The sequence below is a fragment of the Vulpes vulpes genome, unplaced genomic scaffold (assembly GCF_048418805.1).
Source record: "Vulpes vulpes isolate BD-2025 unplaced genomic scaffold, VulVul3 u000000781, whole genome shotgun sequence".
NCBI lineage: Eukaryota > Metazoa > Chordata > Mammalia > Carnivora > Canidae > Vulpes > Vulpes vulpes.
The window spans coordinates 1-68,590 of record NW_027325830.1 but is presented as its reverse complement, the minus strand read 5'-3'; the positions used below and the strand labels follow the sequence as shown (position 1 = coordinate 68,590).

At 56.5% G+C, this 68,590-nt stretch overlaps 3 protein-coding genes and 1 long non-coding RNA gene across 9 annotated transcripts in view; 2 read left to right on the top strand and 2 right to left on the bottom strand.

Moving 5' to 3' along the window:
• Positions 1-4,817, top strand: part of BAIAP2L2 (BAR/IMD domain containing adaptor protein 2 like 2) — a 28,274-nt gene extending 23,457 nt beyond the window's left edge. The window contains exons 9-14 of the mRNA XM_072746416.1: positions 247-367; positions 533-755; positions 2,882-3,004; positions 3,309-3,516; positions 4,106-4,149; positions 4,335-4,817. Coding sequence (XP_072602517.1) covers positions 247-367; positions 533-755; positions 2,882-3,004; positions 3,309-3,516; positions 4,106-4,149; positions 4,335-4,410 — 795 coding nt within the window. The 3' untranslated portion in view covers positions 4,411-4,817. The remainder of the gene's footprint in view (positions 1-246; positions 368-532; positions 756-2,881; positions 3,005-3,308; positions 3,517-4,105; positions 4,150-4,334) is intronic.
• Positions 4,818-6,825: 2,008 nt separating this feature from the next.
• Positions 6,826-11,229, top strand: SLC16A8 (solute carrier family 16 member 8). Its single transcript, XM_072746415.1, has 4 exons — positions 6,826-7,063; positions 7,687-7,830; positions 8,046-8,897; positions 10,820-11,229. Exons 1-4 carry the CDS (start codon positions 6,850-6,852, stop codon positions 11,128-11,130), a joined length of 1,521 nt encoding a protein of 506 aa, XP_072602516.1. The 5' UTR covers positions 6,826-6,849; the 3' UTR covers positions 11,131-11,229.
• Positions 11,230-12,936: 1,707 nt separating this feature from the next.
• On the bottom strand, positions 12,937-31,777 carry PICK1 (protein interacting with PRKCA 1). Of its 3 annotated transcripts, none has more exons than XM_026011019.2 (13): positions 31,386-31,777; positions 31,030-31,127; positions 29,828-29,939; positions 24,028-24,156; positions 21,825-21,891; positions 20,698-20,787; positions 18,323-18,376; positions 17,752-17,814; positions 16,942-17,075; positions 16,453-16,545; positions 14,954-15,004; positions 14,266-14,410; positions 12,937-13,774 (listed from the first exon to the last, which is right to left on the bottom strand). In XM_026011019.2, the coding sequence occupies exons 2-13, from the start codon at positions 31,068-31,070 to the stop codon at positions 13,500-13,502; spliced, it is 1,254 nt and encodes a 417-aa protein (XP_025866804.1). In that variant the 5' UTR covers positions 31,071-31,127; positions 31,386-31,777; the 3' UTR covers positions 12,937-13,499. The 3 variants fall into 3 exon arrangements, with proteins under 3 accessions (XP_025866804.1, XP_025866805.1, XP_025866806.1); XM_026011020.2 differs by having other exon boundaries at positions 31,288-31,722; XM_026011021.2 differs by having other exon boundaries at positions 31,373-31,707.
• A 14,194-nt stretch (positions 31,778-45,971) lies between these two features.
• On the bottom strand, positions 45,972-68,584 carry LOC112929127 (uncharacterized). Of its 4 annotated transcripts, none has more exons than XR_011999385.1 (3): positions 63,181-68,584; positions 55,340-63,050; positions 45,972-52,163 (listed from the first exon to the last, which is right to left on the bottom strand). It is a non-coding gene; the product is annotated as an uncharacterized lncRNA (long non-coding RNA). The 4 variants fall into 4 exon arrangements; XR_011999386.1 differs by having other exon boundaries at positions 45,972-63,050; positions 63,181-63,427; positions 64,618-68,584; XR_011999384.1 differs by having other exon boundaries at positions 45,972-63,050; positions 63,181-66,127; positions 67,164-68,584.
• Positions 68,585-68,590: the final 6 nt, after the last annotated feature.

Genomic DNA, 68,590 nt, shown 5'->3' with positions numbered 1-68,590 from the left:
CGCCCCCGCCGGGCCCCGCCTGGAGCCTCCTGCCCCCCGGGCTCCCCGTCTACGCGGCGCCCCCGGGCCCGCCGCCCTTCCGCCCCGGCCTGGCCCCGGCGCCCCCGTGGTGGTGGCCCGGCCGCCGGCCCCAGAACCCCTACGCCGACGCCTGGGACTGGGGGTGGGGGCTGGGCTAGGGCCCCGGGCCGGCCCGCTCCCCGCCCCACCCTGCCCCCACCCTGCCCTGCCCGTCTCCCCTCGCAGCCCCAGAGGCCCCTGGCGGACTTCGGCTCCCCGCGCAGCCGGCACGGCTCCGGCTCCTACGGCGCCCCCGAGCCCGCCGAGCCGAGGGCCGCGACGCAGCTGCCCCGGACGCCGTCGGCCTGTGAGTGCGGGCGGGGCGGGGCGGGGCGGGGCAGGGGCGCCCGGGGCAGGGGATCCCGGGGCAGGGGATCCCGGCCGGGAAGACGCCGCGGCGGGCGGGAGCGCGGGCCGACGCCGGGACCGGCCACCCACGCGCCCGCGCTCCCCGCCCCGCCCCGCCCGGCAGCCTCGCTCTACGCCGGCGGCGCCCGCTGCTCGCGCTCCGACTCCCTCGGCGAGCGCCCGGGCGGGGGCGGCGGCGGCGGCGCCAGGAGGGTCCGCGCCCTGGTCTCCCACTCGGAGGGCGCCAACCACACGCTGCTGCGCTTCTCGGCCGGAGACGTGGTGGAGGTGCTGGTGCAGGAGGCCCAGAACGGCTGGCTCTACGGCAAGCTGGAGGGCTCGTCCGCGTGAGTGGGAGCCCTGGGCGCAGGGGGTGGGGGGAGGCCCCGGGCCTGGGATCCGCCCGCCCGACGGAGACTTGTCCCGCCGCTCGCGCCCCCTGCGCTCTGGGGCTCAGTTCTCCGCCCCCACCGCCCCCCTCCCGCCGCCCTCGGTGTCCTCGTCCATCCACGGGTGTGGGCCAAGGACAGGGTGGCGGCCCTTGGGAGGGATGGGAAGGTTCTCTCACGCGTGGGAACGCTGCAGGAACCCGACTGCTTGGGCACTTTCTGGATGCCCCACACGGAGGGAGGAGCAGCTTCCACTCTGCACCCTGAGAAAGTCAGCCGAGTAGATGGAGGGGGTGCACCTGCAGGCGGGCTCCCCCGGGCCAGGCCCACAGGCCATGCTGGGACCTCGCAGGCTGAGTTGCAGCCCGTGCAGGGAAGGTCCTTAAAGATGGCCAACGGGGGGTTGGTTTTGACACCAGGAGTGGAAGCTAGAGGTGGGGAAATCCATCGGGGTCCCTGCAAGGCTGGCGGACGGTAGGGGTTGGCAGCCCGGAAAAGGGGAGTGTGCAAGGATCACTCTTTCTGCCAAAGAGGAGGGAGGGAGGAGGTGGGAGCTTGTGGGAGCCAGGCAGTGACCCCCACAGGGCTTATGGAGCGGGGACTGTGTGGTGCTCGCTCCCACTTATGCTGCGGGGGAGAAGGGATGAACGAGGGCTTCGAGGGAGGAGTCAGCAGGTGCCTGTGAAGGACTTGCCAGGGTGGTGGGTGGGTCAGTGGGCCATGGACAGGTGAAGGGTGGATGGGAGGGTGTGGGTCAGTGGATGGTGGTGGATGGAAGATGGACTGGGGGTGGTCACATGGGCGGGAGGATGCAGGTCGGTGGGTAGAGATGCATTGAGTGTTGCGGGTGAGGGGAAGCACAGATAAAGGGTGCTTAGACGGAGGAGTGACTGGAAAGGTATGTGAATGAGTTGGTAGAGGGGCAGCCAGGTGGTCAAGAGGTGATAGATGGATTACGGACTGGTCGTCCGTGGGTGGTTGCACTCGTGGATCACAGATGGGTGATGCAGGATGGGATGGCGCAAGGGTAGAGGGATGGATGGCAGGTGACCACTGGACCAAGAATTGAAGGGTGGGCTGGCCGGCAGAGAGATGGCTACAAACACCAGGGTGGAAACCCCTGCTCTGTGGGCCCACACCAGCAGGCAGCAGGAGCCCTGAAAGTCCCCACAACAGGTGTGTAGCTGACCTCCTGGGGACCTGAGTGGCTCTGAACCACCCAGACCCGTGCTCTCAAACCACGTTCCTGGGACGCGGCTGGGGAAGGAGGTGGCAGGTTGTATCAGTGGGCACTTTATGGTGAAAGCAGAGCTAAAGCATATGGAAATGGTTTTGTTCTGTCATTTTGAGCTGAAATCCAGTTACCTTTAGGTGAGAACGTTGTTGATTGCGTTGTGGGGCCTAAGGGGGCTTTTTGGAGAACACTTTCCCAAATGCTCTGCAAGGATCTGATGGGTCCAATAGGGTCTGAAAAAGCTGAGGAACATCAGTCCAAGTGCCTTCCCCGAGGCCCAGCTGCTCTGCAGGTGCAGTAATGAGCCTCCAGTCAGGCCAAGACCAAGCGCAGGGCTACCTGGGGTCACCAGAACCAGAGTCCTAGGGTGGGTGGCCACAGCGGGGCTGAGGAGCAACGGGCCCTGGCTCAGGTGCCCCTTCCTCTGGGCTCATACGGTTATCTGTGGTCCTGACCCCTTCCCAGTCACCCTTGTCATCATGCGTTTTCGAATCTGTCTGTCCGCTGGGTGGGGAGCCTCTGGGGAGTAGGAAGGGTTTCTGGCTCTCCGTGGGCCTCACATGGTGGGTGCTCAGTGAGTGGGGAATGAAGCGGGTCACGGCATGTCCTCAGACACTCTACTTTCCGCCTTGGGCTTCCAGTGCCTCCTCAGGTGACCTGGCCCCTGGCAGGACATGAGGCTGGACTTGAATGTCGAGAAATATCTCCTCAAGGGATGCAATGAGTTAGTCTGGGTAAAGCCCTCTGAGCGAGGCCTGGCCCGCAGCACTGCTCAGTAAGAGCTCCCAGGAGGGTGAGTTTGACCTCTTTTTTTGGGCCTTCTGCTCATGGGGCCCTCTGCACCCCGCAGGAGCGGCTGGTTCCCTGAGGCCTATGTGAAACCTTTGGAGGAGATGCCCATGAGCCCCATGAACGCCTTGAGCCCAGTGACCTCCATGAACCCAATGAGCCCTATGAATGAGCTACCTTCCAGGTACCCAGTGGTCAGAAGTGGGGCAGGGGTGGGGACTTCAATGGGGGTGGCACCTTAGGGGACATCTGTGAGTTGCGATCCTGAGTGGACTCAGCCTCCTTTGGCCCTTGAAGGAAGGGGACCCCCTCCTTTCTACATGTGACAGCCATTGCGTCCATCCCTCTACCTTCAAGCCCGTGGCCTCCTTTCACCCGTGTGCGAGGGAAGAGGCTGTAGGACGCTTAGGAGCCCAGCAAAATTGGGTAGGGTGCAGTAGGGGCCTCCCGCCTGACCCCCTACGCCTCCCTCCCTCCTCTGGACTCAGATCCTACCCGCTCCGGGGCAGCCACAGCCTTGATGACCTCCTGGGCCGGCCGGGCAACTCCACAGCACCCTCAGAGTACTGGGACGGCCAGCCCCGGTCCCGAACCCCGAGCCGCATCCCCAGCCGCGCCCCCAGCCCCGCGCCTCCACCCTTGCCCAGCAGCCGGCGAAGCAGCATGGGCAGCACGGGGGTGGCCAGTGACGTCAAGGTGAGCTCCACCCCGCTGCACCGCCTGTCCCCAGCCCTGGCCTCACCCAGTGGGCAGGGAGACTGGATGCCAGGTAACCCTCCTGCTTTGCCACTGGCTGGCTGGCAGGGGGTCTTCCCCGCCGCAGCCTCAGTTTGCCCATCTGCGGGGAGGTGTAGGATGGATTTCTGAGTCTGGGGCAGAGGGAAAGGGGAAAGCATTCCTCTCAGGGACTGGAGCCCCCGTTGTCCTGCTGGGAGCACTGGAAAAGGCCTGTGCTCTCTACCTCCCCACCCCCTGGGAGAGGCAAGACCAGGATCCTGGGTCAGAGCCGGGGCTGGAGCTAGCGGGGCAGGACTGGGGTGAGGTGTGGGGTGCAGGGAGGGCATCTGCAGCCTGGGAGATGGTACTTGGGTCCAGAGGCTTCCCTAGTCTGCGATCCACAGAATTCTGGGCTTCAGAACACCTCGGCCTTATTTCCTAGAAGCCTGGCACTGCAGGGACATCTGGTCTCGTCCTCTGTCTTCCTGGAATGGGGAGTGGCAGAGGCAGGGGCTCACCTGCCCCTCTCCGCCCCCTAAACCTGGCCCTTCCTCCACCCCCACTGCAGAAACTCATGTCCTGGGAGCAGCAACCCCCAGAGCTCTTCCCTCGGTGAGTCCTAGAGCAGGAGTCAGAGGGGCAGGGCTCAGAGGGGGCTATGGGGGAAGTCGAGGCAGGGGTGAGTGGAGGTGGGGGGGGCAGGAGGTCGGGGCGGACACAGGCTCAGGTGCCCAGCCACTTCCCCTGGACCCAGCTGACCACCTGGGCCCCTTTCACCCTGACCTCTCCCCTCACAGGGGCACCAACCCCTTTGCCACCGTAAAGCTGCGTCCCACTGTCACCAACGACCGCTCAGCGCCCCTCATCCGCTGAGGTGCCTCCGTCCATCAGGGGTCTGAGGTCGTACCCCCACGCCTGCCCAGGGGCTGCCCAGAGCTGGCGGCAGCGGCAGCAGCAGTGGATCCAGGGAGCCGGGGTCCTGATACTGGGGATACTGGGGGTGGCTGCCCTTCCCCAAACCGCGCCCTCAGCTTGAGCAGCTCCCAGGGGACTGGCCTGGGGTCTGGGGCCGTCAGAATAAAGCAGGCAGCATTGGGGGACGGGATCATTTCTTCCCCCCACGAGGGCCCTAGAACTCTCCCTGGGGGCCTCCCTTGTGCACCCCAACCCTTCCCCGCCCCATGAGGGAGGAGCCCCCACACCCCCCCTTCCCCACCCTATGTATGTCCTCCTGTTGGACTTTTGTAAACAGTGAGAAATAAAAGCAGGTGGACACAGCAGCAGGACTGGCAGTGTGTGATTTGGGAGCCAGGGTGGGGGCTTGGGGCTGGAGGCGTCCCACTGGAGAATGGGGTCCCGGAGGCCCTGTGGGTCCCTGGTTGTTCCCTGGGAGGCGTCTGCTCCCACACAGCCTCTCACAGCCCTGGGCTAAAGCAAATCTCTAGGTCTGCCCTGAAGCCCTCCAGCTGTATCCACCCACGGGCCCAGTGTCTGTGCCGCTCTAGGATTCCCAGGAAAGGGTGGCCTCGCCGGAGGGGGAGGGGTGGCAGTGGCCAAGGTCTGGGACCACCAGCAAGTCACCCTCCAGCAGCCTGGGACACAGCACCCTTTGTTCTGGACCCTCCCGCCCTCGCAGTCCCAGGCTCACCGACCTGGATTAGCCTGATCCAGAGGAAAGCCTCAGAGGCCCCTCCTGGAATGTGGCCTGGGGGTGGGGGGCCGGCGAGCCAGAGGTGAGTAGGGCTGGTGGGGTCTCTCAGGGGCAGGGTGATGCTCCCAGCAGCACTAGGACCCACCCACCCCCACCCCCCTGCCAGAGCAGTGCTCTGTGCATCCTCTGCCCAGTGGAGGGGCCTCCTCTCTAGCTCTGCTGGGAGAGCCTGAGACCCGGCCCCCCACCGTGAGGTCCAGCTTGGCCCTGCACTGCGGCCAATGCCCTGTCCTTTCTCCCTTTCCAAGCAAAAGCCTCTTAGAGGGGTTGAGGGGAGACACTCTAAGCCCTAGGCCTGAGGGGGAGAGCCGTGGGTGAGCCAGGCCAGCGGCTGATCTGCAGGCCAGCCCGGGGCTCTTCGGCCGCGGCCCCCCGTAAGGCTAGCTTCCCCCGGGGAGCCAGCAGGCAGCCCCTCCCGGTCGGCCTCAGGAGATGTGAGGCTGGACATCCAAAGCGACGGGACGGCTCAGGTGAGTGGGGGTGAGGGCTGCCAGGACCCACCCCTTGTCCGGAGAGGGGACAGCAGGCAGGAAAAGCCAGAACCTGGTCCTGCTGAGAGAGGGTCGGAGTCCCAGATCCCCATGGGGTGCCTGGCACTGCCCAGCACCAGGAGGAAGACCCTGGGTGCGGCCGGGCAGCGGGAGGGAAGGAGGCTCCGGCCCCAGCTGTGGGCTGGCCCACCCACTTGGGCTGTTCCGGGGGCCACGGGAGGCTGCTGCGTGCACCCCTGGCTGGAGCTCCATGAGTGTGAGAGACTTCAGAGCTCTTTTCTGCTCGTGGAGGGTTTGGGGAGCTGCTTGGGGTTTGGAGAACAGAAGGTCTCTTTAGTGCCCCCTTAAAGGTCGAGGTGGAGCCAGAGACCCGACCGCACCCCACCAAGACTCCCGGTTGGCCCCGGGGCAATGGGCCGCCCATCTTACAGGTGGCAAGACTGAGGCTCAGTGAGGCAGGAGGATCTGCCTGAGTCACAGAGCGGATCCACGGCTAAGCTGGGATGAACTGGAGCTCAGCTTCTTTGGCTCCTGAAACGAGGCTAATGTTACTCCAAAATGTCTGGGGTTTTTTGTTTTATTTTTTTTCCCCATAATATTTTGATGACAATAGTCATTTCTGGTCATTGAGAAAAATGAAGAACACTTGGCCAAGGAGCCAAATACACCCAGCCATTTTGCAGCTGGCACCTGGCTGTCCTTCTCTGCACCCCCACCCCCGAGTTCTTGCACCCTGGGAACCCTGGCGGTTCCCACGCAGCTGGGGCACACACACTGGCCGCCCAGCCCTCCCACTCACTAGCACCCCCTCTCCGGCCACCACTAGGTCCCTAGGAAGGAGTGCCCTCCGGAGCCGTCTTCCTGAAGTCCTGACCCAGGTGGGAACGATTCTATTATCCTCCTCTCACCTTTTATAAGCCCTTTGGAGGAGGGCAAGTTTGGGGTAAGGCGCTAATTCGGTTTTCCCTCCTGGCTCATTCCCCGAGCAGGGCTCACCTGGGTAGCCCCGTGCCTCAGTTTCCCACGGTGGGTCTCCATCCCCCTTCCTTGCCGGGGCTACAGACCTTCCCTGCCCCCTCTTGTCCCCTTCCTCCAGCAGAGGCAGCAGCGATGGGCGCTGGCGGCCCGCGGCGGGGCGAGGGACCCCCAGACGGGGGCTGGGGCTGGGCCGTGCTGGGCGCCTGCTTCGTGGTCACCGGGTTCGCCTACGGCTTCCCCAAGGCCGTGAGCGTCTTCTTCCGCGCGCTGATGCGCGACTTCGGCGCGGGCTACAGCGACACGGCCTGGGTGTCCTCCATCATGCTCGCCATGCTCTACGGCACGGGTCAGGCCCCCTGGCAGGCCCCTCCCCCCCAGGCCCAGGGCCGAGGGCGGGATCCCCGACCCGCTGGGCATCCCAGGGAAACCACTTTCTCCCTGTGGAGACGCTGGCCCCAGAGAGGGGAGGAGAGGGCAGGGGCTGACCGGCCAGTTTGGCCACCCTGCAGGGCCCCTCCTTTCCCGCCAAAGACCTACACCCGCTTCTCTTACAGGTGGGGGAACAGATCTAAATAAAATCCCCCCTCCCCGCTCCCGGTTCCCTAGCCCCCTGGGGGGGTGGAGGACCTGCTGGTGTTAATCCCAGCCCAGCGCCTGGGGGGTGGGAGTAAGGGACGGAAAGAGCCTGGGCGGCCCAAGGGACGATTCCAGCTGCGCAGATAAAAGGGGAGGGGTCTGCTCCTTCTGCTTTGGGATCCCCGTTCTCTGGGGGGTGGGGCCTCTGGACCAGGACAGGTCCCTGCTTTGCGGCCCCCGCAGGGCGCCTCCCAGCCAAGCTGTGTGACCTTGGCCAGACGCTGCCGTCTCTGATCAGAGGGTGCCCTTATCCCTTGGAGCCACCGTCTGGGGCTGGAGTGTCCAGGGAGAGAGCTTAGTCCGGCCGCAGCGGTGACGGTGCCCTGCCCACAGGTCCAGTCTCCAGCATCCTCGTGACCCGCTTCGGCTGTCGCCCGGTGATGCTGGTGGGGGGGCTGCTGGCCTCGGCGGGCATGGTCTTAGCATCCTTCGCCACGCGCCTCCTGGAGCTGTACCTGACGGCCGGGGTGCTCACAGGTGAGGGCGGCCCTTCCTCGGCTCCCCGCCTCCCCTATGAGGACGGGGCTGCTGGGGGGTTTGGGGGGGAGGGAGTCCTCGCTGGTGCAAGACCTCCGGGTACTCCCGCCGGGTACTCCCGCCGGGGTAGGGGCGTCCCGGGGTGGGGGCGCCCTGGGTGGGGCCCGGGTGGGGGCGTCCCCGGAGAGCCCCGCACAGCGCCGCGCCGCCCGCAGGCCTGGGCCTGGCCCTCAACTTCCAGCCGTCGCTCATCATGCTGGGGCTGTACTTCGAGCGGCGGCGGCCCCTGGCCAACGGGCTGGCGGCGGCGGGCAGCCCCGTGTTCCTGTCGGCGCTGTCGCCGCTGGGCCAGCAGCTGCTCGAGCACTTCGGCTGGCGCGGCGGCTTCCTGCTGCTCGGCGGCCTCCTGCTGCACTGCTGCGCGTGCGGCGCCGTCATGCGCCCTCCGCCGGGGCCCGGGCCGCGGCCTCGCCGGGACAGCGCGGACGACCCTCCCGCCGACGCGGACGCGGACGCCGACGCCGACGCCGAGGCCGAGCGCCCCGGGCTGCGCCTGCGCGAGGCGCCCCCTGGCGGCCGGCCCCGGCGGCGGCTGCTGGACGTGGCGGTGTGCGCGGACCGCGCCTTCGCGGTGTACGCCGTCACCAAGTTCCTGATGGCGCTCGGGCTCTTCGTGCCCGCCATCCTGCTGGTGAACTACGCCAAGGACGCGGGCGTGCCGGACGCCGACGCCGCCTTCCTGCTGTCCGTCGTGGGCTTCGTGGACATCGTGGCGCGGCCGGCCTGCGGCGCCCTGGCGGGCCTGGCGCGCCTCCGCCCGCACGTCGCCTACCTCTTCAGCCTGGCCCTGGTGGCCAACGGGCTCACGGACCTGAGCAGCGCGCGCGCGCGCTCCTACGGCGCCCTGGTGGCCTTCTGCGTCGCCTTCGGCCTCTCGTACGGCATGGTGGGGGCGCTGCAGTTCGAGGTGCTCATGGCGGCCGTGGGCTCGCTCCGCTTCCCCAGCGCGCTGGGCCTGGTGCTGCTCGTCGAGGCCGTGGCCGTGCTCATCGGACCGCCGTCTGCCGGTGCGCCCCGCGGGAGGAGCGGACGCGGGCGAGTGGCCCGAGGCGAGGGGGGCGCGCCGTGTCCCCGAGGCAGCTGCCGGGGTGCCGGGGGCCGGGGGTGCCAGGTGGGCCCCCCTCCTCCAAGCCGGCACCACGAGGCCTGGGAGGGGCCGGGAGGGCGGGAAAGGCACCAGGTGGAACCAGCGGTGACCCGGCGCGCCCACTGGGTCCTCTCCAGCGTTGGCGCCAAGTCCCGGGAAGCGCAGACGCGTATTCCTCAGAGGTGGGAGACCCGCGGGCGCCTAGCTCGGCGCCCCAACGAGAGCAGAGCCCCGCCCAGGGCCGGCTGCCCCTTCCCCTGGAGCCCCGCACCTCAGTGCTTCAGCGTGCCCAGCCTCTAAGGGTGACCAGGACAGGGGCAGCGTGTTTGAGGAAGCAGCCGTGTGGCCAGGAGCAGCCTGTGGAGAGCTCAGTGTGCTCCTGCGGTCGTCACCCGGGGCCCAGAGGGGGCTCCCTCCCTCCCCTCTGCAGCCGGCTGTGGCCAGGCCCTGCCCAGGCTCCGGCCTGTCGGGCCCTTCACTGTGCCACCGCCCACTGGGCACTCCACAGGGGTCCACGAGAGGCCAGGGAAGGATTCCCGCAGGGTAGACCCAAATGAGGACACGGGACAGTGTGGGGCACATTAGAGGGGCAGCGTTCCTATACACGTGATGCAGAAAGTGAGTTTGGAAAGGGGGGGACATTAGGGTCCTCTCGGGTTGGTGGGTTGTCCCTGAAACAGCTGAGAGCCTGCTTGTGAGCAGGAGCGCTGTCAGGCTGCGTGATGGAGCAATGAGGGGAGGCCACCTTTGCTGGGGCCCAGCCTGCCCCTGAGATAGGGCAAGCTGCCCCCCTTCTGGGGCTGGGGTAGCTGAGCGCCCTTGTCAAGCCTTGTCATCTCACCCGACTCTGTGAGGGTGGCCCCCCCAAGCCCACCACCAAAAGCCACAAAACCAGCCCTCCAGAGGCTCAGGGACACATCTTCCATTTTCTCATGTGACCTAGGGGGGTGGATCTAATAGGACACAAGAAGGTGATGAACACTGCAGGGCTGCATGTGGGAGGGGCAGGGGCAGGACAGGCCAGCTGGGCAGGGACCAGGAGGGCGAGTCTGGGAAGAGTGCTCAGAGGGGCTCAGGCAGGCAGCCAGCCTGGGGGACACAGGAAGCCTCCTTGAGCTGTTGACCAAGGGGTCACAGCCTGGGGTGGCGGGCAACAAAAATGCCAAGAGGGTGGAGCCCACAGAGGAACCATACTGGGGTGGAGGGGAAGTATTTGCAATGAAAATTAAGATTTTCCTGAGTATGAAAGTAGTACGTGCCTGGATAGAGCACTCGGAAAATACAGAGGGGGAAAGGGGAGTTGTGACTCAAAAGTCCTGCCCCCAGCTCACACTACTGGGCACTCAGTCTAGGGTCCAGGGGCCCCCTGGCAGGGGCAGGAGGAGGCTGGGGGTGGGGGTGGGGGATGGAGAGAAAGCTGAGCCAGGCCCCTGAAGACCAGGAGGGTTAGGTAGAAAGAGCAAGAGTTAGGGGCCCCCGGGAGGGTGAGGCTGAGCCAGGACTCCTCTCCACTTGCTAGCCAGGCAAGTCACAGGGCACACGTGGGGTTTCAGTCTGGGGTGGAGGGGGTGCCTTGTAACCTGTAAAGTGCTGCCTCACTAAAGGCCTTTTATCACTTAAGAAATTGAGGTCCAAGGAGGTGGTGACATTTTCAAGGTCTAAGGGGGAGAACACCCGTGGGGTTTTTGCCTCTTAAGACGGGAATAGAGACCAGGGTGTGTCTGTGTCACCCAAATGTAAATCCCACCAGAGGGAGGGCATGACCCTTTATGTGAGGCTGTGGGGCAGGGTGAAGGGGGGGTTCCCTGCAGGGCCTCACCCAACCTCCTCCTTCCACCCCAGGCCGCCTGGTGGATGCCCTGAAGAACTACGAGATCATCTTCTACCTGGCTGGCTCTGAGGTGGCCCTGGCTGGGATCTTCATGGCTGTCGCCACCAAGTGTTGCCTGCGCCGCTCTCGGGACACCCCGCCCGGCCAGGTGGCCGAGGGCGGGGCCAGTGACACTGAGGACGCGGAGGCCGAGGCGGACTCTGAGGCCCTGCCCACTGGTGCTGAGGAGCCGGGCAGCCGCGAGCCCCTGGAGGTGCCAAGCCCCGGGGCCAGGCCCGCAGAGGTGGAGGCAGGGCCAGGGCGGGACACCAAGTCTGTATAGCCGAGGGCACTAGGCCAGGTGGGCTTACCCGCCCAGAGCCCCCGCTGTCCCAAGAGGGCCTGGCACACCGGAGGCTGCTTTACAGGGCCCACCCCTGGGGTCCGGCAGGAGCTCCCGCCCTCACCTGCCCTGTGGCCATGGCCAGGCCCTGCCGTGGCTTGGTGACACTGCTGTGCACGGACAAGGGCTTGGTCTGTGTGACACTGAAGTTCATAAAGCTCAGCAGCAAGACAGAGGCTCCGTCCCTGTGCCTTCGCAGCTCTGGCGGCTGGTGAGGGTGGGAGGCAGTCCGAGAGGCTCTCCCCAGGGCCCTCTGACCCGGAAGGTGCTGGGGGAAGAAGTGGCAGGGATGGGGAAGAGGGGGCGTGGAGCAGGTGTCCTCAGACTCGGAGGCACTGGGGCCTCTTGCACTCCGATCCAAGTGCAGGGAGCCCCAGGTCTCACCTTGGCCGGGAAGCCTCTGGGATCTCTTCCCTCTGTATTTATTCTCTTCCCACAAACCGGACACCTGGCACTTCCTTTGCCTCCCCTGCCCCCCCAAATCGTTTGAGTGTGGAAACCAGGCCCAAGAGTAGGAAGGGGCCTTCCCACCACAGCCCTGGGACATTCAGCCATGGGCTCAGGAGGGCCCATCCCACCTGTGGCCCCCTCCCTGCTGGTCTCATTTGCCATCTGGGTCCCACAGAGGCGCGGGGAGCCCTCACGGAAGCCTGGCCAACTCACGCAGGTCTGTACTTCCCCGAGTCACTAGAGCAGTGACTACGTTTTATTGAACACTCAGAGCCGGGGCTCTGTGCCAGGCACCGTTAAGCCCTTTACAAGAGTTAACTCGTCAAATGCTTGTAACAGCCCAGTGAGGTAAGGACCATTACTGGCCACAAGCACAGATAGGGAAACTGAGGCACAGAGAGGTTAGGGAGTAGCTCAGGGTTGCAGAGGCTGTGTCTGGAGTCCCGGCTGCTGGTTGCAGTCTGTGCCCTTGGCCTGTACAGTGGCTGCGGTGATCTGGCCTGGAGCTCCAGGGGACCCGCGGGGACTCCCAGTGACCACCCGTTCCTCCCTCCACTCTACCAGGCCTGCCTGGCAGCCCCCTTCAGGTTGCTGTCCACGACATGCAGTCAAAGCTGACAAGCTGAAAGCCACCCCTCCACCCCACTTTAGACCCTGCCCACCCTCCCAGCCCCTTGCCTCCTCCCCTTCTCAAGATGAGCGTGTATCATCCACTTTGAGAGTGGAAGGGCCACTGTCAGTTACACGGGGACCACAGGTGTGAACCAGGACTGCACAGCTGGCAGGACACACAGCCAGCCTATTTTGATCACTTTCACTAGGGTGGCCTCCCCTGGCCTCCTCCCACGGCCCTAGCGGAACAGGTGCGCCTGGTGTGGGGGGGGCACCCCTAATGTTCTCTCCCTGATGCAGGGCCTGGACCTCCTGCCCCAGTGTCTATCCTGCCCTTCCATATAAAGGCCAAGCTACTGGCCAGAGCACTGGCGGATCAAAGATGGGGAAGGACATCACAAAGCACAGCAAGCCCTGGAGTCTTTGGGACCTGACAGATTTAAGTCCAGATCCCACTCTGTCCCTGTACACAGAACGGCCCTGAGCAAGACACTTCTCTAGCCCTGGTCACCTGTCTGTAAATGGGGCCAGTAGCGCCAGTTCAAAGAGCTACTGCAAGGAATAAGTGGTATCTATGAAGGGAATGTCAATAAATCTTGTTGCCCCCCCCTCCCTCACAACCAGGGAGGCTGCAGATGGGGCGTCGAGGGGAGGAGGGTCTGAGGCCACTGCAAAGAGCCCGGCTCCATCTGGGTTTGTGTTTATTCAATACAGGCCCAGTGCCCAGCCCTTCCCCAGGGAAGTGGCTGAGCTAGGGGAATAAAATAAATAAAGGCCGCCGAGGTGTGAGTGTGGGCTAGGCTGGGGCCAGCCTGGGCTGAGGTGAGGGTGTACACAAGACACTGGACCCAACCTCGGCTGTCCACCCCCAGCCCCCCACTCCAGCAGGCTCCAGTGGTGGTGCCCACAGGGAACGGGTCCTGGACGTCCTGCCACCTCTAACCCCACCTCCTTTCCGTGCCCCTTCTCTCCTTCCTAAGGCAGTTCCAGAGGCCAAGCTCTCCATCTGGCTGGGAAGGTGGGGAGGGAAGGCGGAGCAGGCCAGTGTCCAGGTCCCAGGCCATGGGCCCAGGGCCTCTCCTGGGCAGAAGCCCAGGCTCGCTGTGCTAGGACAGAGGAGCAGGGAGGCAGGCGCCCCAAGCCAGCAGGCCTTTATGCGCCACCCTGTTCTGCAGCGGCCCCGCCCCAGCTCCCATGCTCTGTCCTCCCACTCACCCTACCCCCCAGATCCGCACCCCACGGTGCACTCAGGAGTCACACCAGCTCCCACCCTTGTCCAGGGGCCCGGCAGCCCCTCGTGCATCCCTGGACGGCTCCCCAGTAGCCGTGTCCTCGTCATCTTCGTCCTCTTCGTCCTCCCCATCAGTGAACTCGTCCTGGCTGAGGCCGTAGGCCAGCGTGGTGTGGGCAAGGTCTACCTCGATGGGGAAGACATCGGCATCACGCAGCACCGCGTAGCAGTCGTTGTAGTACTTGGACATGGTGGACACGAAGCGCTGCAGCTGGAACACGATGTCCTGGACTGGGGTGGGAGAGCGGGCCAAGAGGCACCAGTGGAGAAGACCCGCCAAGGCCACCTGGCCCTCTTCCTCCTAGGGGAGGCCCCCTTGCACCTCACCGAGCCCGTATGCCCTGGGTGCAGGCAAGGCCAGGGCAGCCCAGGCCTGTGCACACCCATGATTCCCAGTTCCCAGGTCAGAGAGAGGAGCCCTGCCACAGTGGGTAGATTGGGGACTGCACCCCATTGCACCCCATAGCAAGGACCAGGCCCACCCAAGCCAGACCCCAGGAAGGGGGATGCACTCCTGCCAAGGCTTTCCACCTTGGGTCAGCCCCAAAGGTCTGCCATGGTGGGGCTGTGGGACCCCACCTAAGGACCTTACCTCTCTGGGCCACGGTTTTCCCACCTCTGAAATGGGGAGAAGATGGTACACATCCCCCAAACCCAAGGATTGTGTAGGGCTGGCATTGGGCATGCCTCTCCAGCCCCCAGTGCCCACCTACTCCCCTCACCATGCTTCTGGTCCAGCAACTCCATCTTCTCCAGCACATCCTTGCGCATCTGGGAGAAGCGGGCACGGGCCTCCTGGCGACAGCGCAGGATCAGGCGATATTCATAGTTGCCAGTGCTCACGCGGTACAGGGGCTCCCCCAGGGCCTGGGGCAGGGGGGAGCACATCAGCAATCCAGCGGGGTAGGTGGACATACAGGGCAGGGAGGCTGCAGAGCCCACCCACCAGCTCACACTCCTGCACCACATAGCATTTTTCAAAGCTCCCATGGTTCCTCACTTCCGAGACACCAGTGATTGCCAAAAGCACTTAGTAATAGCTTTGTGAAAAACAAAAAAAACAAACCCTTGACAATTTAGTGCTAAGGTGGATCATGACATCAAAAATATTGAACATTTCCTCTTAGGAGTGAGGAAAGTCAGCTTTTTCCCACAAGAGCCTCATGAAGGCTGGGGAGTGGCCCCGCAGCAAGCCGGCCAGTGCTCTGAAGCCCAGGTAGATAGCCTCCCACCTTCAGAAACAAGAACCCAGCCAGACTTCTCTAGCCTCTCCCAGGTCAGCCTGAGGCACCCGGTGCCCCTGGCAGACCAGGACACTCTTGGGCCACTGTGAGACAAGCAGGGGAAGGTCCATACACTCCAAGACCTTCCAGCACCGGGGCCACCCCCCAATCACCACTGAAAACTCACGATGCAGCTGTACTCCTCGTCATCCATTTCCTTCACCTTCAGGCAGTAGGACTGTATGGGACGGCGAGGTCACAGTGTCAGAGGGGCTCCACCTCCTGGATGCCCACCCTGATGCCACACTTCCACCCCACACGGTACCCCGCAGCCATGCCAGGCCCCCTGGGCCCTGCCTGCCCTCAACTAGGATAGGCTGACACTTGCCTCTCATGTGGGAGGGTGGCAAGGGCCTAAGAAACAGCCCAGCATTTCCCAAACTCAAGTTAGGAGAGATGGTCTGGGGAAAAAGGGATTCCATGGTCAAAAGAGCGTGGGAAGGTTGCTGAGGATTTATGGTGCACACAGGGATGCCAAAGGCTTTGGGAAGTCCTGCAGCAAAGGAATCTCAGCTTGCTTGGTGGAGCATCTTCCCTCAACTCCTTTGACCATCAGAATTTTTACTTAAACATAAAACTCAGTAATGTCCAGGAGTCCCTGGTGGCTCAGTCCGTTGGGTGTCTAACTCTTGATTTCAGCTCAGGTCATGATCTCAGGTTCATGAGCTCAGTCCCACATCAGGCTCTACACTCAGCGTGGAGTCTACTTGAGATTCTCTCCCTCAGCCCCTCTTCCTACTTACATACTCTCTAAATACATGAAATCTTAAAAAACAAAACAAAAACCCAACTCGATCATGTCCCTTGGCACCCACTTTATAACCCACTGTAAAAGTGACCAAATAATCTCAAGGGGTCAGAGTGGCCCAGAGTAAGCACTCTGCCTACCCTGGGCACCCAAAGGCTCCCTGAGTGGGCAGGGTTTGGGCTGCTGTCCAATTCCCAGTACCTCCCAGGTCCCTGGGCTCACGTCCTCAATCAGATATGACAAAGGTTCTGGCCCCTTCCTGCCTACCATCCTGTGGCTAATCTCTAGGTGGGTTCTCCCTCTAGCATGCCAGATTCATCCCTCCCGGGGACTGGGGACTACTCACCCAGACTCACCCCTCCCTGAGGGCTGGGGACCACTCACCCAGACTCATCCCTCCCTGGGGGCTAGGGACCATTCACCCAGATTCATCCCTCCCTGGGGGCTGGGGACCACTCACTCAGACTCATCCCTCCCTGGGGGCTGGGGACCACTCACCCAGATTCATCCGTCCCTGAGGGCTGGGGACCACTCACTCAGACTCATCCCTCCCTGGGGGCTGGGGACCACTCACCCAGACTCATCCCTCCCTGGGGGCTAGGGACCACTCACCCAGATTCATCCCTCCCTGGGGGCTGGGGACCACTCACTCAGACTCATCCCTCCCTGGGGGCTGGGGACCACTCACCCAGATTCATCCCTCCCTGGGGGCTGGGGACCACTCACTCAGACTCATCCCTCCCTGGGGGCTGGGGACCACTCACCCAGACTCATCCGTCCCTGAGGGCTGGGGACCACTCACTCAGACTCATCCCTCCCTGGGGGCTGGGGACCACTCACCCAGACTCATCCCTCCTCAGGGGCTGGGGACCACTCACCAGGTACTCAAACTTCACATCCAGGTACTTCTTGATGGTGAGGCGAGTGTCTGGGATGGCTTTGTTGAGGTACGTATTCAGGTCTGTCAGCATCTGGAAGGGAAAGTGGAGGCAGACACCTAGTCCCAGGGGGCAGGGGCTGGGCTGGCTGGCATGACAAAGAACGGCACTGACCCATCAATCCTTCTAGTGGACTCAGGTGTCAAAGTCAAAGAGTGACAGACAAGTCAGTCCATTCAAGGTGAGAAGACAGGCTAGGCCAAGGGTAAACTGTAACTAAGATGGAGCCAGGGGCAGAAGAAACCAGCCTGGGGGTCAATGCTGAGTGAGGCCAGGGAGGCAGAGTGACTTACCACAGTCAGTCGTGCAGGTGACCATGCTAGAACCTGCACCTACATGTTCTGACTCCAGTACAGGACACTTTCTGCATGCCACACTGTCCCCTCTCTACCCTCACATGCTGATGCACACATGCCCGACACCACCTACCGGCTTGATGGTTTTCAGCAGCCGGATGCCGAACTTCTCGATGCTGCGGTGGGCGTCAGCAAACTTCACAAAAGCCTCACTCGCGGCTGGCTGGGGCTCCCGCACCCCAATCACAGAGAACACGTCCCCAAAGGCTGCAGGATAAGTCTGCCCTGAAGACTGTCCCTACCTGACCCCTTCATGGAGAAGCTGGGGATTCGCTGGGGAGAAGTGGGGCAAGGGGCATAACAGGCCGAAGGTGAAGGCCTGTATGAAGTCTATGTCCCCAGGGAAGTGGGTCTACACCCAAGAGAGCGGCCCTCATTCCCCAGAGTGATCAGACCACGGGGGAAGAAGAAGGCTCGGTCAAGGTTGGAGAGGCTGCTGTTGCCTGGCAGCAGAGCACAGGGATGTGGAGGCTGGGTCTAAGGCTAGCACTGCCGGCAGGAGTGGTGTGCACATTTCCTCCGTCTGGGATCATTTTCCCCACTGCAAAGTGGGGTTAACTCTAGCTGCCTGGCCCAGCCAGCAGTCTCGTAGAAAATGAGACCACAAATAAGGAAGCCTCTCCACATTGTAAGGGGCAGAACGGGTTACACTGGACCCTACACACCAGCTGGTCCAGATGTTCCCTGCTGGCCCTACCTCCCAGCATCTGGACAAGGCCCAGCCCGAACCTGGCATGAGGTCGGATGCTGCTCAGGTCACCCGAGCCTGGTGAGGAAGGGCCCTGGGAGGGGATCGGCCACACCCTCACTGCCTGGGGCAGCCCTGAGCTCAGAGGGGAGCAACGGTCTTCCCAGGGTCACACAGGTTTGGGGGCACCCTTACCCCGGTGTGTCTGTGACAGTTCGTAAAAGGCCCGGAGGAGGTTCTTGGTGTGTTCCGTCATTCCTGTAGGAGAGAGCCAACTGTAGGGGGATGGAGGCACATGGCAGGACCACAAGGGCCCCCAGGACATGGCCTCCACCCCCACCCAGAGGTCCTCACTGTTCCCACAGCCCCACTGGGGCCCAGGGTTGAGGGCTTAGCCGCGGCCCCAGTGCCACCCAAGAGGAGCCCCCATCAGACAAGAGATCCAGGACCTGGCAGGGGCAGAAGGTGACCAGGGCTTCCTAGGCGCTGTATCTTTGGGAGACAGTCAGATTCCAAGAGGCTCCCACCATGCTTGAATGTGCTATTATTTGAATTTTTATGGATATGTATTACTCTCATAATCAGGAAAAGTATGTCTTAAGAGGCTTTCTTCCTAAGAATTCCTAATGACCACAGTCCTAGAATCTCATAGGCCAGCATTCCTGCCCCTACTGCCACCATTTCCGAGCAGGGCTGTGAAGATCTACCCCAGGGCAGAGCCAGTGCCAGGTACCCCCTGGACAGGACCCGAGGGGCCGCCTCTCACCTTTATACAGCTCGGCGGTCCGCTCCAGCTCCTCCAGCCTCTTGACAAGCCCGTCTGTGGGGGAATCAGAGAGAAGGTGGGTCCAGTGAGTCTATACGAGCACAGGGGTGAGGAGAGAGCGGGGTGGCCCAAGCCAGGCTTGGGAGGAGAGGCAGCTTCCAGAAGAGAACAAGGACTGGCACAGAACGGGGGTCCCAGGGAGGGGGATCTCAACTGGGCTCAGACGTGTTCCATAGCAGCCCAGGACACCCAAACCAAAGGCCAGCAGGGGACAAGGAAGGCCGCCCTTGGGCCACTCCTAAGTCCCCACCCCAGCAGGCTGGGGTACAGCAGATGGGCAGAGGTGATGATCATTTAGGCACTGCCAAAAGTCATCAGGAAAAAAGGATGGGTCCTCTCAAGGCCCGATCTGTGGGTAGTTCCTGATGGCCAGCCAAAGGCAGGCCCCATCCCAGTGGTCAAGGCCTCCGTACTTCTAACACAACCCCTGCCAACAGCCAAGGAGGCAGGCAGGCAGAGCTAAGCCGGGGAGATGAGTCGTTTTGACAACCCCAATGCAGGCATGACGCAGCCCCCTCCGCAGGAGAAGCAAATGTGACAGCTCAGAAGGGAGCACTGCTCAGGGAGGAAGAGCTGGCACTGGACCAGGCCTTGGTGATCAACATTCACTACTTAACAGAGGTTCTTCGAGCACCTTTTGGGTGCCGGACCCCATGTCAGGGCCACAGAATGACCTTAGTAAATGTTATCTACGTCATGCCCTCAAAGCTCATGGTCCAGCAGAGGAGACAGTGGCCAGGCACTGGGGGTTGTCAGGGGAGAGGTGGGCACAGCTGCCTTGCCACAAGGGCTCAAAAATGGGAGCAACTGGACTGCTGGGGCCGGCATTTCAGATCAGGGAGGGAGGGCCCCTCCAGCAGTGAGGGGATGAGGGACCTCCCACCTCCCCACCAGGAGCGGGGCAGGGACTGTGCCAGTGGCTTCCTCACATGGTGGCCCCTCAGGGCAGGGCCCAACCTCACTGAGCTCCAGTGAGCTGTAAGTCAGGACCCATCGCCCAAGGCTCCTTGCCCATAGCTCAGTCCTTCCTCCGTATGAGCCTCTGGGGTAGGGATTACTTTCTCATTTTCTGTGTAAAAGGAGGGACGTCGTGTCCCAAGGCACACAGCCAGGCACTACTCAAGGCAGGGTGCCCTCTAACCACCCCCACCCCATCTCCTGTGTTGACCTGGGTCAGGGTTTTCTGAGGAGGGGAAGGAGGCAGAAGCCGAGTCTGGGCAGAGACGGTGGATGTGTGTCAGGTGGCAGCAACAGGGGGAGGAATGGGCTCAGTGGGCTCTGGCGGGGGGTGGGGGGCTGCGTTGAGCATCTCAGAGGTCTTTAGGAGCTTGGCCACTGGCTGGCCCCCAGGCGCTGCCTCCCCAGAGCCCTGGCACCTGGCCAGCCTGGCAGGAAAGGAGCCACGTAAGCGCCATGCTGTTGTTTTTAGCTGGGTCATGGGACATCATGACAGCTTCAATTTTAGAAACCCTATTTAAGGCTGGGGAAATTGCAAGGTTTGGGGGGAAAAAACACAACAACCAGTTCTAATTTCATCTCAACGCATGGTAACTACAGTAACAGGGATTTATAGACACCAAGAAGCTGAGAATAGCAGCCACCACTTTTGTACGCTGCTTGGAACGCGCTCGGACCCCACCCCCACGTCCCAGCCAATGAAGCCCAGTGTGCCCAGTTGAGCCTACAACACATACAGGCATTTAAACCCACCCCCACACACGCAGAGCACAACTGCTATTTATAAACTCGGACTGGGGACTGTGGGGAGCAGGACCAAGTGTTTTACTGGCCACACGGGTGCGTGGGTGTGAGGGTGTGTGGCCTTGGCTTTCCCCCTGCCCCCACCTCCAGTCTTGGCCAGGAACCTCTGAGACAGGGGCAGCAGCGCCACCTCCTGGAGAAAGGCAAGGGCAAGGAGGGCAGTGCAGGAGCAGAAAGCCGGGGCCACACTTGACAAGAGGGCACATGGTGGCTGCCCCCGGCTCTGTGACAGCAGCTGGGGAGAATGGCAAAGGCATCAGCTCGGGGAGCTGGAGCTGAAAGGAGACACCTCTGTACTCTGCATCTGTCTCATCTGTGACCTGGGCCTGGAATCCTGGCCTGACCATGGGAGCCACTGGCTGCAGGATGCCTTAGCTGACTGCTGTGGATACTCTCTGGGAGGCAGAGAGGCCTCTGGGAATGCAGATTGGTGACCAGTGGCCCCATGGGCAGCAGGAACCACGTCGGGTCCATGGGCATCCATGGTGCCCCTTCCTCTGGAAGCCTGGGCCTGCGACCCCATCCCCGGGCCAGCTGGGCAGGAGAGGACTCACCATTGCACAGGATGGCCCGGCTCAGGCCCAGGGCATCTGCAGTCCCGGAACTCATGTTCTCTACCAGCCGATGCTTTACTTTCTTCAACACTGGGAGCAGGGGAAAAAAGGGACTCAGTGATGGGGAGTGCGCAGCTGCGGCCTCAGGCACCCCTGCCCCAGCTCATCTCCTCATGGTGAGTGACAGCAGGGGCTCAGAGGGCTGCCCTGAGCTCTGGTTCAGGGGTGACTGAAGCAGGGGGAGCCCCCATGGGGTTGTGCCAGGTCCCCTGCCCTATTCCCTCTCTGTGAGGGCGGTGCTGAGAACTGGAAGGAGGTAAGCATGTAAAGTGCCAAGAGGCGAACCAGGAAAGCCTCTTCTCCCTTCCATATCTGGGAGCAGAGCTGCCATCAGTAACCTCAGACCCCCAGACTCGGTTACCGTATACATGTTGTGTACTGAGTCCCTGGAAGGGACCAAAGAGGCTTATAAGGGAGAACCTCTGGGACAGACTGATCTTAGCCTCTCTCCCTAAAAACCAGGAGGTGACTGTGACCCTAGGGTGGAGGAAAAGTGTGCTGGGCTCCATAGCTGAGAGATCTGGGTGTGCATCACCCAGGGGACATGGAGCCCTCTCTGGGCTCATGCCTTTATGTCGAATGAGGTGACTGGTCCAGAGGACCTCGAAGCTGCAGTGTCCAGCTCTAGAGTCTGAAGCTTCTACAGAACCAAAGCCCAGCCCTCCTCAGCAGGAGGCAACCTGTCCTAGGAGATGCCGTGGGAGGAAGGGCTGGCCTGGGACCCTCTGCCCAAGGCCTAAGGTCCAGTTCAGACCTTGAGCCTTCCTGGGAGTAGGCAGGTGGAAGAAGAGGCCAGGGCCAAGTAGGGGCATGCGTGGGCCTGAGGCACCATGCCCTAGGCATGACAACTCTAGGGCAGGGAGGTCCCAGGGCAGGTGGCCTTGGGAGAGAACTGCAACATGGGACAGAGTGAAATCAGGGACAGATTTCTTGGGTGCAGCTGCAGGAGAACACCCCAGGTCCTTTGCATTGGTTTGGGCAAAAACCATGTAACACTGTCATAAAGACACAGAACAGGGCCAGGGGCTTGTGGGGCCACCGGGTGCCACTGCTCTGGCCCAGCTTACCAATGTCAAGGGACATGCCCTGCTTGGGGTCCGCCTGCAGCTTGTTGTAGTGGATCGTCACCTCACCCTGGAAAAGGACAGGCACAGTTGAGAGAGAGTCTCCTGGGTCCCAAGCCTCTTCCTTGGGGAAGCCTGTCTTCCCTGAAATCTGTGGTCATGAGAGCATCCTGAGCCCTGGGAAAGGCCCAGACCAACCATGAATTCAGCTATGCGGGGCCAAGGGCTGTGATGTGGCCCCGCTTTGTAACTGGTTTGTTCCCATGTCCCTCCTTGTTCCACGAGGTGCCAGGCCCTGGGGAACCAGCAAGGACAAGGGCAGAGACAGAGCTCACAGCCTGGTGGTCTCTGATGTCCTGAGGTCCAGTGAGGTCAGGGGCCCCACCCTTCCCCACGCCATGCTCCAAGCCCTTGCTTCACAATTTGCCCCACATGGAGTATCCGTTGTGCTCTAATCACCCATGCTCAGCGGTGCCCCATTCACTCAACTAACACATCCATGCACTCTCTCTGTGCCTGGTGCTGGGACACCAAGGAGCATGTGCAGGGCAGCCCCAGCCCTAGGGCCCACACCAGCAAGGAAGCCAATGCAAACCACATTCTACAACTGGAAAAGAAGTGCCGGCTTCTCCTGAGAAGCCTTCCCTGATCACGTGAGGCCACCACGGTCACTGTCATCCATGCAATCCTCAGACCCCTTTAACTTGGGACAGAATCCATTCAAATACAACATGGGATTTCAAAAGTGAGTTCTGAAAGGAAACCAAAATGATCTGACGCTGTCACAGTGAGGGGCAGAGGCAAAAAGCTCTCTCTCTTAGGCTGCACAAGAGTGTGTTGTAGGACCCCAACAGGCAGCAGCCAGGGCAGCAGGACTCAGACCTGAGCAAATCCCTTCCTCCCTCTGGGTGCCAGTAAACGGGGGGGGGGGGGGGGGGGGACAGGAGGACAGGGGACAGGAGGCCCTGCCCGCCACCCAAACAAGGGGGCTGGAAGACCCCTGGATTAATGTCCAGGCTGTGCACACATGTGAAGCGCTCTCGTCCTCCTGGGCACACAGAGAGCTGGCGTGAGGCAGGCTTCAGAGGATGGGCGCTGTGATGGGTACAGACGTGAAGTGTGAGGAAGGGGCCACAGGGGACACCCACCTCCCAGGTCTGTACCGGGATGAAACACTGTCCACCTGCTTCCCGACGTGCCACACCAGGACAGGAACATCCAGCCCCGGTAGAGTGGAACGGGAGAACAAAGGGGAGAAGGTGGAGAAGCAGCTGGCCCCAGGCTAAGGTAAGAGGGACTGGCAGGGATGCTGGTGCCAGGTCCCTAAGACATGGAGGATGGACATGGGGTGAGGAGAGGTCTGAAAGGATGGGGTGAGGGAGCTAGAATACTCGGCCAAGCTCAATTTACAATTGGGACCCTTGACTCTAGGACTCCAAGATCATCTACTGGCTTTGTGCATCCTTTGCTGTTTAGGTTTCCCAAGACTTACTAGCAGCTGAATCTCTAAGAAATGGCAAAAGGGCTCCATGTTGCTTCCATGAGTGGTCAGGACACTGCCTGCCATTTGTGGTGGTGTCAGGGGCTTGCAGGGCGAGGCCTCAGCTATAGCAGCTGGGGTGGGGTGTGGGGAGCCAAAGACAGGCCGTGTGTGATTGTGGTCTGCAGAACAGAAGACCGGCAGCTGGACAGAGCTGCCCCAGGCCTTCAGAAGTTTCCCTGGGGGACTGTGAGCCCAGGAGGACCCTGTGGACTGAGAACTCCTACAGAGATGGGGGGGGGCTCCTCTTCCCCCCCTACCCCTCCCAGACCCAGTATGGCCCAACCGACATTTACTGAGTGTCCACTGACCCCAGTACATTCACCTTGGACCTCCAGCTTCAGTTCTAGCCCTGAGTGGGGACACACTGGGTCACCCTGAGGCATGGCTCCTAATCCAACAGCTCCCATGGGGGCTGAAGGACAGGGAACAGAATGGTGCCCACTCTCCTGCCAAGGCAGCACAGTGGTCCGGGAGCACGAGTGGTATTTACTGACCAGATGTGGGAGACAATGAAGGAGGCCAGAGTATGGCCCAGACCCTGGTGTACTGAGGGGGCAGCAGACAGAGCCTGTCCCTCTCCAGGCCTATAGAGGGCAGGCTGGGTGCCATCGCAGTGGCTTGGCTGCCTGTGTCTCCCTGCCCCCCTAACCATAGCAACCTTACCTTCACCTCCTGAATCATCTTTGCCACCTCCACCTTAGTTTTGCCTTTGATTGACCTGCCATTGACACCGGTGATCTCGTCGCCAGCTGCCACAGTGCCGTCCAGGGCTGCTGGGGTGTTGTCAAACACCTGTGGGTGCAAGGGAGGGCAGTGCGGGGGAAACAGTCATCCCCTGAACCGCAACTGAGCCTACCTTGGTCTAGACCTCACACACCCAACTGAGTGTATGCTCCTCCAAACTCAGTTAATAGATTTTCCGCCAATGCTGTCCTGGGCTGACTTGAAGCCCCAAAGCACCTCTGGTCAGTTCCTGTGCCTCGTCTCAGTCCCCAAAGAGTAAGGACTCCACTGTGCATGTGAGACTCTCCTCCCAACATGCTCCCTTCAACAGGGTCCACACTCACTGAGGCGTGAGGCTAGGTGTGCCTGTCAAGCACACATGTGCAAGTGCTGCTCAGGGCAAGGGGGAGGCAGGACACATCTGCATATGCAGAGATGGACAAGAACACAGAAATCATGGCCAGAAAATGGCCACCAGGACAAACATCTGACACTGCCCTCTCTCTACTTCATCTTCAGCTGCTACATTTTCTACATAAAGTACGCAAAAGGAACAACTGGTAACTTTTCATATACATAATGTCATGAGGAAGGAAGAAATTGAGATGACAGTTTCTTTCTGTTAACCTTCCAGAATCACACTAAAAAACAATTACTATTTTTTAAAGACTTACTTATTTCAGAGAGAGAGAGTGTGCATGTGCACATGCACAAGCAGGCAGAGGGGCCGAGAGAGAAAGCGAGAAAGAAGCAGACTCCCTGCTGAAAGTGGAGCCTGATCTCATAACCCTGAGATCATGACCTGAGCTGAAATCAAGAGTCGGACGCTCAACTAATGGAGCCACCCAGGTGCCCCAATATGTATATATATATATATATATATATATATATATTTTTTTTTTTTTTTTTTTTTTTTAAACGGTAAAGGAGATAATGAGAGGTTATACCTGTCCTTGGAAGATGGACAGTGGGAATCCAAGGCCTATGGAAGGACTTTAGTAAGAGAGATCTAATCCTTGCTGGAAACTGCCAGTGGGTTAGAAAGTGGACCTCTGGAGACAGCCACGGTGGGTGGAAAGCAAGGTGCAGAAAGTAGGGAAAGGACTCAACTCCGGGCTCCTCCATCCACAGGGCTGTCCATCATTACCCCTTTTCTGTGAAAGATGGAGGTGGTTTCCCCAGAGAAGCTCTGGACTCAGGCCCAGGGACCAAGGAAGGCAGGAGAGAGGCAGGGGACTGGAGAGATTTGGGTTTAGCAAGTTCCAAAGCCCCCTCACCCCAGTGGGGCCCCAGAATGCCAGCAGCCAGGCTTACTGCCCTTCCCCACAGGACACTGGAGGCCCCTGTCCTCAACAGCTTGACACAAAGGCCCATCTATGCAGACACTGGGAGATTCCCCCATAGTTCACCCCACAGGGAAGTCCCCCGGACATGGCCTGTGCACAGATCTTCAAAACACTAGTAGTACATGGCTGTGATGATTCACTCATCCTATAAAGAAAGGCGAGGATTACCGGGCACTTAAGAAAAGGATCCCATATAAAAAATACTTACACAGAAAAAGGAAACCACAGGAAGCAGAAACAAAGCAGGGGTGATACAAAGAAAACCATAATTAATGTCTTCGAGGTGATTAGAAAAAACTGGAAGATGTAAAAGGATCGACTCAAAAATAAGAGGGCTGACTGGATGGCTCAGTCGGTTAAGTGTCTGGCTTTGGCTCAGGTCATGATCCCAGGGTCCTGGGATAGAGCCCCGTGTCTCATGTCTTGGGCTCAGTACCCAGCAGAGAGCCTTGCTTCTCCCTTTCCCTGTGCCCCTCTGCTTGTGTGTGTGTGTGTGTGTGTGTGTGTGCGCGCGCACGCGTGCACACACACACATGAGCGTGCACTCTCTCAAATAAATAAATTCTAAAAAAAAAAAAAAGGAAAGATCTTTTCGAAATGCAAAATGTAACTGAAATTTACAATGTCAAAGAAGCTATGAAACCAAGCCAAGGAAAATGAAAATGACATGGACAATCAGAAAACAAGAAAAATATTAGAAGATCAATTCAGAAAGCCCAACAGAAGTCCCAGAAGTCCCACAAGAGGGAACAGAAACCAGAGAGCAAGATCCCATCAACAAGCTAATACTAGAAACTTCCAGGGCAGAGAAAGACATGAGGTTCCTGGAGGGACGCGCCCTCTGAGCTCCAACGCAACAGACAGACAAGGGCCTGTGCCAAGAGCCATCATCATGAGCCTGCAGGATGCCAAGAACAAAAGGAAACTCCCAAGAGTCTTGAGAGATCAAGGATAAAACACATTACAAATAAAGGGTCACTGATCAGAGCACCATCAGACATAACAGTGCTGACGGCAAAAGATAATGAAAGGATGCCATTGCATTTCTAAGTGAAAATTATTTTCAAACTTGCCTTTTTCTTGGGGGGGGTGGGGGGAGTCATTCTTGAATTTGATTTGCCGAAGTCAATTGGAAGGGATATGAGAATAACAACAAAGACGGGATAAGGGCATTTTCAGAGACTCAAACTCTCAAAAAATGTACCTCCATGCAGCCTTTTCCAGAAAGCTACAGGGGGATGTGCTCCACCTCGATGAGGCAGTAAGCCGAGAAAGACAGCTCCTGTCCTGCATAGCAAAGGAAACAGTCCACAAAACTAAAAGGCAACCTACACAGAATGGGTGGAGATATTTGCAAACGACATCCGATAAAGGGCTAGAATCCAAAATATATAAAGAACTTATTAAACTCAACACTCAAAAACCAAATAATCCAATTAAAAAATTGGCAGAAGACATGAACACACATTTCTCCAAAGAAGACATCCAGACAGCCAATAGACACAGGAAAGAATGCTCAACATCACTCATCATCAGGGAAATACAAATTAAAACCACAACAGGATATCACCTCACATCTGTCAGAATGGCTAAAATCAACAACACAAGAAACAGAGTGTTGGTGAGGATGTGGAGAAAAAGGAATTCTCTGGCACTACTGGTGGGAATGGAAACTGGTGCAGCCGCTCTGGAAACAGTATGGAGGTTCCTCGGAAAGTTAAAAATAGAGCTACCCTACAATCCAGCAATTGCACTACTGGGTATTTACACAAAGAATATAAAAATGCTAATTCAAAGAGATAGGTATACCCCTAAGTTTATAGCGGCATTATTTACAAGAGCCAATATATGGAAGCAGCCCAAGTGTACACTGACTGATGAATGGATATAGAAGATGTGGTTTATATATACAACAGAATGTTATTCGACCACAAAAGAGAATGAAATCTTGCCATTTGCAAAGACACAGATGAATCTAGACAGTATAATGCTAAGCAAGATAAGTCTATAAGAAAAAGACCATATGATTTCAGCCATTTGTGGAATTGAAAAAACAAATGGGTAAAGGGAAAAACATAGAGAGACACACACAAACCAAGAAACAGACTCTTAACTAGAGAGAACAGGGACACCTGTGGGGGGCTCAGTCGTTAAACATCCAACTCTTGATTTCAGCTCAGGTCACAACTGCAAGGTTGTGAGATCGAGCCCCACATCGGGCTCCACCCTCAGCGGGGAGTCTGTTTGAGATTCCCTCTCCCTCTCTGCCCCTTCCCCCGATGCTTTCCCCCTCTTTCTCTCTCAAATGAATAAATAAACCTTTAAATAAACAAACAAAAACTTTAGAGAACAAACTGACAGTCACCAGAGGGGAAGGGGGAAACAGGTGATGGGAATTCAGGATGGCACTTGTCGGTGATGAGCACCAGGTGATGTGAGGAGGTGTTGGATCACTAGGATGCACACCTGACACTAACATCAATTACACTAACTGGATGTTAGTGTAGTTAACAACATGTTATGTAGTTAACCATATGTTAACTAACTGGCACCAAATTAAAGACTTGAAGGAAGGAAAGAAAGAGGGCTCCTGGAAGTAGGGGAGCCCCAGAGAGGGAAGGGGAGGCACAGTGGGACAGACTCCAGAAAGATGAGGGCAAACAGCTGCCTGAAGAAAGGTAGTGAACGTCCAAAGAGAATGCAAATGGAAGAAACCCGAGAAACCTGTTCAAAAAAGAAAAGACTGAGTTAAGAGAAGAGACCAGAGGCTCCTCAGAAAGTTAACCACAGAGACACCATATGAGCTGGCACCCTGCTCCCACTCTCAGGTACACACTCCCTAAAAATGAAAGCATGTGTACACTCAGAACATGCGCGTGCATGTTTACAGCAGCATTCTTCATAACAGCCAAATGTCCTTCAAATGAATGGATGAACAATTGTGGTACATCCACAAAAATGGAATATTCGTCAGCCATAAAAAAATATGCCAATACTGGAATGAAACTCAAAAACATTATGCTCAGTAAAAGAATCCAGACCCCAAAGGTGACATGTCAGACTCTTTTTATATAAAATGTCCAGAAAAAAAAAACCTATATAGTAACCAGATTACCCATCTAAAATAACCCTCTGCCTCTCCCCCTGTCAAATAAATAAATCTTTAAAAAGGGGGGGGTGCAACAGTGGGTGCTATTATTTGACACAGGCCTTCTAGTACTCTCGACTTGTTCAGAGCAAGTCAGATACGCTTTGATAAAAAATAATTCAATTTTTAAAAACCAAATTCTATTATTTTATAATCGCAGTTTGTTCTACACAAACCCAGCCCCCAATGGGTGAGAAGGGGGAGGTGGCAGGGACCAAGCAGGCATGTAGCAGGGGGGCCCAGGCCTGGGCAAGGCCTCCTTAATACCTCCTGGGTCAGAGGAGGCCAAAAGCTCGTGAAGGTAGCACCCAGAGTAGACCAGGCTACATCCCGGGAATCTCTGTCCTCAAGGCCCAAAAGTGACTCTTTTGCAAGATTCTCAGAGAGACAGCAGTTTCCCATCTGCCACCAATGGCTACTGAGCTGAGAAAGCAGGAACAGAGTAGAAGGCAGGTCACATTTATGTCTGTGGCAAGCTTCCTTCGGAGCCTACAGAAAAACCAGTGACTGACCCGTCACAAAGTAAAGAAAACTGTCCCCACTGCTCAGAGTCACAGCTGATAGAATGTCACCAAAGCAGCTTCATCTACAAGAACCACAAAAATGTTCACTGGCAGAGTGTCTCGGGGACATGAACAACTGCTAGGTACAAAACAACATTTTCTACTTTGTATTTATTAAATGCCGGGCAATGTTTGGGGCATTCTGGTTAATCCTCACAGTGACCTACACATTTTACACTCTCACTTGCCAGATGAGGAAGCTGAGGCCCAGAGAGCTTACCAAGTAACTCGCTGCTGAGCAGGGAGGCTTACATTTGGGTTCACCAGGCCACTAGCATCCCATGGACTTGCAGACTTTCCCCTAAAATTCACATTCCACTTGCACCAGTACCCCAGGCTGACAGTTTTGTGCATTTGACCCTATGACACATGTTGTACTTGGTGCTGACAGCAGTGAAAAAGCAGGCTGAGATCCTGTCCTCACAGTGTGGTGTCTGGCTAGCAGTGAGATAGAGGACGACGAATGGCCAACCCATGATTACAGATGGTGAGCGGAGCCGAGAAGGGAAGGAGCGCATTGATACAACAGAGAACAGGGTGCATCTACTGAGGGGCATGCTCGGGAAGGCCTCTCTGAGGAGTTCAGGCCTCAGCTCCGCAGTCAGGAAAATAAGCCTGCCCCAGGGGAGGGAGGTGGCTCACCCCTTCTAGGACCTTACCCCCACCTCCAAAGCACCCAGTACCTGGACAATATAGAGGCAGGGGCAGTACTGGGCCCCTCCTCCGATGCTGATCCCGATCAGGTTCTGAGCATCCTTCTGTAGGGTCACCTTCCCAGGCACAGTAGGGATTCCACTAGAAAGAGAAGCACATGTGGCTGAATCTCCTGGGAGGATTCCTTAAAGGGGACAAGAAGGAAGCCCCTGAGAGGCTCCAAGTGCTGGTCAGCTTTTTCTTTTCTCAATTGGCCAAAAAGACAGTGTCTGGCGCTGGCACATGTGCAGCTCTTAGGAGTCCTGCAGATGCAGGATCAGATCCCGGCTCTGCCACTGACCATCTACAGGACTTGGATAAGTAAGTCACCTCTGTGCATCTCAGTTCCCTCAGCCATAAAATGGTATGGATGGAAATGGCTTGCTACTTGATGAAAATTCTTATAAGAAAGCACACGAAAGGCACTTAACACCAGCCCAGCCCAGAGCAGGCACTCCATGAAAACAGATTCCCCCTTCCCTCTCCTTCATCCTGCCTCTGAGGCCTGATCCAGACTCTGTCCTTCTCACCTTCTCAGGCACAGGTGGAACATTATGGCCACCTGCTCCAGGAAGCCTTCTCCTCTTAAATTATCCATCACCCATCTCTCAGTTGCTCTGCTCAATTACCTCTCAATTTTCAGTATAAACCAGCACTTGTTTATGTTCTGTGGTCAATATTTGCCTTCATTCACTTATTCATTCAACAAACCAGCAACCTACTGATGGTGAGTCGAGCACCATACTAAGTGCTGAGGATGCAGGCAGTGGACTGATGGAGGGCAGATTTTAGTTGAGAGACTAACAATTTCTGAAAATCTGTCCTACTAATTATACTGGGAAGGAAAGTATGTTTACAATACTCCCATTCACCTTCAAACCCTGGCTCCACTGCCACCTCCTTTTTGAAGCCTTCCCTGAACACCCCAATCAAGAGACTGCTCCTCTGCTCTCTCCTTGTAGCCAGGCCATTCTCCATTAGTACCCACGTGGCCCTGACTTGTCATCTGCTAGGGTGTCCGCAGCCCCCTACAGATGGTGAGCTCCTGGAAGGGCAGGGTCCATTTCTACTATAGAACAAGACCTACTTAACCCCCGCTGAGAAGCAAGGGTCTGTGGAGCTGGGAAGTCTGGGGATCTGGAGGCCCCGGGGCTCGTGCATTCCTGGGACTTGGAAGGAACAAAATACTCACAGTTTATCCTCCTCGATGTCATAATCCAAGTCTGCAAACATGGTTCCGAGAGTTGAGGTGGGCTGGCTGACTGCCCAGCTCGGCAGGGGAATGGGGAACTGGACCAAGGAGAGAAAAGAGCGTAGGGTTCAGGGACCCGAAGTGCCTAGATGTCAACCTCCACCCGGGGGATACGGGGGGAGCCGGACCCTCCCCTGTCCCTCTGGACGGTGGGGGTAGTCCCCGAGGTTGGGGGGCGGGAAGGTACGGGATTCTTACTAGGTAGAGGGGGGAGTTCCACGCCAGGGCGGTGAGCTCACACCCCAGAGCTCGCCCCACGGATCTCCAGGCCCTTGGGAGCTACCTCTGTCGCTCACCGGAAGCGTCGGTCCCACAGCCGGGTCCAGGCCAGGCTGGCACCTGAAGCCACCTGCCGTTCCACCTGTCGGCGGCCGCGACTGTCGCGTCACTTCCTCTTTTACGCGGAAGTCCCGCCTACCTGACCACCCGGGTATTGGACCCAGTTCTTGCAGACAACCCTCCCTCCCTGGCTCCGGGCTCTCCCAGAACCAGAAAAGAGCCCAAGTATTGACGGAAGCTCGCCGTTAGCACGAGAAAGCGGAAACAGAGGAAAGGTCTGGAAGGGCCGACGACGCTCAACCCCGCCCTCTGCCCCGTGGCCGCCGCCATCTTGGTGAGGGCAGCGCTCTTCCCAGCTTCCTCCGCGGGACGCCGGGGACCACGCCGGCCGAGCGGTTGCCGTGGCAACGGAAGCATCCTTGGGCGCGGAGGCTTCCGGCGAAGTTCAGTGGAATGCAAACCTTTTCATGTTTTCAGCACCTTGGCCTCGGGTGCTGAGTCTCCTCTACTAGGATGTCAGCCTCCGAACTGGAAGGACCCTTCGAGGCTACTCTCAGTCTGCGACCAGGAAACTACCAAAAAAGAGAAGAGATTTTGTCCAGAGCCGCCCACAGTTGGTATAAGGTCAAGATCTTGACCCTGAGACTCCTGCCACCTAGTGCAGCGCCCCTTTAACGCCTGCACACTTGTATTCAGTGGCTCTGTTAACAGATTGGGCAAGTTACCTACCGTTGCCTTTATGTGCCCCCTTTCGCCATATGCAAACAAAGAGCAGTGAGGCAGATGCTTTCTATGGTATTTGGTGAGAGACTCCTCACACCCCATCTCTGTCTTTAGTCCTGAGGAGCAGCCCCCCTGATGCCCACGGAGGATCACAGCTCCCTTCCAGGGGCAGCGGAGGAAGGAGAGCTACAGAAGGATGATTATCCACATATCCCACCATCCTGTGGGAGCCCCACCCCACCCCGCACCCCCTCTTTAGGAAGCCCATCGGAGTCCCAGTAAATGTGCAGAATGCCACAGTAGCAGGGACCTTTCCATGAACCCACTTCTCTGCAACTCAGGTGACTCACAGGGCTTCAGAGTTCACCATGACCCTGTGAGAGGAGGACATGGGTTGTCAGCCACATTGTGCAGGTAAGGAAACAGGCGCAGAGAAGTAGCTTCCTCTCGTCTCACAGTGGCAGAGCTAGGGCTGGAACTTCCAAACCCTGCTCAGGCCAGGATTTTAATTTTAAAAAGCAGCAACTGGGGCACTTGGATGTCTCAGTTGGCTAAGCATCTGATTCTTGATTTCCACTCAGGTCATGATCTCAGGGTCATGGGATAGAGCCCCGCCTCTGGCTCCTTGCTCAACTCAAAGTCTGCTTGAGATTCTATCTCTCCCTCTGACCCTTCCCCTCCCACATGTGCTCTCTTGTTCTCTCTCTCTCTCTCAAAATAAATAAATCTGAAGAAGAAGAAGAAGAAGAAGAAGAAGAAGAAGAAGAAGAAGAAGAAAAGAAGAAGAAGAAGAAGAAGAAGAAGAAGAAGAAGAAGAAGAAGAAGAAAGAAAGAACAAAAGAAGAAGAAGAGGGAGGAGGAGGAGGAGGCGGCACCAGCCTCCAAAACCAGACACTTTAACAGGAACTGTGACTCCTCCACCCATGAGTCTTAGCTCAAGCCCATGTTCTGCCATTTTATAACTGGGTGATCTTGGGAAAGTCACTGCCTGGCTCTGAGCTTCAGAAATCCATAAACCAGGGGAAAATGATCCTCCCAACAGGTACTTGTGAAGGTCAAGAAGAAGAGGTCCATCTTACCTGCCTGATTGGGACATTTGCTTTATTGCGGTGTTCTGGAGCCAAGCCCCATGTCTCCGGGGTCTGCTTGTACAGAGAATAAGATCTGCCCCCCACCTCAGGAGGGACATTCTGCCTGGAAAGATAAGAAGTGCTTACTCTGGTGAGAGAACAAGTTATTTGACCTTTATTTCCCCTCTAATTCATGGTCCCAACCTCACCCCCTTAATTGGCTGGGACAGGTTTCCCTGCTACTAGGGAGACCCAGGAGTTGACCCAGGAGACGCCCTCCACTGATGAAGTGGTTTGTAATATTTTCCCACTAATAGGCATTACCAAACAATCCAATTGTCTTTCCTTGTTTGTCACAGTGACACCACCCATTCATTGATGGCTTCCTGGCATCCCCTGGAAAGTGCCATGGATTATAAAGTTCATACGGAAAGGGAACTTAAGGAGAAGCAGTTTAGAGTTTGTCAAGATATGAGCCCTAAGCCCCAGGTTTTTTTTAAGATTTTATTTATTTATTCATGAGAGACACACAGAGAGAGGGGCAGAGACACAGGCAGAGGGAGCAGCAGGCTCCATGCAGGGAGCCCTATGTGGGACTCAATCCCAGAACCCCGGGATCACGCCCTGAGCCGAAGGCAGACAACCACTGAGCCACCCAGGTGCCCCAAGGTTTATCCATTCATTCCTGCAACAAAGTATTTGTCTACTTTAATGTGTTAGCCCTAAATGCCTTAGTGCCAGCTAGTCTGGGGCCTTCCCACTGCCTTTTCTTTTTTAAAGTTTTAAAAAAATATTTCATTTATTTTTTCATGAGAGATATAGAGAGAGAGCGGCAGACATAGGTAGAGAGAAGCAGGCTCCATGCAGGGAGCCCGACGAGGGACTCGATCCCGGGACTCCAGGATCACGCCCTGGGCTGAGGCAGACGCTCAACTGCTGAGCCACCCGGGCGCCCCATAAGCCCCAGTTTCGAAGGAGAGAAATCCTCCTCGGACAATGTACGAGCATGTATAAGTTAATCAACTCAGAGTTGGCTCAGGGAAGCCACGAAGGGATTTCAGAAGGCCATACATAATTCATGACCAAATGAATGATCCAAATAACTGTTTCTGGAACTTACAAAAAGGGGTAAGATTTGTGAGGAGAGACTGTCTGGTAAGGCTGCCTGGAAGAGGTGGGTCAGAACCAGGCCTGGAAGATGGGGAGGATGAGGCAGAAAAGAGATCAGATGAACTTTTTGATTTCCTAGTGCAATAAAAGTTATGTTTACACCAAACTGCAGTCTATTAAGTGGGCAAGAGCATACATCTAGTGCAGCCTGGGTGGCTCAGTGGTTTAGCGCCACCTTCAGCCCAGTGATCCTGGAGACCCAGGATCGAGTCCCACTCAGGCTCCCTGCATGGAGCCTGTGTCACTGCCACTCTCTGTATCTCTCATGAATAAATAAATTTTTTTTTTTTAAAGAGCATACATCTAAAAAGGCAAAACATACATACTTTAATTTAAAAATACTTTATTGCTAAAAGAAAATGTTAACTATTATCTGGGCTTTCAGCAAGTCATCATTGATTGTAATCATTGATCACAGATCACCATCGCAAATATAATAAAAATTTTTGAAATATCGCGAGAGTGACCAAAATGTGAAACTGGGAGGCAAAGGGAGCAAATGCTGTCGGAAAAACAGCACAGCAGATTTGCTCAGCGAAGGGTTGCCACAGAGTTTCAATTTGTGAAAAACACAGTATTTACAAAGTGCAAGAAGAGAGGTTACCAGCTTCTCCTGCAGAGCCTGGCACGATCCCCGACTGTGGATGTAAGTGCCCTCGAGATGGCTGTGGCTTGGTATGAGTTGGGACGTGTCCTGGGCCCTGGAGGACATGGATGGACAGGGAGAAGGGGTGATAAAGACCTGATCTCCCGACAATGACCTGAGCTTCCTCCATGGGGCTGGAATCACCACCCTCAGTGTAGGTCCTGAATTTTGGAATTTTGGTTTTTAACAAACAGCAACCTGTAAACCCAGAGGCTTTGTCATAGACTGCCGCCCCCGCCCCCACCCTAGATAGGCCCCAGCTCCAATCTGAGCTCTGCTGTTTTGTAGCTGGCGGATCTCGGGCAAGTCACCCTTTGCCTGGGAGCCTCAGCTGTCTGTAGAATTAAGGATGATGATCCCTCCCAAGACAGTAGTTAAAGAGACAAAGATTAAAAGGAGAAGCAAATGGGAAAGTACCTCGTGAGTGATTCACTCGGCACAGATGACACAGGTTTTTATTGCCATGCCTCACTGCAATTATTTTGCCCAACTGCTTCAGAAGGTGGAGCCAATGGTGCACTAAAGGGCCTTAGGATGCTCGGGCCCCTGCATCACACTCCTGCAGGAAGTATCTTACGTGGAGATTCTGGGGCCCTGTCTCAGACCTATTAGATCAGAGTCTCCAGCTGGATCTATGGGCAAACACGTTCCTACGTGTCCTGAGTGAATCCAGCAATTCCATCTACGGAGTGATGGCACAAAAGGGATCCCAGCCCATTCCACCAGAGGGTCCCCTCCCCCAAGCCCCATGGCCCTGGCCACCAAAGAGTTTCACTCAAACCACTCTAATACCACGTTCTGGTCTGTAACTGCACAGAACCCCTGCTAGACCAGCCAGTGAAGGTGGGGACATCTCTACGCCCCTCATTCCAGCAAGAAGAAGCTACCAAAGGTAAGACCTACATCCAAAAGCCAAAGATTTGTCATTGTCTATCTGTCAGGAGGAATGTAGAGGCCACTCTTAGGCAAACAGGCTTGAGAGATGGAATGTAGAAAGGGTCTCACAGTGACGCCCTGGCTGAATGCAGACAGGCCCATCAGGCGGCGCTCCTCAAAATATCCATAGGCCCTAACTGACCAATGGGCTCCTTACAACCAGGCACAGTCACCAAAAAAGGGGAAATTCCATATGTTCTCACACCTCCTCACCTTTCCACTTTATATTGTCTTTTTTTTTTAAGTTTTATTTGAGAGACAATGACAGAGAGAGAAAGAGAATCTGAAGCAGACTCTGCCCTGAGCACAGAGCCTGATGTGGGGCTCTATCCGACAACCCTGAAACCATGACCTGAGTCGAAACCAAGAGTCAGATGTTGGGCAGCCCCGATGGCCCAGCGGTTTAGTGCCACCTTTGGCCCAGCGCCAAAGTGGAGACCTGGGATCAAGTCCCACGTCAGGCTCCCTGCATGGGGCCTGCTTCTCCCTCTGCCTGTGTCTCTGCCTCTCTCTGTGTGTCTCTCATAAATAGGTGGATAAAATCTTAAAAACAAAACAAAACAAAAAGAGTCAGATGCTTAACCATGGAGCCATCCAGGCACACCACCTTTCCACTTTAAACACAGCCCCCACCCACTGCCTCCTTGCAGACAGCCTCTCCTCTGCTGACCTGCCTGCCGCTTCCTTATGGTGTGTTCAGTAAACTTCTATCTCCCTTTAAAAAAAGAACAAACAAACAAACAAAAATAGATCAGAATCTCCAAGGAAGGGCAGGTCTTGGAGGCTACATTTTCACAAAGCTCCGAGGAATGGTTTCAATGCCTCCTGCAGTTTGCAGATCATCGTGTCACAAGCTCAGAATGGACAGTGCCCTTGCACATTCGGGTGGGCATTTTAAGTCTCCCAACAATCCCTGGGCCCCAGGGGTCTCGCCATCCAGGAGGAGCCCAGGATGTTATGTGGGCCCAGAGAAGGCTTCCTGGAGGAAACGACATCCCAGCTAAGTCCTAAAGGAAGAGCTGGTGCTCCCCAGGCTGAGAGAGGCAGGGTGGCAAAGCAGAGGGCACAGCTTGTACCCCAGGGCAGCCAGGGGTACAAGACACAGCCCAATGTGGCAGGGTGACAATCAGTGGGGGCAGTGACAGCCATCCCAGTCCGTGTGGGAATACAGGGAGAACCGCCACCTCTGCCAGAGGCAAGGGTAAGAGGTGTCAGCAGGACCTCAGCAGGGAGCTTTGAGCACCTACTCAAGGATGGATAGGATTCTGGGGCTTGAAAGTGGGGTGAGGACATCCACCCCTTTCGACAGGGCCTAGTCAGGGCTGGCCCTGGCTCTCACCCTCCAAGCTTGCTCCTACTCCTCCTCCCTCCCTCTGCTCCAGAGTCGCTCCAGGCGGGGGAGCGACCTCTCACCTGGCCAGGCCCTGCCACTGAAAGTTGTGTGACCCCGGGAAAGGGGAAAGTCCCAACTCCGCCCTGGGCCTGGGTCCCCTCCTAGATCCCCACCCTCTGTTGCCAGGCTCAGTCTGGGACAGCTAGGCTCCTGGGCCCCACATTCCTGGAGAAGTGCTGCCACCCAGTGGCCTTTGGGAAAATCACCTCCCGGAACCCTGGAACCCTCGACAGAGTCCCTATTTTTCCACTGGAGTCACTGCCACCACTGGCCGGCCTCTGACCACCTGCCCAGCTCTGGGCTGGCCGGCGAGACCCAAGTCTCTGTACCTGGTGGGCGATGGGTGAGCCTGGTTGTAAGGAGCCCATTGGTCAGTTAGGGCCTATGGATATCCACCACCATGGATGATATCCATGGATATCCACCACCATGATATCCATGGATATCAACCACCATATCTAAAACACCCCCGGTCCCACCACCTTTTCCATCCTCCCCCACCACCCAGCACCCATGACGCCCACCACCAGCTGGAATGAGCCCATCCTTGGTGTATGGGTTCACTGCCTGCCTCTCCCACACATGTGAGCTCTGTCTGGGTGGGACCTCACTCTTCCTGTTCCCTGACGTAACCTGTGGCCTGGACATAGAGGTGCGGGACACGTCCTTACAGAAGGAACGGTCGCGTGGCTGGAGAGCACCATCTCTAGGGGCTGTGGTGATGTTACATGAGCTAATGACTGGGCTCTGCTTCGCCCGGGGCTTGGCGCAAAGGCCCCCCAAGGGTCAGCTGCCCACACTACTGCAATTATGCTTGATTCTAAAACCCATTATAAGGTGGCTCAGCGGTTTAGCGCTGCCCTCAGCCCAGGGCGTGATCCTGGAGTCCAGGGATCAAGTCCCACGTCGGGCTCCCTGCATGGAGCCTGCTTCTCCCTCTGCCTGTGTCTCTGCCTCTCTCTCTCTGTGTCTCTCATGAATAAATAAAATCTTAACCCCCCCCCAAAAAGAAAAACCCATTATCCAAATCTCTGCTGCTGATGAACTCACACACTCCTGGTTTCTTGACCTTCACCGAGCCCTTTGAAGTCAGAGGGCTGTCAGTGAGGTGTCAGGCCTTGTGCTGGGGCCCATGGCAGTGCTGAGAAGAGGGCACCTTGGCAGGTGTGAGGAGGGGTAGGGTGTGGCACAAGAAGAGGTCAGTGAGGTGGCGGGGGTGTGGAGGGTGGAGGGGCAGATCACATGTTATTGCCACCCCTGTTTCCCATTAGACTCTTCCCAGTTCATCACTACTGGTAAGACCGGGGGCCGAAGCCACATGTGTCTGACCCGGAGCCCACTTTGTGATCCCTGTGCTTTCCGGGCTGGGCGCGTGTGGACGGGCGACCCAGCCTCCAGCCTGCTCAGCGGCACAGGAGGGCAACACTTCCCAGTTCAGGGCCTGAGAGAGGCTCCAAGTCCAAAGGGGAGTCCAGTGGCCGGGGCCTGATTGTAGATTGGAGGGTACCGACAGAGCATTGGCTCAGTGGCAGCTATGCGACCCTGGAAGCATCACTTGACCTCTCTGAGCCCTGGTCTCCATGGGAAAAATGGGTGTCCTAAGAGCCTGCGTGTCGGTTTTAAGTCAGACTGTGACACTGCCCTGCTCCAACCCCCCCACCATCCCTCCATCATACACAGAATAAACTTACTTCAGACCTGGCCCTGGCTGCTCCTCCAGCACATGGCCCACTTTTCCCCACTGTTGTTCACATTCTGTTCCAGGGCCTCTTGCCATTCCTGGAACATGCTGGAATGTTTCCACCTTACAGCATTTGCCCCTGCAGCTTCCTCTGCCTGGAACATTCTTCGCCTCTTCGCCATGAAGTGAGCATTCCCTCACTTCCTCAGTGTCTCTACTCACCGGTGAAGTCCTCAGGGAAGCCCTCCCTATGCACCAGCTCGAGCACAGCCCCTGGAGAGTTTCTCCCATTCATTTCCCAAGACTACAAGTTGCCCTCGGGCAGGAACCTGGCCTGTCCCGGTCACACCCCGATGCCAACACTCAGCACAGTGCCCGGCACGCATAACATTGATGCATACCTATTGAGTGAATAAATAACTGTGTCATGGAGAGCCCTGCTCAGAGACTGGGTAGCGGTCAGGGACAGCAGAGGCCTCCAGCTTCAGGATCGGGGCCCCAGACTCCATCTGTATGGCACAGGGCAGCCACAGAGCCTAGAAGAGCAGTTAGATCTGTAGTTGGCTGGACCCTACCTGCTACTGCAGCAGGTCAGTGGACGTGGGGGGAGTCTCCCCTCCCCCAATCTGAAACAAGGTCGGAGAACAGGGCTCAGGGACTGCGCGACCCAGACCCACCAGGAATCTGGGATTCCAGACAGAAGGGGGCACTGGTTCAGTGGGTCAGCCTGTGGGGGGCAATGGGTCTGTGGAGGCCAGATTCCCAGGACAGGAGAGTCCCTCCCACTCTGGCAGCAGTGGCTGAGGCAGAGGATTAGCATTGCTCAGAGCCATTTGCATCATTCCAGAAGCCCCTTCCCAGCTTTGATGAGGCTGTGGACCTCCTTGCCCTTGGGGTGCAGGGCAGCTCCCTCCTCTCCTCTCAATGGCCTCTTGCAGTAGTGGGGCGTGGGCTTCCGTGGGACGCCACCTCCAAATCAGCTCTATTCCTGGCTCTGCTTAGCATGCAATGGGCTGACCCCTGACCTTCCCTCTCCCCCCTCGCCCACCCTTCGCGCTCTGCCCCCAGAGTTAGGTCAGTGATGAAAGCCTAGCAGGGTGGAGGGAGAGGGACAGTGCCTAATTGTTCCCCCGCCCCTGGCAGACCCGCTGGCCTCAGGGTGGCTGGCTCTTTGCTATCTCGGCTTCTCCCCTCCCCCCCCCCTCCCCCACTGCCATTCTCTCCCTCAGCGTCTCTAGGTCCATGAGGTCCCAGGCTCAAGTGGGAAGTCAGTAGCCATGTGAATGCCAGGACATCCCCAGAGGTTACAAATCAGCATGTCTGGGATGGGGCCTCATGGATCAGATACAGGGCAGGAACCCTGGGAGGACCCCACTTTGGAAAGAGCCTAGGACCAGAGCCAGAAGACCCTGGGCAGCCTGGCCTTCTATGAGCCTCCACCGCGTGTGAGATGGGATCTCGGGGTGCTTCAGGGTGAAGCCAGCCCCACAGGAAGGCTGTGAGGATGACATGTGACAGATGTGAATGTGCCTGCTCCCCCCTTCCTCTCTAATCGGCCGCACCCCCACCTGATGCGTGGGGTCTGTCCACCTCTCTGTCCCGTCCCACCCGTCTGGTGGTCCATCTTTGCTCCAGGAAGCACCACACCGGCCTGATCACTGCAGCTCTGCGAGACGCCTTGATATCTGGCAGGGCAAGGGCCCTCCCTCCTTCTTCGAGGGTGTCTCAGCTATTCTTAGTGATTTGCCCTTTCTTACCGCTTTTAGAACCAGCTTGACAAGCTCCACCGAAACCCTGTGGGGGTTTGATCAGGACTGAACTGAATCTAGACGGGAATTGGGGAAGAACTCGATGATATTGAACCTCCCCGCACAAGTGAGTAGCTGTCTCTCTGCTCTTCCTTAGGTCTCTTTCTTCTACTTTTTATTAAGAAAATGTCAAATGTACAAAAAGAGAGAGAAGAGGATAACGAAACACTCTTGATCCATTACCCCTCGTGGCCACTGTATGTCCAGCCATAACCCTGTCCCCCCCCGGCCCCTCCCCCTTCCCCAAAATTCCTTATTTTCAAGCAAACCCCTCTTAATGTCTTCTAATGATGGTTTTAAATTTGAGGATCTTACTTTTTGTTTTTGAATAGTTACAGATCGAAGAAGGTCGCCAGAACAGAGTTTGTGCGTGCCCTTCCACCCATCCACCGACCTTGTTGAGATTCCACTCACTTTACGTGGATTCGCACACACATGTGAGTGTGTGTGTGTGTGAGTGTGTGCAGCCGTGCAGTTTCCTCCCCTTGTGGATTCGTGGAATCACCACCACGAGCCTGACACACAGCTGTCCCAGCCCCGCAAAGACCTTCCCTCTCTCTCCCCACCCTTCCACCCTTCCTGGTCTCCTCTCTTTACTTTTGTCAGTTTGAGAACCTCACGTTGATGAACCACACAGCGTGGAACCTTTACAGGGAGGCTTCTTTCATGCAGCTTCATTCCCCTGAGCTCCAGCCAGCCGGCTGCGTGTATCCGTAGGTAGTTTTTATCATGTGCACTTGGTATTTGGTTCTTTTATATTAACATTATTTCATCTACATGTTTCCATGTATTGCTTGTGGCCGTGTACTTGCCATGCCATTTCTCATTTTCACATTTATTTTTTATGACAAAATTGTATAATTTATTATTCAATAAATGTTCTTTTTTATTTTATTGTTTAAATTTTATTTGAATTCAATTAATTAGCATATAGAGTATTATTAGTTTCAGAGGTAGAGGTCAGTGATTCATCAATGGCATAGAACACCCAGTGCTCATCCCACACGTGCCTCCTTAATGCTCATCACCCAGTTACCCTGTCCTCTCACCCCTCTCCCCTCCAGCGACCCTCAGTTTGCTTCCCAGAGTTAAGAGTCTCTTATGGTTTGACTCCCTCTCTGATTTCATCTTATTTTATTTTTCCCTCTCTTCCCCTATGATCCTCTGTTTTGTTTCTTACATTCAACATAGGAGTGAAGTCACATAATTGCCTTTCTCTGATTGACTTATTTCGCTTAGCATAATACCCTCTAGTTCTATCCATGTCATTGCAAATGGTAAGATTTCAAATTTTTGGTGACTAAGTGATATTCCATTATTTATATATAAATATATATATACATATACATACATATATACATATGTTTATATATATATATATATACTACATCTCAATAGTTAGTTCCTTTTTTTATTGATGAGTTGATATTCCATGGTCTGGATGTACTAATTTTTTAACCATTCATCACTGAAGGGCATTTAGATGCATTTAGATTCCTTTTTTTAATGAGCTCAGTACCCAACAGGGCTCAAACTCACAACCCCACAATCAAGAGTCACATGTTCTGCTGACTGAGCCAGCCAGGTGCCCCTATTTCTTATTTTTAGCTATTACAAATAAAGCTGCCATGAATAATCATGTATGTATTTCGTGGGGATATTTCTCTGCAACAAATGCCTAAGAAGGGCAGTCTCTGGGTCATACAGTAAGTGTATGTTTAGTTTTTTTTTTAGGAAACTGCCTAACTATTTTCCAGAGTGGCTGCATCTTAGTAACATTTTATGCTTTTCTCTGTAAATATTTTGTTAGAGTCTATTTTTATTATTATCATAAGTGGAAGATTTTTTTAAATGATACTTTGCTTGCTCTGATGTTTATAAATGCAATTGCTTTTTATTGAGGTCGACTTTACACAAAATAAAATTAATCATTTTAAGGGTGCCTGGATTGGCTCAGTTGGCTAAGCATCTGCTTTCCACTCAGGTCATGATCCCGGGGTCCTGGGAGTGAGCCCCATGTTGGCTCTCTGCTCAATGGGGAGCCTGCTTCTCCCTCTGCCTCTACCCTGTGCTCATGTCTCTCTGTCAAATAAATAAAATCTTTTTTAAAAATAAATAAAATTAATAATTTTGAAGTGTACGGTTCAGTGGATTTTTAGTATATGCACAAGATGTACAGCCATCCCCATGAATCCCAGAACATTTTCATCACCCCAAAAAGAAGCTTTTACCCATTAGCAGTCACTCCCCATTACTCCCTCCGCCCCCTCAGCCCCTGACAACTGTTAATCCACTTTCTCTATGGACTTTCGTATTTGGGAAATTTCATATAAATGGAATCATACAACGTGTGGCCTTTTGTGTCTGGCTTCTTTCACTGGGCATCAGATTTTCAAGGTTCATCCATGTGTTGCAATTCGTTTTTAATATTGATTTGATGTAGAAATATCCTGTACCTCTGTCAGATTCCATTCATGGTTAATTTCATATATTATTTTGGGCTTTCTCTGTAAACAATCACGTCATCTGCAAATGATGCCAGCTTTGCTTCTTCCTTTCCAATCCTTATACCTTGTCGTTGTTGTTTTTTTTCCCCATCTCTTACCGCCCCATCTAGGACCTCCGGTACAATATTAAATAGACACATGGATGTGAGAAAACTTGTCTTGCCCTGACTTTTAAGGAATTTTGTCCATTGTCCCTTTAAGAACCATGTTTGTGTTGGGTTTTGTAGATAATCTTTATCGGTTGAAGGAAGTTCCTTTCGATTCAGTTTGCTAAAGCGTTTTTATCATAAGTAGATGTTGAAATGTATTGCCAGTGCCGGAAGGATCGTATGACTTTTCTCACTTAATTTATTAACGTGACAGATGGCATTTATAGACTTTCAGATGTTAAACCACACTTGCATTTCTAGAATAAACCCCATCGGTCATGAGGTATGTATGCTTTTTTATCCGTTGCTGGATTTGTTTTGCTAACATTTTATTAGGGTCCTCGCATTGAGCTTCACAAGTGGGACTGGTCTGTAAGGTCCCTTTGAATGTACTATTAAGTGGAAAAGAGCCATCTCTGACCTAAGTGTCCCTCTCAGGTCCCTGTCTGCTCCCGCAGCTGGAGAAGGGTAAGGAGCCACCACCAGATTCCCCGAGGTAGCTGCAGAGATTCAGGATCTTGAGCTCTGGAAGGGTCCTCGAGGGTCCTGGGCCTCTCGTTGGAGAGGAAAGCTTAAGAGAAATCTTCCCCTCCCTTCTTCTTCTGGTGGGGATTGCCCTCCAGAGGAAGTGGCTGAGAAAGGCCCAGGGTCAGGGGTTAATGACCCCATTGTGCTGGGGCTGACGGGCTGGCAGTGGCAGCCCCAGGAAGATCCCCTGCTCCGCTCTGGGCCATCCTCCTAGAGAGGCTTCCCAGCTGGCCTTTGATGACTGCTGAGGGCCACCCTCCGTGCCATGGGGACCTGGGCCAGCCTCTTTGCTGGGGTCTGGTGCTGAGGCCCAGGACGTAGGCCTCTACTGTTCTGCTTCCCAACTGCCCCCTTTCCCAAGAGCGCTGGCCACGCCTACCCCCTACCCCCTGACCCCCACCTCTCCCCCATCTCAGGCACCCTGTCCCTCTGGCGAACGACCACGTCCTCAGAAGTGACCTGATGCAGTCCAACTATCCCACATTTGGGATGGGAACCGGGTACGACCTGGTCTAGGCTCTCCTCGGGAGCAGCAGCAGGGGCACAGCCAGGTCCCAGGACTTCCCACTCACACGTGCCCCTTCCCAGGGGGGCTGGACGCTGAGGTGAATCAGGTGCATCCTCCCTCCAGGGGCTCACAGGCTGGCAGGGAGGAGGTCAGAACGTGAAGAGAAAAGTAGAAGTGTGGGTACGTGGGTGGCTCAGCGGCTGAGCATCTGCCTTCAGCTCAGGGTGTGATCCTGGGGTCCTGGGATCGAGTCCCACATCGGGGTCCCCGCAGGGAGCCTGCTTCTCCCTCTGCCTGTGTCTCTGCCTCTCTCTCTCTCTGTGTCTCTGATGAGTAAATATATAAAATCTTAAAAAAAAAAAAAGAAAAGAAAAGTCAAAGTGTGGCAAATTCAGTAAGCACAGAGTACTATGGGTGTCTGAAGAGGAACTCCTAGCCCAGCCAGGAGGTCAGGGAGGCTCCCAGGAAATAATGCTGGGCCAATTCTAAAAGAGTGAGCCAAAGTTTGGCCAAAGAGAGTGGATGCAGCAAGGAAAGGCGCTCCAGGCAGAGGGAACAGCATAAGCAAAGGCACAGAGTAAAACCAGCATGGTGTGTGTGTGAGCCACAGCATTTCAGTGGTGAGAGGTGAGGCTAAGCAGGTCAGCGGGGCCAAGTCTTCCAGGGACTGCTATGCCATGTTAGAAGTTTACACTGACAGTTTGTCACTCAGGTGGGGAAGAGAGCTGAGAGCCAGGTTCTAATTGTGCCCCTGTCCTCATTCATCCAGCTCCCAGAGCAGCAGTGTGACCCAGGGCAGGTCACTTCCTCATGAACAGACTCCCACAGGCTGGCCCCCTCTGGGCTGCCTGGTCCCGGCCCCCAAGTGGAACCTGGAAGACCCCGCTAGACGAGCACAGACACCCCTTCAGTGAGGCAGGCGAGGGACGGGGTGTGCATAGGCTGTTCTCGGTTCCATATTGGAAGTAGGGTGTGGGGGACAGGAGCTTGAAAGAGAGGGGTTCAGGGTGAATAGCAGGTCTGCCTTTTGACTGCAGCATCATCCACGACAGCATCATGAAGCCACATCGGCCCTGGATGACCTAGCGGGGACTTCCGTTACAGGCCAGAAGCAACCCCCTCGATGTTATTGGATTTTCTGTTATTTGTAGTCAAAATGCCTTCCTAACCGATCTAAGCTCCTAACCTCCAGCTGGAAAAAATATAAATACACTCCAAGATCTTATATGTTCACAGAAAAAGATTTTCCAGAGAAATAGGACGCCTTCTTAAAGACAGGATATGTGTCACACCTTCATTTCAAATAACTTTAAAATCTGCAAGCATTTATTAGAAATACAATAGAGACAAAGCACTAAAAATGTGTAAATCACTTGCAGTTCCATCACCCAGAAATAACAAGGTTAGCATTTTGGTGTGTGTGTGTGTTTTTTTTTTCCAGGTTTTTTCCCTATAATTCTAAATTAAGTTGAGCTCACAGCATGTCATTTTTTCCTTTTTGCTTTTTATTGAATACGTATGTATTATCTCATCACATCTTGGTTTTCACTTAAGATTATACGAAAAATATTTCCATGTCATATAAAATTCTTCTTAAACACCATTTTTAAAAAAAAGATTTTATTTATTCATGAGACACAGAGAGAGAGAGAGACAGAGAGACAGAGACACAGGCAGAGACACAGGCAGAGGGAGAAGCAGGCTCCCTGCGGGGAGCCCTACGTGGGACTTGATCCCAGGACCCCGGGATCACGCCCTGAGCCAAAGGCAGGCGCTCCACCACTGGGCCACCCAGGTGCCCCAAATTTTTAAGCTTAAGCAACTGGTTTCGTTTGCCTGATACCCTCCCTCGGTCTGTGCTCCTTTCTGATGATCTTCCTCTCACTCTGGTCTGGGCTCAGAGATCAGAGCACCTAGGTATTGAAACTGTGTGAGAAGGGGGCAGACAGGGGCTCTGGGTGCAGGCTCCCCCGGGAGAAATGCCTATGGGTGCACAGCCGTGGCAAAGCCTGCCCTGAGTCTGGTCCATTTGGAGCCCGCAAAGGGGAGCTAAGGGGAGGTGCTTGGAAATGTGCGAGAGCAAAGCAGCCCACAGGCCAACAGCTTCCAGGCCCTTCTGTGTGCAGGCTGGGGACTGGCAGCCAGTGGGGCAGAAGGTTGGTGCGGCCCACGCTTGAGAGAAGGTGCCTGGAGGCCCCAGGAAGCTTCTGGGAGCCGCTCTGCCTCCCGCACTGGACAAGGGGAGGACAGCTACCCAGGACCGGGACAGGGACACCCCAGAAAGCTGCAAGTAAGCTCCCGAAGATGGGCCTGCGGCTACTCAGCACAGGAGCACATGGCAGGGCTCAGAACAGGCGGAGGAGGAGGGACGCTGCTGTTCTAGACCAGGCCCCCCTCAGCCCAGCTGCCCGCGCTGGCTCCTCCCCCAGCCCCACCAGCCCTCGCTGATTCCCAAGGCTTCCTTCTTCCAGGACCTTCTGGGGAGACACCAAACCTCAGGATCCCCCACAACCCCTGGCCTCTCCACTCCCCTCCTCCATTGCAGAGGAGAGGCCACTGGGCAGGAGTCCCTTGACCTCCCCTCCTCGGCCTGCAATTGACTTTGCAGCCCCCATCCCATCCCCTTCCTTCCCTCGGGTTGGGGTCCCCCCCATCCAGCTCAGGACCCCCACTCCAGGAGCCGCTCCCCCACTTAGACCACCCTGCCCTGCACCATCAGCGTCTCTTCTAAGAACAGCCCACAATCCTCGAGTCCCCTTCAGCCACTGCTCTATAACTCTCCTTGCCTTCCCGGCCCAGCTCCCCTGAAGACCTGTCTACACCTGCTGTCTACACTTCCTGGCTGAATGCTCCTCCCCCAGCCCCTGATCCCTGTCTGGTGAAGGCTCCGTGGCATGGGACCCCCTCCCCAGACTCCCTCCCTGTCTCTGGGCTCCTTTGCTGGCCACCTGCCCCCTGTGATGTTGCACCTCCTTCTCTGACCCCCTCCACCTGCTCCCAGCTCGGCCTCTCCCTGAGGGTTCATGACCCAACCAGCTCCTCTGCACCCCCAGACCTCAGTCTCCAGACCTGTGAAACCAAGTGTCTCCATCTGGTGGGGCTGGGGGGTGTCCTCAGGACCTCCAGCTCCTCCCGCCCCTACCTGGTCCTACACTTGGCCTCTCAGGCCACACCCACACCCACTAGTGTCCCCCCAGCCCTGTCGCCCCCATGCTGTCTGTCCAGCCCTCCACACCATGCGCATCCCCTCTGCTGCTCTCCACACCCCAGCCCTGGCTGGTCCCTGGCTCCCACTGCTGCCCACAGAGCCCCTCCTCCCCCCACCCAGCCGCCCCCTGGGCCCCTCTGCTGGCTACATCAGGTTACCAACTATTTCCCAAAACACCACCAGTTTCCCTGCACAGCCTTCTGCTCCTGCTGGCACCCTGCTTGCTACCTGTCCCCAGAAACTGAAGCCCCGCCCGGGGCCACCTCTCCCTGTGCCCACATACCTTGCAAAGCTGGCAGTAGCAAGCTCCTTCCCGGGAGCCTTTGCCGGATGTCCCATCATCAGCACAATGTCTGTCCTCCCCAGGGTGGTGGGGGCTCCCCTGGGCCTGCAGCCCTGACTCTGCCCGCCCCCCCTGCAGTGATGGCACAAAATCAGTGCCACTGCGGAGTGCTCACTGTGGGGCAGCCGTGCTCCAGGCCCTACAGCCTCCCTCACAGCTGAGAAACGGGGAGGGCCAGGGCAGCTTGTGCCAGGACGCCCCGGGCCCTGCCCCTAACGCTCAGCTCGAGGATTACCAGGGTCCGGGTGCCAGCCCCTTGGCCCTGATCCGTGGAACATTCAGCTCCCCTGCTGCTTACCCCATCCAGTCCTCCAGCTCTGCACCCCTTTGACCGGACCCCACAGAGGTCCTGAGAGCGGAACTGGCCCCATCCCCCTGCTGGCCTCCTCTGTCTCAGAGCCAAGGACAGAGGTGTGGGGAGGGGAGCTGGCCCAGCCACATTCTGAAGGGGCAACTGAGGCAGGCCTGCATCGTCCTCCTGTCTTCTGCAGATGCCTCCAGCTGGGCTCATAGCCAGGCCGCCCTCGGAGCATCTCCATACATCCCCACTGTGGGCCTGGGGCCTGGGTCAGTCACAACCCTGGCCACCCGGACCGTACAGACCTCTCACCGCCAGTTGGGATGTGAGGTGGGGAAGGTGATGGACCCCCTCACAGGGTATGTTGGGAGGATTTTATTTTATCTTATTTTATTTTATTATTTTATTTTATTTTATTTTATTTATTTTTGTTGTTGTTGGGAGTATTTTAATAAGAAATCAAAGGGTTAGGATCAAGTCTGGCACCAAGCAAATGCTATATAACGTCTGCTGTCACTCCTCTTCCTCGGCACCTGCTCCGGGGGTGAGGCTCCTCCACCCCTCATACTTCCACTAGCCCCAAGAGCTCATTTCACCCTGGTCCACATCACCAGCCCCTACCTCTCTTCTACTAGACGCCAGACCTCTCGGGCATCTCCACCCAGACGGCCCGACAGCCCTTCAGATGCTCCGAGCCTGCCCGTCCTGCAGTGTCCCTCGCTCAGGAAATGGAACGACCTTCCATCGGGTCACCCAGGCCTGAAACCGAGGGTCATCCCTGATGCCTCCCTCACCCACCATGCCTGCCCCCACCATCTGGTCCATCGTTTGGACTGTGTCCCCTCCCTGGGTGGCTGCCCAGACCATCTCCATCACCAGCTCAGGCGTCCAGTGCACTTCCGTCCACCACTCAGCAGCCTCGGGGTCTCGGGGAAATCACTTCACCTCTCTGTGCCTCGGTTTCCCGGACAATAAAATAGGGGTGACCATAGTGCTTTCTGCATTAGCTTGTTTTGAAGATTATGGGAGTAAAATGCACGAAGAGCTTAAGCCCTTGATAAATGTTGGTATTATTCTCTTGCCTGTATGACTCTGCCCCCCACCTTTTTTTTAAGGCTTTATTTATTTATTTATTCATGAGAAACACAGAGAGAGATGCAGAGACACAGGCAGAGGGAGAAGCAGGCTCCCTGTAGGGAGCCCGATGTGGGACTTGATCCCAGGACCCCGGGATCACGCCCTGAGCCAAAGGCAGACGCTCACCCGCTGAGCCACCCAAGCGCCCCTGACTCTGCCCCTTCTAACCTGGCCCTTGCCTTCAGCTTGCCCACAGCATATCCCGCACGCATCTCAGAAAGGTGCCAGTTATGGAGCACGGACCTCATGCAGGATACTGAGCTCCATCCCTTCGCCACTTCGGCACCCCCAGGAGACAGGTGTTGTTATCCTCATTTTACAAATGAGGCAGCTGAGGCCCCAGTCCTACAACTGGAGTTAGCCACTACCTCAGAGGACACTGTTGGTATTCGTGTATTGATTCAAAACATTTATTGAGCACCTACTATATTCTAGGCACAAGCTGGGTGCTGGGAAAACAGTAATAAGCCAGATTGGCACAGACCTAGCCCATATGATCTTTCTGGAACACAAATCTGACCCCTTGAAAATCCTTCAGTGACCACCTCACTGCCCTGAAGATCTAGTTCATATACCTACCTCATCAGGGCATCCTAGGTCCTCAGAAGCCCCCCTGACTACCCTCAGCAGCCCACACGGATCTTCCCCTGCCCACCTCTCCCACCTTCCCTGACCCCACCCTGCTCTGGCACATTGCTGTGGCCTCTTCATCCCATCCCACACCATTCACTTCTCCTCCCCAGCCCCAGGCCCACTCCCATGCCAGCTCCTTGCCCACCTTCTGTCTCAATTTCTTTGCCTAGTTGACTTATCCTCGTCTTTTCAAGTTCCATCCTCAGTCATCACCTGCTCCAAGAAGCCTCCCTTCCTCAACCTCCCAGCTAGGGGTGAGGTCCCAGGAGCCCTGTCTTGCAGCACACTGGCTCTTCAGTGATTTACCTCTCCTCCTGGACTGTGGCTCCTTGAGGGGAGGCCCAGGGATATAGTCAACTGTGAATAAATCTTCACTCTCTCTCTCTGTTTCCCCCAGCTTCCCATCCATTCATCCATCCATCCATCCCCAACCCATCCATTTAACCTCTTCTTGCTGTGGCCCTAAGGCCCCAGACCCAGCTCAGTGGTTACAGGTGAGTGCACACTGCTGGCACCACGCAGGTGGTCTGTTTCATGTCCCTATAGACGCAGGGACAGAGTGAGATGGAGGAGGCACCTGAGCACCTCCTCAGTGCACTGGCTCATGTGATTGCAGACAGGGAGGCTGGGGCTGCTGCTGTGATCTACCTAGGTCTCCTCCCAAGTCCCTGAGCCTCTCACGGAGTGGGCAGCAGCTCTGGAAAGAGACAACCGGAGCTGGAGTCAATTGGGTGAGCGTCAAGTCTTGGCTGTGTATCCTCTCTGTGCCTGTTTCCTCATCTGAAAAATGTTGTTGGCGGCCTGTGAGGGGCAAAGGAGGGGACAGTGGACAGAGACTGTCTTCCCTGAGAGCAGACGCTTCGTACCTGACTGGCTTCCTGACACTCCCATCTTGGGCACAATCTGTTCCGTTTCCAAAAAGTTCCAGTAAATTTGGTTTCAGGCCTCCATCTCCAGGTTTCCCATGGGTCAGGGCTCTTTCCTGGAGGGGTTTCCAGGGAGGAGCGCGGCTCCCTCCAGCTGCAGCACCTGCTCACTGAGCCCCTGGCTGGAAGGACGCTCACCCCGCTGGGCCTCGGCCTCCACCTGCAGAAGCAGGGTCACTCCCACCTTGGGGGCTGCCGAGGGTCAAGCCACATGGTGGACAGGAAGGTGTCTGGTCTCAGGGTGCACAGAGGCAGCCCGGCCGGGAGGGTGCCCCTGCTCCCTAGAGGGCAGGAGGGCACAGGAGACCTCCTGTGGAGCCCCAGCCACCCCCCGTGGCCTCCCCGACCCCCCAAGCCCCTCAGGAGCCAGGGGAATGGCCAGGAAGGCCGCTCTCAAAATGGCCGCCGCGGCCACAAGGCCCTTCTCCTCCCCGGGCGGCCAGACCACGGTCAGTCCTCGCAGCCCAGGGGTGCAGTGTGGGGCGGGAGGCGGGGAGGAGGGAGTCAGGGTGGGTGGGGGGCAGGGGAAGAGCCAGGGAGAGGGGCAGGGAGACGAACAAAAGGTCCCTTTGTGGAGCTGCGCAGGGAGAAGAGGGAGCGCATTACCCAATGCCCAGAAGCCATGTTGGTAACAAGAGAACCATTCTCTGCTTCACTTGGAAAACAACTCGGAGCAGAGAGAGACAGGGAGAGATTTAACCCCATGGGCGCGGGGCGCAGGGGCGCAGCCGAGGCCACTGTGGGAGGTGGGGAGAGAGCCAGGGCTCGCTAGGGGCCTTCGGCCGCTGGGCCATTTCCTGTCTCCCAGGCCTGGGCTGCGGGTCACAGGCCCAGAGGCCCAATATGGCTGCTTGGCCGAGTCCCAGCAGCCTGTGGACTGGGGACTGGGGACTGGAGCCTGGCCTCTGCTGCCTAGGCCTGCTCAGACGGCTGACCCACGCCTGCTGCAAGCCCCAGGGCCTGGCCCACCCCAACCTCGGGGAAGACCCCCAAGTCCTTACATCACCTTAAGGCTTCGGGCGCTAGGGGCTGGTGGGGTGGGGTTCCAAGGCCACCAGCCTCCACTTGGCTCCTGCTGACAGGGAGCACATTTCCTCCTGAGGAAGTCCCTTCCTAGTCGCACAGTTTTGCCTGTTAGAAAAATTTCCCGAAAATTTAATTTAATCTCTTTCATCCATACCCAGCTTTCTCCCCTTCCCCCACTCTCCCCCCAGCAGCCCTGTTCTCAGGCGCCTTAGAGACCACATCTGGTAATAAGGCAAATAAGGAGAAAAGAAGCCATGGTGCCCGGGACGCTTCACATATACTCACTTAATGACCATTGCTACCTTGGGGTCAGCTGGGCTCAAGTGAGCTACAGTCTCCTCTGCTGACTTGTTCTAGAAGCACCTAACACAGAGCCCCACACGGGAGGTACTCCATGGCTAAGCAGAAGAAAGAGGTCTTTCCCTCCGTCCTTCTACAAATAGGAGTTGGGCACTACTCACGGACCCAGCCCTGTCCCAGCCCTGGGGTCACAGCAGTGAATGAAACAGACCACTCCTGCCCTCACCCCGTGGCGATGAACAATAGACAAGTGAAGATACAAGCTAATGTCAGGTGGCCACAGGCTCTCTGATGGCAAACAAAGCAGGGTCAGGAAGGCAGGAAGGGTGGACATTAGAAACGGTGGACAGGGAAGGCCCCTGGAAGGGTGTGCTGTTTGACAAAGATCTGAATGAAGAGAGGAAGAATATCTGGGGCAGAATGTTCCAGACAGTAGGGGCAGCACATGTGAAGGACTTGAGAGGGCCTGTGCCGGGGAGTCTAGGAGCAGCCATGAGGCCAGAGTGGTGGGAACGGAGGGAGTGAGGGGAAACAGAGAGGACCAGCAAAAGGGGGTCAGAACACAGGGGACTGCTGGAGGAACCCCAGCGTGATGGGGCCCTCAGGGGCTTGGAGCAGGGGGTGCTGTGGCCTGACTGCCGTTTCCACGAGGACGCTGTGGATGCCGTGCAAGGAATAAACCGTAGGGGCACCTGGGTGGCTCAGCAGTTAAGCCTTTGCCTTCAGCTCAGGTGATGATCCTGGGGTCCTGGGATCCAGCCCCATGTCAGAAGGGAGTCTGCTTCTCCCTCTGCCCCTACACTGCTAGTGCTTTCTCTCTCCCAAATAAATAAAATCTTAAAAAAAAGAAAAAAGAATAAACTGTAGGAGGTCAGGGGTGAGGGCTAGAGACCTACTAGGGCTTTTGCCACAGCCCCCCATGCCTTCTGTGCTCCCATCCCTGGCGGCGACTCCCCCCACGTTGCCCACTCTCTCATAAGTATGGTTCAGTCATTCTCTGAGTTAATGACGACCTGGCACCTGCTATGTGTTAAGGTGGGAACAGGCAGGTTTCTAAAGAGAGCAAGGTTGGGACGCCTGGGTGGCTCAGTGGTTGAGTGTCTGCCCTCAGCTCAGGATGTGATCCCGGGATCCTGGGATCGAGTCTCACATCGGGCTCCCCACAGGGAGCCTACTCTCCCTCTGCCTATGTTTCTGCCTCTCTCTGTGTCTTTCTAATGAATAAATACATCAAATCTTAAAAAAGAGAGAGAAAGCAAGTTTACCCTGGGGAGTGGTTCATAATCGTGGGGTTGCAGGCCCCTACGGTGGAACCACTGGAGGGTGAACCTGGCCTGTGGTCACCCAGCTTGAAGAACAAAGCCTCTTCTTTGGGAAGTTTTTAAAAGCTTCACAGAGAACTCTCAGGACACTGACCCCCATGAGCCCCATGGTGCCGAGATATTACAAACAGTCCAGCAAAGCAGGGGCTCAGTGGCCCACCTCCCACCTCCGGTGGGTCTCAGGCATCCCAAAGCCTCAGGTTCCTCGTCTGTAAAACCACACACACCTCGCAGGTTTTTGTTTTGTTTTGTTTTGTTTTACACCTTGCAGGTTTGATGTGTGCATAAGAAGGCAGCACTTCATTCTTTGGGGGGGTGCGGGGGAACGGGGGTGGGGGGCAGTGGTGGAAACTGAGCCTCAGGGAGGTGAGTGATGGCTCAAGGTCACCAGCTGGGTCAGGGCAGTGCCTCCCTACCCTACTGCTAGGGCTCTCCCTGCACCCTCCATGTGTTTCCAGACATGGGAACTGTGGACACCTCAGCTCAGCCCCAGTCAGGTGCCTGGAGCAGTAGGGTTGTGGCTACAGACCTAGTGACAGTATCAGGGGACCCTCCAACAGCAGACAGGCCAGCGGGCAGGGCAGGAAATCTGCATGGCCCAGAGGGACAAAAGCAGGACAGACTCCAGAGTTCCAGCTGAACAGAAAGGAAACCTGCCTCCACTAGACCCCAGAGACAGAGACAGAGAGGGAAAGCACAAGTGAGTGCTGTGTTCCTGTCTGCTCCCCACCTTGCTGTGGGCCCCGGGCAGCCTCCTGGTCTCTCGGACCTCTACGTCAATGGTGGGATGGTCCCTTATCCCTCCTGGCCCCGTAGGATGGTAGCAAGGGTTGGGCGTAGGGATGAGTGGAAAGCCAGCATGGAGGCTGCTGCTGGGGGCTTAGTGGTCCCTGGGCTCCTGTTAGGTTCCAGGCCTGTGCACTGCTTACAAGACAATCCAACACGGTGGACTGTACAACAGGCAGCGCTGACAGGACAGACAGGGAGACGGCCCTGCCTAGGAAAGCTTCCTGAAAGAATCAAGTTGTCACACAGGTCATGGGGGTGGGTAGGGTTTCTGCCAGAGGGTCTGGAGACCAGGAGGCCCAGCACAAGTAAAGGCACAGAGAAGGGAACCAGCTTGCACAGCAGGAAGTGACCTCAGCCCCCTGGCTGCAGAAGCAGGGTGAGGAGGCTGGGGTGGGATCCCAGAAGGATCCTGCTCCCCTGGGCCAAAGCCCCAGGTCTCACCTCCACCCCCCCTGGTCTCAGCTTAAAGCTCCTGGTTTCCACCTGCCCTGGAGCACTTTCCTACGAGTCTTTGCTGGCCAATCACTGTCCAGAGCCATGAGAGCTGCCCCTCTAGGAAGCCCTCCCTCACCCTGGCCAGGTGGATAATTCCTCCCCTGGGAGTAGTTTGTTCAGTCTCAAGGGAAGGAACTATTATTATACCCATTTTACAGAGGAGGAAACTGAGGCTCAGGAACCATAGGTATCGTTCAGGATTGTACAGCTGATGGTGAGTCCAATCTCCACTGAGCTCTTCCATTTCCTCCCTGACCCCTACCCTGTGCCAGCCACCTATCTCCTCAGATCTATGCTGGGAGGCTGCTGGCTCTGTAACTATCCCCCTGCTTCACTGAGGAGGAGGCTGAGGCCCAGAGAAGGGCCAGGACTCACCCGCCACCATGTAGCTTAGGATGGCTGAGCAGATTTTGAAGCAGGAGCAGCTGTCCCCACTCCTCCTGCCACCACTGGAGAAATGCAGACAGGACCGCAGGTGAGTGGGAGGGGAGAGGCCAGGCCTTGGGCCGGGGACCAGGGTGTGGGCAGTTCTGGAAGGCCAGAAAGACAACCAGCGGGGACAGCGAGCCCAGCATGGCCAGGCCTGGCGCAGTCAAGAGACGCACGGCGCATGGCGAGGCAGCAGGCCCGAAATGGTGGCGGGAGGCAGCAGAGGAAGGGGACCGGCCGTGGACAGCAGGCGAGCTGAGGGGGCAGAGGGACAGGTGGGAGGGCTGCTGGAGAGCCGGGAGGCACTGACCGGACTCCCAGGGTTCGGGGCACCACCCCCACCCCCGGCCCTGCCCGGGTTTGGCCCTGGGTACCTGCCCCTTGGGCTTGTGCTGGAAGCGGGGGTCAGGCGACGGTCACGGGCCTCTCCTACCCCGCAGTCAAAGGGGCTGGTCTCCAATGGAAAGTGCACTGGAGACGGCGTGGGTCACGCGGGAAGTCACCCAGTGTGGGCCCAGTGCCCTGGTCCACGTCACACACCCGTCCTGCCAGCGCAGGACGGAAGCCTCGAGGCCCTTCCATGTGGCACTGTCGTCAATCAGAGGAGTCACATGGGGGCGGGCAGCAGGGGCCTCGGCGCCTTCCTGAGGTCTCCCCGCCTCCGCCCCGCCCCTCGGGATCCTGCCACGGCTCTTGAAAAACAACCGAGGGAATCAAGTGGAAACACAAATCCGCCACCCAGTCCCTCCGGCTCCCTGGGCTGACCCCCACACCGGGGCGCCCAGGCAGGGGGCTCCTGCTCACACAGTTGGCCTTGGGGGGGCCCCAGTGGGCACAAGTCTCAATCCTGGCCTCCCAGCAGCTGGGTCCATCCCCCCTCTGGGTCCCCCAGAGCCAGCCTCACCCTGGGAGGACATGGGCACTGGAGCTTGACTCCCCCCCAACCTCTAAAGTCTGGCCTCCAGGGCCAGGGAAATTCCAGACTTCACTCTGGCAAAGACTAGCTGTCACCCTGGACAAGCCCCTTCCCCTCTCCAAGCCTCAGTTCCCTCATCTGTAAAATGGGGGTAACGAGCTGCCCAGGGCCACCCCACGGGGCTGGTAGAGGACAAGGAACTAGGGAAGGACAGCACGGGGAAACTGTAGAGTGCGGAGCCACAGGTTGTCACTTTGGTTTTTACAGAGACGACTTGCCTCCCAGGGTCGGGGACTCAGGTCTGCTTGGGGGACATGAATTGCAGATGGCAGGAAGGGGTCCCTGAGGTTACTCACCTATGACCAGCAAGGGCCCCCAGCCTACCCAGCCCACCCAGCCCTGCTCAGCCTCGCCACCTCCCCGCTGCCAGCCTCGCCCCGCCAGCACCAGCCGCCCCAAACACCTCCCCCATGGACGGGCTGCTTCCCGGCCTGAAACCCCATCTGAAGAAAACAGAACTTCTCCATGTTCAAGATCAAGACCAGCCGTCTCTCCCCTGTGAAGCCTCCTGATTCTGGGCCGAGGGAGCAGCGCCCACCGCCCCTTGTGCACCCCACAGTATGGGGCCTGTCCGGTGTGAGCTCCGTGCGGGCAGGGCTCTATCTAATCACACTGGGTCTCCCGAGAAGATGTGTGAGCAGATGTGTATGTGCACGCTGGGAGACAAGCCACCGTGACCTGGGGGGGGCACCCCATGCTCCACTCAGGGTCCCCCCTCCTGCCCAGTCTCTCCCGGGCACACCTGGCCTCCCCGCTGCCAGACTCAGGGGCTGCTAATCCCCTGTCAGGTGACAGGTATGCATCTCTAGGGTGGACAGGGCAGTGGCACTTGGGGAGTTCCACTGGGGAGATGGCCACGATGGAAAGTGGGAGGATGCCGGCCGGTTAGAAAGTAGGCAACATCACCCCAGCTTCAGACAGAGGGGACCAGAATACCAGAGAGGGGACAACGGATGTGAGCAACATTTTGAAGGAAAAACTGTCGTGGCTGATGATTAGCCATGAGGGGATAAAGAGGCGGATGAGTCAAAAATGACTCTGAAGTTTCACGCCTAGGTCACCGGAGAACAGTGGAGCCATTGATGGGGCAGGGAAGCGAGTGGGGGCTGGTTCGGGGGCAGGATGGTGACTCGGGTTCAGGACATGGACTCACAGCGTTTTGGGGCTGGAAGAAGTAGCATCAGAGGTCATCCAAGTCACACACGAGGAAACCCAAGCTCAGTGGGGAACAGCCACTTGGCCAGGACAGCGAGCCGGTCGGTGTCGGAGCCAAGGCCAGGGACCGACCAGCCAGGGTCAGTCCCTCACCTAAAACAGTGTGAGGCCTGCACCCCGCCTGTGCTCAGGCTGTGCTCTGGAGCCCCCCAGGCAAATCCGACCCAGTCCCCACCTTCAGGGCTTCGCTGTCCAGTGGGAGAGACACATGTGGCCATAATCACCACCTGATTGAAGGGGTACTCACAAGGCATGGTGGAGACTCAGAGGCCAAACCTCCCTGGGAGGGACATGGGGGCAAGGGGGTCACTAAGGAGTGATGATAATATCATGATGATCAGAAGTAGGGCCCTATGTGTCAAGCTCTTCTCACTTGAGCATCCTACAAACTATGTAGTATTGTTGTTCCCATCTGTCCCACAGATGAGGCTGAGAAAGACTAAGATTATCCAGGGCCTCACCGGTCCTGTGCTCTTAACCCCTGCTTTTTGGAAGAGGTGCCCTGGAGCTGAGGCCTGACAGATGAGTAGGAGTTTTCCAAGAGACAGGCCAGAGAGGGTGGCACCAGTCAGAGGAACCAACTTGTATCGAGGTCCAGAAACCTGCTTTCCCCTGGCAGGGTTTGAGGCATTGATGGTCTATAGCCCAGAGCCTCCCATGTGGCTCTCAATGCCCCCCACCCTGTCCCCAGCCCCCTCACTTCTCAGGACCCCCCTCCTGCCCCAGTGCCAGCTGGTGATCTGATGGATTTTCAGGAGAATGAGCTGGAGGTGGGTAGGGCTGGGGCTGCTCCCTACCCCCAGGGAACAGTTGCCCATGCTCCCCGACGCCCTCCTGGCTCCATCCCACTTGCCCACTGCATCATCATCTCAGCCCAGAAGGACCCCGCAAAGCAAGTCAGCCCAGAGGAGTGAGGGGTGGGCCTGGGTCACCCAGCACGGGACCAGCTGAGCTATGGCTCAAACCCGCAGGGCCTGGGGGCTCAGAACCCCCTGAGCTTGGACGAACCTCCCAGGTAGGTCTCCATCCCTGGGCTCCCATGTGAGAGTCCCACTGGAAGTGAACCTGGAGAGAAGGGTGGTTGAGCCCTGGAAATTACAGCTGATAACCCTGGGTGACGTGGTATGCAGGAGTCAGCTCATACCAGCACGGGAGAGCCAAGGGTTAAATTTTCTGGAACATTCCAAGCCTGCTGATATCAGCTGGGAGGCCTGAAAATTGGCCCTGTGGGAGCTTTTACATTGTGAAAATCCACTGGCTAACCTCCCTCTCCCCCAGTGGAGCTGATTGTTAAGCATTTACCAGCACGCCGCTGTCCACAGGGGCCATCTCCTGGTTCCTCCAGAGGCTTCTGGGTTCTCTTAAGTTCCCAGCCCAGTCTCGGGCTCTTGAGAGAACTGCTCTTGCTCAAAATCCATTAGCATCTCCCACTTGCCATAAATGAAAACCCAAACTCCTCCCCAGGGCCTTGCAGCTCCAGCACCTGCCTATCTTTTCAGCTGTGTCTTGAGCTGCTCCCTTCACGCCCCCTGCTCCAGCCACACAAAATAGAGGATACTTGGTGAACAGGACCCTGCTTTCCAGCAACCACACCTTTGCTCATGCTGTTCCCCTCTCCTGCAATGCCCTTCTTTCCTCTTTGCCTCTAGCAATCCTCCCCACTGGGTAAAGTTTATTCATAATTGATGCTCAGTCAATGTTTCTTGACTTAATGGAAGGGGGTTGAATCAAGGACCAACCTGCAACCAAGCTGAATCTGCGGCCCTGGGACACCCTGAGCCCATTCCCCTGCCTCAGGACAGAAACACACCAAAACTCCCCTGCCATCCCAGCCTGCTTGTAGCCTTCAACAGAGTGGGGTGCTCATGGAGGACAGTGAGCTGGCTGCCTTGAGGGATGGTAAAAACAGAAACCAACTCAAACCGCCTGATTAGCCTGGAAACTAATCCCTTCATTCCCTGTTCAGCCTTTTGAACTCCTCTTCATCCTTCAAAGCCCAACGCAGATGCTACCTCTGACAAGAGGTCTTGCCTAGATGGTAGTCCTCTATTACCCCCCGCCCTGCTGCTTCATACACACTTTGATGGTCACACTTGTGGTGCTGGATGGTGCTTATCTCTATGTGTCCATTACCCACTAGACCACAGCCAACTGAGGTAAGATGGGTCCTTATCTAAGGTTGAGCCTTCAGCCTGGTGCCCCCCAGGCTTAGGGACTACTAGTTGAATGGATTCAAATGGACTCCATCACTGTCTTAGGCAAGTCATCCCTTCTCCCTGGGCCTGTTTCCCTTCTGTATAAACTAGACTTGAATAAGGTCATCTCTAAAGACCTTTCACATTCTAGGATTCCATGAATACGGGGCCTTCCTGTCCCCATCAATCTTTAACCTTCAAACCTCCTTCCCTAACCTCGCAGGGTTCCTGAGCAGCTCTCACCCCTCCTACACACACACAACTGACCACACCTCTCATGCCTCCGATCCCTGAACCCCTGTCCCTGGGCACTCTTTTCTCTTGGACTCTGGGTTCCTGGCCTTGCCCACCCCACCCCACCCCGGTCGTGCCCACAGGCCAGGCATGCAGTCACCACCTGTATGTGCCCATCAAGCGTTGCGATGGAGCGAGCAGCCAGGGCCTGCGGGATCTTTGCGGAGTCTCAAAGGCCCTGTTCAGACAGGCCCAGAGTCGCCTGCCCATCACAGCAGGGCTCCCTGTCAACCCCTCTGGGCAAACAGCCACATCTCACTTTCTGCCTGTTTTGCTCCAGCCTTCAGAGGATATGAACATTCGGGAGCATGTAAGGGGTAGAGGGCCGCCCCTTTCTCTCTGTCCCACACATAGTCTGGGTGACTGTGCAGCCATTGGCCTCTCTCAATCTTTGCCTTTTCCTTCATCTCCTGAGCACCCTGAGACAGAGGTGCAGGGCCAAGCCACCCACAGGCACACCCAGGGACGGACATGTGCATGCAAAATCGTGCACACAGGGACACCTGGGTGGCTCAGTGGTTGAACGTCTGCCTTTGGCTCAGGGCGTGATCCCAGGGTCCTGGGATCAAGTTCCACATCGGGCTCCCCACAGGGAGCCTGCTTCTCCCTCTGCCTGTATCTCTGCCTCTCTGTGTATCTCTTATGAATAAATAAATAAGATCTCTTAAAAAACTATTAAAATAAAAAAAAAGCATGCACACATATGTGGACACAGAGAGTCGTGAAGCCTGTTATCCATCACCCTGTGCTGACATCTGGAGCACTGAGAGGTGTCACTCATGCCATCGGGTATGTTGAATGCTGGGGAAGCAGAGGCTCTTTTTGATCCTCAAATCCAAGCGCCAAAGGCCATGCCCACCCCTGTGGCAGCGCCAAGCAGCAGCAAAGAAGCAGCCCTGGCCTCCCACCCTGGCTGGCTTTGCCTCTCACCCAAGGCAGGCACCCAAGCCCCCCACTGCTCTCTCGTGCAATTCAACCTCCATGTTTCACCATCTCACATGCACACACGTGGGGCAGAGGCAGGGCCCAGGGCTGGAGCACACGGAGCAAGCTGCAGGATGTCCAAAGGAGAATCCAGCGTCTGCCAATCTACCCCAGACGGCACAAGGGAGCAGGTGGCTCTTGGGTGACACCGATAATGGCTTAGAGCGAGGACTCTGACACCTCCTTCCCTGGGAGCCAGATGCTCTTTAGCAAAACTTCAACCTCTCTGTATCTCAGTTTCCCCATCTGTAGAACAATGGTAGGTAACAGCGCCTACCTTATAAAGGTGTTACAACGACTGAGGGAGCTATCAGATGTCGCCCGCAGTGTCTGGTGTGCAGTAACCCCTCAATAAACATCAGCTGCTGCTCTTCTGAGTATAGACGAGGGGTGTCCAGCCCCAAGTGCTCCTCTCCTGAGCACAGAGGGCTGCGCGCTCACCCTGTGCTGGGTGCTGGGAAGACACCCAAGGCCCCTGCCCTCAGTGAGCCCACAAAGATGGGGAAAAAGTGCAGACAGGGCGAGAGCGTAGGTATGTGGAGGTGTGTGTGCACACGTGGGGGAGACGGACAGGACAGCTGAGGGGCTGAGCCCCAGTGGAGGGGGATCAGGAGCTAGGAGAGGCCCCCAGAAGAGGAGAGGTGTGGCCTCAGAATAGCCAAGGGTGAGAGGAGGGAGTTCCAGGGGAAGGAAGGGCCTGAGGGTATGGGAGGATGGTGAACTGTGACGGGGAGGGTGTAACTCTGCATCTGCCAGTTTCAGGGCCTTCACCGCCAGCAAGGGAAGCCGCTACCAGGCCCCATGTCCCTCATCACACGCCGAGCAGGACGAAGCACCTGCTCCTCGCACCTCTGCACCCACAGCCTTGTCCGTGCAGCCACTTCCACAGGTGCCAGCTCCTCTAAGAAGTAAGCGAACCTCAGATGCTCTACTGTAATCATTAGTGCCTCTCTGTCCCTCCAGGATGGGGGTCCCTGAGACCAGCACATGGGGGGAACACAGCAGAGACTGGCTGAACGAGTGAACAAGTGAACAAATGAACGCCTTGGTGAATGGATGGATGGAGTGACTGCCACCTCCCCCCCCCCCCCCCGACACTAGTGATTCACCTGATGACTGCTGACACCATCCCACACCCCGTGACTATACCACACAACCCGCAGGAGCTCTGGCACCCACCCAGCCAGGCCATCACCACCCTGGCAAGCCTCGTAGAGCGCTGTTGTCTCCTGGCATGCCCCCTCCCCATCCATCCATCCATCCATCCATCCATCCCCCCACCCACGCACACTTTCCCTCTTGCCTGGGGCAGCTGGTGGGAGGGTGGGGGCTGGGGTGGGGCAGGACCAGAGGGGCCTTGGAGGCAGCAGGGCAGGGGGCTGGGGGAGGCTGGGAAAGTCCAGGCTGTCTCTCCTGGGGGGCGGTGGGCGGCGTGGTGGGGCGCTCACAGGGATGAGAGAGGGAGGAGGGTCGCTGGCCCGGTACAGCTGCGGTCCCCTCCCCAGCAGCCTGCCCGGGTGCAGAAAGGCCTCTTTGTTCTCCGCCTTTAAAGGGTAAGAGAAACACTTATGCATGGCAAATTAGCCCAAAAATGTATTTCTCTAAAACACCCAATTGTCTCACCAGGCCTGCAGCTGCAGGGAAGTTCCAGGGAGCCGGGGGAGGGGGAGGCTTTGGGGTGACCCTGGGGGACAGGGAGAGGCGGCGGGGGAAAGAGGGGCCATCTCGCCTTCCCGCCTCTGCTCTCAGAATTTCACAGGTGCAGGAGGGCACAGCTGGGGAGGGCCCTGGGGTCAGGGAGACAACCCCTGGTGTCACAAGGAGGGAAACTGAGGCCACAGAGGTGGCAGGACGATGGCAGAGGGAGTGCTGGCTGGCCGCAGAGAGAGGGCTGATCCTAGGTCTCTTGGACTCTTCCATCTACACCCACTGCCTCGTCCTCATGCTGAAGGGGAAGGGGCCCTGGTGCCCAAGGTCATCCAAGCCAGCTCCCCTGGGCATAAAGGAGAGAGAAGGAAACCGAATGAGAATGCCCTGCGCACAAGCTGCCCACTGAGAGCTTCAGGACCCAGGGGGATGGACCAGGGCACCAGCTCCGCCCTGCCTCCTCCCCAGCGTGGTACCTCTGAAGGCAGGCAAGCCTGGGGGTGACAAGGGGATGCAGGCAGAGGCACCAGAAGGGAGTCCTCCACGAAAGCCTTCTCCCAGGAGCAGGCAGGAGAGTCCCCTTGGTCAGGGAATTGAACCGAACACACGTGCAGGTTCCTTCCACTCCAGGGACATCCTCCAGGGGCCAGTGCTGTGTGGGCCTCAGGAGCATCTCTGGACTCCCAAAGGTGAACCAGAGACAGCCTTGTCCCCACGGAGCTCCTAGTCCCACAGGGAAGACAGAAGAGTTAATAACAATGATCATGACAGTCCCACTGAGAGGTGAGTTCAAATTGAGTGACACAGACGGGGAGGCAAGGGCAGTGGAGGCTGGGGGTGCTCCTAAGAAGAGCCCCCAGGCTGGGCCCTGAAAGGGAGGAGGAACATTCCATGCAGCAGAACAGCACAAGAACACAACAGGGGTCTCTGAGACCATGCCCCGACATCAGAACTCAGAGTCTGATTCAAGAGAATTCACTGAGCATCTTCAGAGTTCCAGCCTACGTAAGAGACACAGGAGAAGGAGCAAACGTGGTCCTGATCCTGGGAGTCTTGCCAACTTGACGCGGTGAGTTTATGATACAGAAAAAACACTGAGCTGCCAGGAGAAGGAGTTAGGGCCCTGGGACCCTGTGTGTAGGCCCTGGTCCCAGCAGCTCCTGTGAGACCATCAGCAGCCTCGGCTCAGTTTACACATCTGTACAATGGGGGATGACATCCACCCTGGAAGACTGCCACTGAGGAGAAGTGGAAAGAACCAGAACCCATCGTATGACCCCCTGAAGATTCTCAGTACATGTTAGTTCTGATCCTTCAAAGAAGTCTGGAAACAAGACAGATGGTAGGGGGTGGGGGGGGGGGAGAGGAAAAGGGAGACTGTGTGAGTATTGTGTGCTGTGATTGCATGCATAGGTATGTGTATGAGCGTGGGTGTTGTGTGTGCATGCATGAGTGAGTTCTCCAAGTATGTGAGTGCACGTGTGTGGGGGTATGGTGGGAATGAGTGTGTGTGCACGAGGATGGGTGCATTGTGGTTGTGTGCAAGTACATATGTGAGTGCATGAACGTATGAGTGCACACGTGTGTGTGGGTGTGTGTGACCACAAGTGTGTGAATGGGTGTGTGTGCAGGAGTGTCTGCAGGGAAGGGATCACTTATAGAATGAGTTTTGGGAAAGGGGATTGAGCTAAACCTCAAAATGTCCAATGCATGAAGAGCCCAAGCACCCTGGAGAACGTGCTCACAAGTGGCCGGAGGGACCAGCAGAGACCAGGGAGCTCCAAGGGGCCAGGAGACACCAGGAAGAGAGAAAGTGCTAGGAGGTGGAGGCCTCCTCTCTACATGGCCTCCCCATGTCCACTGTGGTTCCCGCGGTGGAGCCAGATCCGGGGGGGCAGGGGAGCAAGTCTTACCTAGTGCTTCTCCCACGCTTATCCGAGGGTCTTCGAGGATCTCCAGGGTGGCCCCTTCCCTCCAGGGAAACCGAGGCTCCTCAGCTGGGCCAGCTGCACCCTCCGGGGGCTGGTCCCTGCCCCACTCTGCCGGCTTCTCTCCCGCGGCCCGGCTCCTCCATGCCCCACTCTCCAGCCACAGCAAACCACCTGCTCGGACACACCACCCACCCTCCGCCCTCCGTGCTTTGCCTTCCACACCGAGTCTGTCTGGGGGATTCTGAGACAGCCCCCAAGTCTCCCCCCGTTTGTCCCTCCCCTGCCATCCTGCAGCCCCGTAACATCGTAACATCTGGGGCTCTCATAGACGAATATGACAGTCCTCGTGGCATGCTGCAGTTACCAAAACTGCGATCACTAGACCCCAAGCCATGGAAAAGCTTGGTAAAGGATTGTCTCTCTAGGGGCACCTGGATGGCTCAGAGGGTTAAGTGTGTGCCTTCGGCTCAGGTCCTGATCCCAGGGTCCTGGAACGGAGTCCTGCATTGGATCTCTGCTCAGCGGGGAGCCTGCTTCTCCCTCTCCCTCAGCCTTGCCTCCAGCTTATGCTCTCTCTCTCTCAAATAAATAAATAAATAAATAAATAAATAAATAAAATATTTTTAAAAATTATCTCTATAAAAGGCATCAGGAATTGAAAGTAGGGACTAGAAGAGATATTTGCACACATATGTTCATAGCAGCCTTACTCCCGACAGCTAACAGGTGAAAAGGACCCAAGTGCCCACAGACAGGTGAATGAGTAACCCAAATGTGATGTTACAGACAATGGGATATTACTCAGCCATAAAAGGGAAAGGAATTCTGACACCTGCCACAACATGGATGAACCTCGGAGACACTATGCTCAGTGAAAGGAGCCGGACGTGCAAAGACAAACACTGCACGATTCCCCTCACGTGAGGTATCTAAAACAGTTAAACTCAGAGAGACAAAAGAGAACAGTAATTGCCAAGGGGCTGCAGCAGGGGGAAACAGGGAGGCAGTGTTCAATGGGCACAGAGTTTCAGTTTGGGAAGATGAGAAAGTTCTGGAGTTGGACAGCAGTGCTGGTCACTGAATTGCACACTTGAAAATGGCTAAGGGGCGCCTGGTGGCTCAGCAGTTGAGCGGCTACTTTCAGCTCAGGGCATGATCCCAGGGTCCTGGGATCGAGTCCCCCATCAGGCTCCCCGCAGGGAGCCTGCTTCTCCCCCCCTCCCCCGTGTCTCTGCCTCTCTTTCTCTCTCTACATCTATCATGAATAAATAAATAAATAAATAAATAAATAAATAAATAAATAAATCTTTTTTTAAAAAAAAAAAAGAACGTTTTGGGGGATCCCTGGGTGGCTCAGCAGTTTAGCACCTGCCTTTGGCCCAGGGCCTGATCCTGGAGACCCGGAATCGAGTCCCACGTCGGGCTCCCTGCATGGAGCCTGCTTCTTCCTCTGCCTGTGTCTCTATGTCTCTCATGAATAAATAAATGAAATCTTAAAAAAAAAAAAAAAGAAAAGAAAAGAAAGAAAGAAAGTTTTGTTTTCTGTGGAGCCTGTTGCAAGTAAGAGAAACAGCCAAACAGATATCACGGGCTTCCTTCAGGCAGATTCACATCTTGTCCTTCGTGTCCCAGGCCCAGCACAGGGGGCGAGTGGGATGGAGGCACAGCAACAAAGGGTGTTTCTCGGATTAGGCTCCCCCCAGGCCCTCCTGCCCTCTGGGGTAACCCCTCAGCACCTCCCACCTGGGACTCAGAATGTTCTGAGAAGGGTGGGGCATCCTGGGGGAAACACACAAGGACGTCGAGGTTTCTTTCCATGTTTATTCTCACCCTCATTATTTTGAAACTTCTCCTCGATGTGTATTTAATATCGTAGTTTGTCCGTCGTTTGTAAATAGACACATACGCCTCGAGATCTGCCTTAGGAACTAACTAGACTCCGAGAAACCCTTGTTTAGATCCTTCACTATCCAAAACTCAGGAACCACAGATATTTCAACCATGGCCTCAGGAACCAACCCCTGACATCTGATTCTTGCCTTCCAGATTCGGGAGCCAAATGAACTCTGATGTGAGGAATATTTGTTCATAGGTTGGGACCTTTTGTGCCCACGTGTTTTTATTAGGAAGAACGCACAACCAAAAAAATCCAAGTTAGCCACTTAGACCAAGGGAGAAGTGAGGTTTTATGGCCCCACTTAACAGATGAGACAAGTGAGGCGATTGTGTGCACACGGCTCCCAGGAGACAGCTGCCAGCGCCCCCCTTTTATAGGTGATCAAACAAGGCTCAGAGGAGTTTGTGAGCTTCTCCAGGTTATGGAGCTAGAAAACGTCAGAGCCAAGACTCAATCTGCCTGGTCCTACCTGAAAACTGCACTGTTTCTAACCGGGGCACCTCTCACCGAACCATGAGGAAGAGCTTGGCAACTGCAGCCCCATGGCCAAGTTCCCTCTTTATCAGTAAGTTCGGGACACACACACACACACACACACACACAGGGCGCCAGTTCCTTCTCATCTACACACCTGGTACACGGTGGGGGTCAGCGCATGGTGGCGAGTGCAGGGCAGGCACGACACACACCAATGAGCCCTCACTTGGTTGCATGTGCAGGCACAGGACTCGGACCCCTTCTGGTGCTGACACCCTACAATGACCATGACTCCCAGGTTCATGACTGTGCAGCCAACCTGCAGACCAGAAAGGAACCCCAGGGCTGGGAGATGCTTGAAAAGGGGAAGAAAAGGAGAACACAGAGACACCCAGAGGATGGAGGGAGAGACTTCCAAGGGGCATCTTCCCCCTGTTTACCTCTGGACGGTGACAGCAGAAAAGAACCAAGAAAACAAAACAGTGGCAACGGGCCTGCAGGGAGGGGGTAGCTGGAACCCTGCAGATCTGGCCCCAACCTTCTTAAAAGACCAAGGCTGCCGTGGGCCCCACTCACATGATGAGGGGGCACCCCCTTCCTCCCTGCTAGGGCCTGGCTTCAGCTGCTGCCCCCACTCCATGCCCATTGCTGCCCTCCACAGGACCCCTCTCTGCTTGCCTGGGGCTGCTCTACTTCCCTGGGCAGGCTCCTGTGAATACGGCCAGTTTCAGCTGTGCTTGAGCCATCTGGGGGGAAAGGAGTGTGGTCCACGGGGTCATAACAATGACCCACAACCTGACAGTCTCACTTCCCCATTGCCTCCCGAAGAAGTCTTGGTGAGGAACAGTTCTGGAGAGGGCTGCCCCTGAGTGTCTCCTGCTACCAGGCAGTGGGTCACAGGCTCTCAGCTGATGGGTCGTCCAAGTCTCAGATGCCAGTCATGTGGGATGGCCAGGACCCTTGGGGCATGCAGAGGCCAGGGGCTGAAGAAGAGGCATCAGCAGCTTGAGGGGGAGGGGGAGGGATGGAGGGATGAAGCCTGGTGTCATCCTACCCCTATCCTGACCCTGCCCATAGCCAGACACGCTCCCCTAAACACATGTGCAGTCAGCAGCACACCTCAGACACAAGCACATCCACACATGCATGCCCACAGGCACAAGCGTGTCCCACTGACACCCTCCCAGTACACACACGGGCGTACCCATGTCCACATATACTTTCACACATCGTCATCCAAAGCATGTCTGCACAGGATGAAGGGCCAGATGCCCCCAAGATCGCTCCTTCTCTCCTGTTCTATCCTCCTCTACCTCATCCCACTCCCAAGAATCTGCTGGCAATCCCAAGACCAGTGGCCTGGTTCTCACGCCCCTGGAAAGTCAGGATTTCACTTGCCCAGGCCATCCTGGTCCCCCAGAGGCCAACCCCTCGCCCTTCACATACTGCACTCCCTGGCTTCTTCTGTGGGCTACCTAGAAAGGACCCCCTCCTCTTTCTCCCCTCCCTGCCGTGCTCCCCGGGCACATCCTGATGCTGCAAGGTCTGCTGCAGACTTCCAAGATTGGAGTCTGCCAGGAA

Coding starts and splice junctions, on each gene's coding strand:
- PICK1 (XM_026011019.2), bottom strand. CDS start 31,070: ATGTTTGCAGACTTGGATTATGACATCGAGGAGGATAAACT. Junction 21,892..24,027: donor AGATGATTCAGGAGGTGAAG/GTAAGGTTGCTA, acceptor GTCCTTTTCCAG/GGTGAGGTGACGATCCACTA. Junction 15,005..16,452: donor ATGTGAAGTTTGAGTACCTG/GTGAGTGGTCCC, acceptor CGTCCCATACAG/TCCTACTGCCTGAAGGTGAA.
- SLC16A8 (XM_072746415.1), top strand. CDS start 6,850: ATGGGCGCTGGCGGCCCGCGGCGGGGCGAGGGACCCCCAGACGGGGGC. Junction 7,064..7,686: donor CGCCATGCTCTACGGCACGG/GTCAGGCCCCCT, acceptor CCCTGCCCACAG/GTCCAGTCTCCAGCATCCTC. Junction 7,831..8,045: donor GACGGCCGGGGTGCTCACAG/GTGAGGGCGGCC, acceptor CGCCGCCCGCAG/GCCTGGGCCTGGCCCTCAAC.